At 38.7% G+C, this 60,948-nt stretch overlaps 4 protein-coding genes across 5 annotated transcripts; 3 read left to right on the top strand and 1 right to left on the bottom strand.

Moving 5' to 3' along the window:
- The first annotated feature begins 10,259 nt into the window (after positions 1-10,259).
- bdh2 (3-hydroxybutyrate dehydrogenase, type 2) lies at positions 10,260-16,339 on the top strand. Of its 2 annotated transcripts, none has more exons than XM_029505157.1 (10): positions 10,260-10,292; positions 11,599-11,689; positions 12,901-12,979; positions 14,060-14,156; positions 14,599-14,707; positions 15,171-15,231; positions 15,353-15,466; positions 15,722-15,780; positions 15,936-16,028; positions 16,199-16,339. In XM_029505157.1, the coding sequence occupies exons 2-10, from the start codon at positions 11,618-11,620 to the stop codon at positions 16,250-16,252; spliced, it is 738 nt and encodes a 245-aa protein (XP_029361017.1). In that variant the 5' UTR covers positions 10,260-10,292; positions 11,599-11,617; the 3' UTR covers positions 16,253-16,339. The 2 variants fall into 2 exon arrangements, with proteins under 2 accessions (XP_029361017.1, XP_029361008.1); XM_029505148.1 differs by having other exon boundaries at positions 10,265-10,292; positions 11,547-11,689.
- A 676-nt stretch (positions 16,340-17,015) lies between these two features.
- Positions 17,016-28,658, top strand: si:dkey-162b23.4 (sodium/hydrogen exchanger 9B2). Its single transcript, XM_029509008.1, has 13 exons — positions 17,016-17,412; positions 17,750-18,025; positions 18,673-18,874; positions 19,187-19,357; positions 20,580-20,722; positions 21,050-21,177; positions 21,816-21,991; positions 22,330-22,436; positions 22,818-22,967; positions 23,173-23,281; positions 25,978-26,114; positions 26,306-26,489; positions 26,880-28,658. Exons 2-13 carry the CDS (start codon positions 17,879-17,881, stop codon positions 26,939-26,941), a joined length of 1,716 nt encoding a protein of 571 aa, XP_029364868.1. The 5' UTR covers positions 17,016-17,412; positions 17,750-17,878; the 3' UTR covers positions 26,942-28,658.
- On the bottom strand, positions 27,624-32,875 carry cisd2 (CDGSH iron sulfur domain 2). Its single transcript, XM_029509021.1, has 3 exons — positions 32,688-32,875; positions 29,989-30,203; positions 27,624-29,863 (listed from the first exon to the last, which is right to left on the bottom strand). The coding sequence occupies exons 1-3, from the start codon at positions 32,788-32,790 to the stop codon at positions 29,774-29,776; spliced, it is 408 nt and encodes a 135-aa protein (XP_029364881.1). The 5' UTR covers positions 32,791-32,875; the 3' UTR covers positions 27,624-29,773.
- A 1,280-nt stretch (positions 32,876-34,155) lies between these two features.
- suclg1 (succinate-CoA ligase GDP/ADP-forming subunit alph) lies at positions 34,156-51,889 on the top strand. The gene is made up of 9 exons (XM_029502002.1): positions 34,156-34,226; positions 36,123-36,223; positions 38,651-38,767; positions 38,989-39,201; positions 40,128-40,185; positions 40,751-40,834; positions 42,721-42,872; positions 47,336-47,524; positions 51,453-51,889. Exons 1-9 carry the CDS (start codon positions 34,193-34,195, stop codon positions 51,477-51,479), a joined length of 975 nt encoding a protein of 324 aa, XP_029357862.1. The 5' UTR covers positions 34,156-34,192; the 3' UTR covers positions 51,480-51,889.
- The last annotated feature ends 9,059 nt before the right edge of the window (positions 51,890-60,948 follow it).

Genomic DNA, 60,948 nt, shown 5'->3' with positions numbered 1-60,948 from the left:
CATAGACCCACACCTTCTCTCCAAGCCAAGACAATTTGTCCATGCCAGATGGGACATTTTGGATTTTCCTCCACTTCTATCCATTGTCATTCAACAACATTAGATTAATTACCAGGTGGTTGAAAAATGATGCTCCCTCCTCATGCAACGTTTTGTAAATATGCCAAAACAAAGCAGAAGTTTAAAAGTCAAATAAACATTACCAACTCCAAATAGTTCTGAAAAGCTCTGCAAGTCTTTGTTTTTTTTTTACTAGCAAAAGCAATCAGCAATTGGCCCTTTAATAGTACCAATGGCTTCAGTAGTGTGAACATAATGTATAATATATCCACACCATCGACTACAATGCTCACATTGTATTTAAAATTGGTGTCAGAGTCAAACCATAAACCCTAACGCAGCAGTGATACACAAGAAGCAACAGCAATGACTTCATTCATACAGGTTTGATGATTCATATCATTAGAGATGTTCTTTATCATCTTCTATGCTGAAACAATCCAACTTTAATCTTCAGGGTTGATCAACATTTGCATGAAAATCACTGGGAATGACTAAAAAGTAATTGGTAAACTTCACAATAGAAGTTATGCAACTTAAGTAGGCTTTGCAATACATTGATCCTCCGTGAATAAAAAAACAAAAAACAGTCAGAGCAGCTTCCCCTCTTCTTTCCTGTTTCAGTTCAACCTCCTTAACCCATCTGGATCAGGGAAACTTTTTGTTTCCCTCGTCATCCTTATTGGTCTCACCTGGATGGAGGAGAGCTTTTCTCCCATTCTGTCACATTCATTACTAGCTAGTGGTGTTGAATGTGCTTGACACAGTGGTCAGAGAGAGGGTGGACAGTGTGATGGAGTCTAAGGGTCGTAGGAAAGATGAGGAGTCAAGTGGATCGGTGATGGGCTGGACGTAGAATGGACGAACAATAACTCAGGCTGGTGCTAAATTTAACACCAGCACTTTAATTTCCTTTGTGAATTCTCGTGGTGTTTAAGGGCAATGGGAGTTAGAAAACTGATCCATGAGCTGATTATCAATGGGCTGAGGTTCTGTTTCACACCTTTGTCAGAGCTCTGACTAATCTGGACGGGGCTGTCTCTTACGTTTGGATGAAATGTTTATTGCTGCACATATTATATTTGGCGAAATAACTTTTACAGCCCACACAGTTTAATGTTCTTGCATTGCGCTGAAGTTGTTGTGAGGTGGTGCACGAACTGCAGGACACAGGGCTGTTTAGAAGCCAGTACGCTCCAGCTGAATCAAGTGCTGGTTGTTCAGATAGCTTCTGAAACAGCCTGTCCCGCATCTTTCTGACCAACACTAACACCAACATGACCCAGTTTGGTCAGCTGTGTAAAAACTCTTGGAAAGGCTGATTAATAATTTCTATCATTTCTTCATTTATGAATTGTTTTACTATACTGTCTTTCATTTCTATGTCTCTCAGGAATAGCACTAATATAATTCCAACAGCTGAGCAGTTTGATTTGATTGTCTCATTGGTTTTGTTACACTTGACAACTGTGCTATGAATGCATACATAAAACATGAGGCTCTTGGTCATCTTTTATTTATGTATATCATCGATGTCTATCAACACTTCTTTATGAGGGATTTATGAACTTTATTCAAAGTTCTTGCAGGTTTTATTGTCTTACAGTTTTAGTTTTTAGTTCAGCCCACAAAGTAACACACACCTGCTGCCAGGAGACATGGGAATATTTTTATAAGTAGCTACTCTTTGATCAAGTGCTAGAAAACCTTTCAAAATCTGCTGCGAGCATGCTTAGTGGTTGTTTTACAACAGCTTCTCCATAAGCATTTTTCGACCTGAAACGACTGAAATTAGAAGAAGAAAAACATTTTTTTCACCCTTGCATACTACTGAATGGCCCTTATTCACAATAAAATCAGAAATAGTGTGTACACTCATAAGTGAATTAACTTTGCCTTTACACACCTTAGTGCGTAGTATTATTAGTAGTATTATTGGATTGCCGCTGTATGGTCAAAGACTTCTGACACAAGTCACATTCTGCTAAGACCTGGCTGGCATGGCTGGTTTAAAGTGTTGCTTCTGTTCACAGTTACAGTTCAGAGGTCTTACAAGAATAATTGCCAGTTCTGACACAAAAACAGCAGCTGCATCTGTGTTTGAGATTAAACTGTTCACTGCTTCTGAGTGCTAAGCTGGCAGTTGGACGGGTGACTGAATTCACACTAGGTACATTTTCTGCATTATTCCCATCCGTCTATTTCATGCCAGCTGAATATTCATCCACAGTGGCATTTAAAAAGGAAAGTCAAGCTAAAATGGCATACACGGTTTTTGTAGTGTTTTGGGGTTTGGCTCCATCACCTATTGCAAAGTGCAAAGTCACACTCAGATTCAAAAACCCAGTCAATTCCAAGATCTTTTATCCTTTATAATCTGTTAGCTTTATTTTTCTTTATTTTGTCTTCTAAGATTAAACTGCTACAGTATTTTATTTTTATCTGCTTTTCAGTCATAGGTTGATGTTATTTTTTATCATAATTTGCTAAAAGCAAAACCAGAACCAGAAAGAGAGAGGGAAAACTGATTAGGTGGCAGTCTATTCAGCTCACACAATCAGCAGCAAACTGATGGCCATCAAGTTACACATGATCAGCTGACAGTTAGCTTCTTTTGAGTTTAGCTGCCTCCTACTGGCTATTGAATCCAACGATGCAGGCTTAAAACAAGATTATCCTACTTTCAAATGATTTGTTAAAATACAGTATATGCATACATTTTTATTCATTTTTATGTTGGAAGTGACGTTTTGTCAGTTTTTAAATAACAGCAGGAATATTTATATAAGTATTTGTAGTGTAAGTACATGAAATATATGAGGAGATAATATTAAATATTGGGACCTTTATTTGCATTAGCATGGTATACTTTATTCCTGCCTTTAAAAAATATTTTTCTGAAGATAACAGGCTGTTTTAAGCCCATCCTTTGAGCCAAGGCCAGTCCCCCCCCCCCCCCCCCCCCTCGAGGGTTGTTTTGTTTTTTTGGCATAATAAATTATTCCTAGAGCATCTCTGAGTCGCCATCAGAAGAAAATCCTTGAATACTAACAAGCCATATGCATTTTTCATGAAATCGGTGGTAGATGGTTTGGTGGGCTTGCAGTCAACTCAAAGAAATGTCAGCTCTGGCATGACGATCTGTCAGCTTATGCAGCTGGAACCAAAGGGGGTGGGAGGTCTGTCAGCTCTGCGTCAGTATGCAGGAAAGTTTCCAAATATGGACTTCTCTTCTTCCCTGGGTGATGCTTTTAACGTGCGATTGTCAAGTTCATTCATTAGCTAGTTAGACGTGTAACAATGCAGACTTGCCTTTAGGGTTATATAAGTGTTGGCAGTACAAGGGCAGGAGTAGCACTGTTAGACTGACCACAATTGCGGCTGGGTGATACAGTAAAGATAGACGAAAGCAGGTTCAAGGTGTTGCAGATGAGGTCTTTTATTTATCCATATGGCAAACAGCAAATAGTCAGCACAGCAACACACAGGTGCTTAAAATGGTGGCTATATACAGAGTGTCTCAGCTGATGACTCTGGAAGGTTCCACCTACCAGGATCCACTGCCTACCAACATGAATAACTCATCACCTTTTTTTCTATATCTGTGCAAACACAATCAACAACCTATATATCCACCAATTTACATCAACTATCAGTAAAACAAACATCCACATCATCTTACATGTTATTATACTACACACACAGACACACATATCCATCCCCCCACACGAATTTACACTTGGTTTCCCCTGGAACTATAAAACCAAATGTCTGTCACTTTGGGAAGCCTTTTGCCTGCACACCTTGAGGACACAAAGACTGGTGAGTACACAATACACTTTCTTTGTTCACTCCATGCATACACTGACTGAGCAACACAGGCCAACATGCATCAAACAATACATGCTTCTCAGTTTAGCGTATGATTTACTCAATAAACACACAATTCAACCTGCACATTTAATCTTATGTCCCTCTCTTCTAGGCTAGAACTGCGTGGCCTACACAGCTCCCACCAACAAAGCCCAAACGTACAAGAAGGACAATAAGTATGGTGATAAATATTCAATAAGGTACTTATCCATACAAAATATGCAAAAAGCAGTGTGTGTGCAATGTATTGTGCAAATTTTTAATAAAGTGCTGTTGCTCCTCTGAAAGTGCCTGTGCAGTTATTAAAGTGTATATGTACTCCTAATCAGTCCAAAGTGCATGGTGCCAGATGTGCAAAGCCAGGTGACCAGACAGTGACTAGAATATTTCATACAGAAATTGCAATTTGTTTAGTCTATTAAAGAAGGATATTCATCAGCAGTGCACCGTTCACCATAGTCTAAATTCAAAGGGTGAATAATGTCATTTATTGCAGGATTTGGCTTCATAATTGGATTTCTGTGAAACAGAAATGAAATTTGTGATGTTGACCTTGAAGACAGGAACACAGTTTAGTATTTTTGCCCCTGCAGCATTTATTTCTGTCTTGAAACATTCAGAGTACTGCATAGTTCTGCTGACACTTAGGAATGTCTTTATGATGTAATAGTATTGCAACTAAATCTATTTCAATCTGTAACTGTTTGCAAGAAAAGTCTAACTGTCCTTTGAATCAGGTCAATGCAATATTGGTTTTGTGACCTGAGGTTTAAAGCACAATACGACAAAAGAGAATATTAGGGGGTAAACACACAATGTATGTTTAAGTCTCTCAGACGTTGAGTTTTTCTCTCCAGTATCCAGTTTATGGAGCCCGTATTATCCTCCTGGGACCATGGTTTTAATTTTGGAATCCATCTACTGTGTGTAGCTGCACATTCGTTACAAATAATGAGCTTTATCTACTCTCTCCTTTTTAGAAAATGAAACTTCACAACTAGAAGGCTGCAGCTTTGTTTCCCTGAACTGGGGCATGCATGTTTAGGTTGCTTGGTGTCTCTAAATTGTACGTGAGTGTGAGTGGTTGTTGGTCTCTGTCTGTCTCTGTGATGGACTGGTGACCTGTCCAGGGTGGACCCTGTCCTCCCCCAGAGTGAGCTGGAATTGGCTCCAGCACCCTCCACAACCCTGAAACTGATAAGCTGTGTAAGATGAATTTAAATCAGAGACTCAATTAAAACTGTAAGCCACATGTGAAAAACTTCATTTACGTCCATTAAAAAGAAACCTGTGGCTTAACTGTTCTGCAGTTGGCCATTTCAAGCTCTTGCCCAATTTTACGCAGTTCTGAAAGCATTTATGCAATTTCCACAATACAGCTGTCAAGAGTTCCTCTCTAAATGATATGACAGGGTAAAGTGTCGTATTCCTTTATCGTATCGACTGCATTGTAATTACCAAATAGACTGAGATAAAAAAAGCACTGGATCCTTGTTTCAGTTCACATTTGGAACAGCAAATGCTAAGACAGAAACATAAATCAGAGAAGGTTTTAAAAGATGAAAGCGAATCCAATCAGTGCAATAAATAGGAATCTGATTTCAGAGTATTTATTTTCCAAAGAGTTTCTCTGAGTTATGAAAGAAGTTGTGTGAATGTTAATTTGCCAGCTCAGTCTGGAAGATAAAATGAGGAGGAAAAAAAATGTCCCTGCTCTTTTGGGAGGTTTTTGAATAACTTTGTTTTTATGGAGTGTGTACACATCCTTCAATGCTTCAGTGCTTTTTGCTTTGACCTCACATCTAACTCCATCACGCTTGAGTGAATCAAATGCAAACATTATTGTGAAAGGACAGAAAGCTCGTCGTGTACCCCACTCTCTCCTCTGGAGCTGTCTTGATTATCTTGGTCTGTTCCCCACAGTCCTGTAACAAATGTTATGGATAGAGCTCCTGACAGCCAAATGGCTCACGGAGCAGATTTAACTACAGTCCAGAGTTGAGAAAAGCATAACAGGCTGCATTGTCAGATGGATAATAACTGTGTATCAGCGCTCAGCAAGATGAGAGTTTATTTTTTCCAGTTACAACAGTGGTGTTTGCCAGATTCATATATTCATATAATATCAATAGCTGCAATCTTTCACACCATTTTTCCTCCACTTTCCATTGGGGCAGTTGGAGAATACAGGAAGAGTTAGTAAATAGAATACTCTTGTTCACTCTTATACCTGTATTAAAAATGTATCCACGACTAAATACCACCCAGGATCAAATTAAAAAAAGTCATAGAGCAATGAAATAATGAAATACATTTCATTTACAAGTATTTGTTTTGATACTATATCCCTAAGTGCACTGTCCATCCATGACTTCCACTTAACAGCTCTGTAACTTTGCTGCCTGAAATAAAACTGCAATTTGAGAATACAGCCAAACAGTAATTTTGCATGCTGTATTTTGCTCATGTGCTGAAGGCAAAAACTGGACAGACCCAGAAAAAGGGAATGTGTAGGACCAGGGGTAGTCGTTGAGACAGTCGCATCCGACATGCGTTGAATATTTTACAAGAAACACTTTATTCTTATTACACTCTAAACTACTGCTCCCTGAGCTCAGTGAAGTAAAGAAATCTCCTATTCATTCATTGAAGTATGTTATTTTCATTTTTTTAGGCAGATGATAGAATTTTATGAAACTCTGCAACCTCCATCCAGACAACCATCCATCCATGCAACTTTAATTCTCTTCAATATGCCCTTCCTAAGCTTAAATTTACTTTAAATGTGGATAGAACAGAGCTGTTATTTTTGCTAAGTGTGTTAAGCCCTCTGAATATACTATAAAACATTTTTTGTGAACCTCCTCTGATTTGATGTCTTTGAAATCTTACTGACTTGGGGTGTACCTGCAGATAAATGCATACTATTGCTCTTTCTTATCTGCTTTTATATCATGTAACATATAACTTGAGTTTTATTGTTAACCTGACTGTGGATTTCAATTCATATTTAAATCACTGAAATATTGTGTCTCAGTAATTTTTTTTTCTTTTGGTTATTTATATGATTTTCTGTACTTATTTGCACATATAAAGGCAAAATCAGTCTCAATGTGATCTTCTCATTAAAGAAGGTAGCCCATCTTGATTTTTGTACTGATAAACAAAATGAAAAGGGAGTTTACAACTGCAAAAAATGACAGTCCTGGTGAGAAGTCACTGTACAAGAGGCTTTTGTCTGTCAGAGACTATTCAGTGTGCAATTAAAGCCACAAATAGTTGTAAAATGTCTTTATATGAATGGAACAGAAGAAAGAAGAAAATAATGTCTCGATGAGTGACCATTACTTCTTTTTGGAAGTGAATCTATCTGACTTTATTACTCCCAAGTCTTTCTCCGCACTCCCTGGACATTTGATGGCATTGCTTATCCCATTTTACTCGGCTCATTAATACAAAATAGCATATTTCCCAAAATGTGTTACATAGAATTGAATTGGTTGTGTTTATTCTAAATAGCTTGTATTTCTGTGTTCCAGTTAAGTGTTTATCATTTTTAGACATTAGCCAGTCCGAATCCTACCTCACTGACATCTGGTCCACCAGCATCTATGATCTCATCACCTCAGCTCATCTCTCTCAGCATGAAGATAGCTTTTCAGATGGGAGTGTGAGGAAAACAGCAGATAAATGAAGGTCTCAGTGCACCAGCTGGGGTTGTTCACTAAAGCTGGTTATATATTTCCGCCTGGCCAACAAGTGAAATTAAGACACGGTCAAATTCACAATTTCTCACAATCCAAATAGCCAAACACTGTTTGAGATAAGCCAAGTGTAAACAGTAGCCATATGACTTTTGGGGGGCAAATTTGATGTAAGAGGGTAAAATCAAACTACCACTCTTTGCTCAATCTTGTCATATTCCTGCAAAGATAGGATCCAATTCTGGCAAATTTGAAATTGTTGATGGGATTTTCCATTAAATCTGCAGCAATCAGTCTGTCAGAGGTTTGCTTCTGGGTGCCTTGACAAGACACTGAACTATCAGCCATGTGACCTCTTATATCATTTGTCCTCTCTTTAACCCTTTAAACCTTTTAGTTTATCTATGGATGGAAAGTGTTATATTATTACAGACAAAATGGGAATAATACAAGTTAGAATATGATATTGTCTTACTGTATTGCAGTATTTGTAATGTGAATTCATGCAGGCAGCATGGCAGCATAGTGGTTAGCGCTGTTGCCCCACAATAAGGTCATGGGTTCGGTTCCCAGTTCTGTATGGAGTTTGCATGTTCACCCCATGCTTGCATGGGTTTCTTCCGGGTACTCTGGTTTCCTCCCACTGTCCAAAGACATGCATGTTTTGCATGTTTAGGTTGACTGATGAGTGAGTGGTTCTTCCTCTCTGTCTGTTGACCCTGTGATGGACCGGTGACCTGTCCAGGGTGTACCCTGCCCCCGCCCAGTTTGAGCTGAGATTGGCTCCAGCAGCCCCTGTGAAAAATGAAAAGGAAACACAGCAGAAGATGAATGAATAAATGAAAGGTCCTCCACAGTTGTGACTTGGCACAGTCAAGATGTTTGGGCTGATTTCTACTTGTGGTAGTTAGCACCTTCTACAGGAAATAAAAATAACTGCAAGATTTTAAAACTATCCAACATGTTGATGTCTGTCATTTTCAAAAATGTTTTAGCTAGAAATTTAAATTTACCCCTTTACCCCAACCATTGATATGCAATAATTTTTTTAGCTGCTTTTTAAACCTATATGTTCTGTGTGATTCATATAAACTAAAACTCGTATGTATATTTAGTCCATTTTAATGTCTAAAATATACAAAACACAAGCTTATATATTCTACCTATTCTACCTTTTCACTTGCATGAATAATACTCTCTTCCTCACATGATACTCTCAGGAACAAACAGGTCGGGGATGGAAGACAAACACTGGAGTTTAAACATTGTTTATGTATTGGATCGCTCTACAAGCCTCAGTAGTTTAACCACTCATGCAAATTGCACACAAGGGTTGAATGTTTTTTGATTAAATGGATATATAGCCTAAAAGAAACCATCAATAAGTCCTGTAGTTTGTTACTGGGAACCTCTGCATAGGTAGAAGTTAAAACCCAGGTCCAGCAGAAGAAACACAAAGAATGGTAAAAATCTTTGAAACAAATGCTGAGATGTGACTTCATGTCTTCTGAACCTTACCACGGGCTTTATCCTGCACTAAATTACATATTTTGACCACAGAAACATCAAACTGGAGGCTCACTTGCTTTTTCCAGATCTTAAACTGCATGCCATTGTCTTTGTGTACAGATGGAGATTATGATAAGCAGCGACAGGCTGAATAGGAGATGCTATCTATTCATTCATTTAAATTAATTAAATAAAAGCAACCGATGGTGTTATGTGTTATGTTATTGTTAGACCACCCTGTTAAGTGATATGAATTATTGTATTGCTTGCTCCTTCATTGTTTGATCACAGATTTATGTGGCCTTTGAGTGGCTGTTTGGAGCATGCATGGAAACCTTTTCCTTCAGAACTGACAGCATTTTATGTAAAATTGTTTCTTGCAAGGAAAAATTATTTCATAGTTACAAATTTACCTCTGCGCTCATATGTAGTTATATTTATGTATGAAATGTATAAGAAGTGGCCAGCCTCAGAGACTTCCACGGTATAATAGGTCAGACACTCTATCTTTCAGGTTATTGTCCTTTGATTGCAGTGTGTATCCTTCAGGTGTGTCTATCTGGCTCTCAGTCCACTTCTATGCGGTGATGGAGATAATAATGGTGACCTCTCTCCTCCTTAGTCACCTTTGAATTACAGCTGCACAATGTAAAATTATTCATATTATATATAATTCAGTTATTCCATGCAGCCATTTCAAAGGTCCATAATACATATATCACCCCTACAACAACAAATCCTCAAAACTGATTTTGAAACTCTTTTCACAAACCATTTATCCTCCGGGATATTAAAGATAAGTGGAGATGTGTGCACAGTTCGATTTCCAAAGATTGCAGACATCATTGCAGCTATCAAGGCGGTTCACACACTTAAAACCCGAAATGACCAAAACTTGATTCCCTCTGGGCTGTTTCAGAAAAGAAAAGTAATCGAATAAGCACGAGAAATGCATTAATTTGACTCCGTAAACGACAACGCACAGGGAAACAAATGTGATCCTGCACTCTCTTCTTCTCCACTTCATCTTTTCAATTCGCAATTGGTGACACTTCCTGTATGTGAACCAATAGGAGTGAAGCACAAAACGTCACGTGACAGGTTCCTCCTCTCCTTGACGTGCACGGCGTCGGACCTGACTGGAAGGTGAGTCTCCCCCAAGAGCCTGAACTTTTGGTTTTCAGCAGAGCCAGATTTGTGCAATACAGTGCTAACCTGTTTGACAGACAGTCTACAGTCCGTGTGTCCGTGTGTATTGAAGCGTGTTGAAGCGTGTTGTTCTTTTTTCCGTAATTGAGGAACTTGACTTTGGGTGCAAGCATGGAGCGATGATTGCAGTGGCCATATTCCCCCCACATTTTACACACATACTTTGAAAGTTTTGCAGGACAACGATAACGCAATTCTGGGTCAGCATTCAGCCCTGGGTTAATGCTTGGCATAAAAACTGTCTTCAAAAACAGTGCAACCAGTTCACGGACTTTTGGCCTGAGGAGCCATTAAATGTCCTACATTTTCACAAATGGTAGCCTTAGATATTAACTCTTGCCCTGCCAAAGGCGAGAATGGCAATTAATGTGTTTTGTGTCTGTGTTGTCTGTTTGATTAGTATCCCTGCCAGATACACAGCAGACAAAAATTACACTTGCAGTTTGTAAGAACAAAGAAATAACATGATTTCTTCATTGACAAAATGTCGATAGCAGAGATTTCATTGAACATAAATGATTAATCCAAACAACAGGACATTCACAAAGGTAAAATTTGGTGCGGGTCTGCTGTAATAGCATCGGTTTCACCTTTGTGCAGCCACACAATAGATATAGACATAAAGCTATAAAAACAGTACTGTGCATGCATGCATGTACTGTGACTACTAGCTTTGACTGCCTTCACATTTGGTGCACATATTATTGCCACTTTGATTGGACACAAGTTGGGAAACAAGTAAACCCCCTTATCAACATTCTGTTCACTTATATATATGTAAACAGGGCTGAGGGGGCCTGAAGTTCTCTTAAAGCGACTGCCAGGCTCTTGGTTACCTCCAGGCCTCATCTTTCAATTCATAATTACTGAAGCCTCTCTGCTCCTGAGAACACTGAATGCTTCACAAATGATTATACACTCCTGTCCTGACCTTTGCCTCACCACAACATTTTACAGCAGAGGGAGTTCCTTCAACTGTCGTCCTAAGCTATATTCAGTCATTTCTGTTTTGGGGTTGAAGGTTGCCTGGGAGTTTCAAGCTGTCAAGGGTTTATTATGACAAAATACTCCAGTATAATTACTTGATAAGTCTCTCCTTGGAGAGGAATGATAAAATGACTTGTAAAAAATGTTTTTCTTCAAGGTTACAGCCAGTTATAGTGAACTATCACTTTTCTTTCTTTTTTACAGAGTTTTGATTGACAAAATCAACCTTTCATTATTGTTTATGTTTTGGCCACAGCCACATTGGAGGAAGCATTATGGGCCGCCTGGATGGGAAAGTGATTGTATTGTCAGCTGCCGCTCAGGGCATTGGACATGCTGCCGCATTAGTAATGAGCTCTGATAAGTATCTCTCACTGATATGTTTCATCAAATCACAGAGGAACATTTAAAAATGTTTGAAGTGTTGGCTCAATGCAGTTCTAATTCAATGTATGTAATAGGAATTACATATGTAATTCAATGTATATCCAATTCAATTCATTGCATTGAGTGGTTAAGTCAGTTTATGTATATACAAACCTGCATGGAGAGTTTAATGCTACATTTTCTGCAGCTGCCATACAGCAAAACAAACAACTGTCAAAGATGCAGGGCTGAAGAAACACCAACTATATTAACACAGTCACTTGCCTTCTTAAGTCCTTGTGTTGCTCAATTTATTTATTTAATTATTTATCTACCAGGAAACCGCTTAAATTCGCACATACAATTTGCTGCTTTAGCTCAAAAAAAGTATTATTATAGTAACATATTGAATCCAGAGAAATAACCCTTTTCACCTTGCTTGAAGGTAACGGATTATTTTGTAATCACAAAACAAAGACATAGACATACAATAAATAACTGTGTTGAGACACTGACAGTTTCAAGACGATAATCACTCACAATCCTCTGCTGGCGCTCTTAGGAAAGAGATAGAAAACACACATGGCATATACTTGTCAAGATTGGGTCATAATCACTTCCATTCCCATAAGTGATGTGCGAAAATGCGCCTTGTATTACAGTGTGATTTGTGTCATGAAGGAATTGAAACATAGAGAAGTCCAGTTATATTGTTCCAGAAAATTATGTTCTAATGACATTGTATTAAACGCTGTGCATAGCGTGAAGGATCTATTGAACATTTTTCCATTTAGCCTTTTTTTTTTTTTTTTCGATGTGGTAAAGGAAAAGGATCAAGTAGTGATATTGACACACTGTGTCTATAGCTGTTTAATAATGAAATCTGTGTCAACACTAAAAAATTATGTCCAAAATTATTGCCTCATGTCAGAGGGAGCGACTTTACACAGTCAGACTGACATTATGATGTCAAAAGATTACTGAAAAAAATTACTTAGTTTTCCCAGCCTTGAGTTTTTTTTTTTAATAATCAAACCTAATTTAAAAAGGCCGCTTCGTGGACTTTAGAATTTAAAATTATTTGTTTGAATCATATCTATGTTTTACAAGGAATACTCAGATGCAAATGTGATTGTGTTCTGCACAGCCATTGTGAAACCCAGTTAAACTGACACTAGTTTTTCAACTGTAGGCATTTGCGAAAGAAGGAGCTCAAGTCACAGCCACAGACATCAACGGAGAAAAGCTGAAGGAACTGAATGGCATTCCTGGTAAGTTGTTGGTCTGCAGCTGCCACCTGCTGTACAACTGATGTGATGCAGCCAACATGGCCGATCAGAAAATGTTTTTCCTCTTTTGTAACCTTTCCCAACTTCATAGTGCCAAGATATTATTGATACATTTCCCTAGTTTTGTCTGACATTGCACTTTCTTGAGAAGTGATATGGTCCATAAGAAAGTAGCAATGGCAGAGCTATGCAGTTCACTATTATGGAAGAAGCATTAAATATGATTTATTTGTCTCTTTTTATATTTGATAGCTAGATAATGAAAGCAGTTGATTTGATTTTCATTCTGGCACTGTCACTTAAGGCACTAACCCCCGAGTCAAAGAATAATGTATAAAAGCCCTTTATTTAGAAGACTGGGGTAAAAATAGAAATTGAATTTAATTTATGCCTTAAGTGCCATTGCATGACTGAAGCTGCCTATAGGCAGGTTAACTTTAAGTGCACCTCTCTACCCGGAGTAATCTAATTAATAGATTAATGGTTTTAGTGCCAATATTGTATCCAAGTTGAATTTTTCACTTTTGGTTTTGTATTGTTAGGGTCCTTATCAAAGAGCGGATATGACACTTTAAATGCAATCATTAAAGAGGGATAGTTCTGCTTTGGCTGCATTTTTTTTTTTTTTTTATACAAGTTTAATTACTGCTCATGGATCCTACATAGGACAACAATGTATACGTTTAGTGTGAAATCAAATGAGTTTGTAGACAACACACATAGTATTTACTTTTTAGACAGGAGGGGCAGATTTATGGTAGGGAGTTGCTTCCTCTAGCCTTTGCTGGAGCAGGTGATCAGCACTCTTGCTTCTGTCAACACCTCTTCTGAGGTAGCTTACAAGCAAATCACAACATCTCTAACTGCAGCTGTTGCATGATCAGCAGGTGTATCAGGTTGCAGCTTTTTGAATTTCGACAGTACAGTAGCTTTCCATGTTAATGGCTTCAGTTCACACAAGTATCTTCTGCAGTCAAATTTAGTCATACAAGTAATTGTTATAACTTTATTGTTATGGAATTGCGCAGCAAGATTTTTTTTTTTTTTTTAAATCATCAACAGGGATCAAGACCAAGGTTGTGGATGTGACGAAGAAGGACCAGGTGGAAGCTCTGGCCAAGGAGCATGATCACGTAGATGTTCTGTTCAATGTTGCCGGGTACTTTTTTTTTTTTTTAATTCCTCATCACAGAGTAAAAAAACAAACAAAACAAAGAACACCAGCAAATCCATGCTATCTCTACATTAAGCATGTTTATCCATCTCCTGCATTTCCAAAATCCCCATACCATGAGGTTTAACCCCCACCTGACCTTAAGACAATCTCCTTAGCAAAGGTCTCTAAATTGGCACCTTTTAACTACCACAAGGTGATCAGGGGGCTCATTCTTCATTTTTACCAGTGTTTATTTTTTGTTTGATATGCAAAGAATATGAAATTCACATATCATAAAAATTCTTGTGCTCCTGTGTTCTGATTTTATTGAGAGATAAAGTATAATAAGCCACGTCCTTCAGTGTATATATGTAATACTGTCTTGTATAATAGCGTGAGTAACTTTTCGTGACTTTCAGATTTATTTATTATGTCTTGCATCCAGGTTTGTGCACCATGGCTCCATTCTGGACTGTGAAGAGACTGACTGGGACTTCACAATGAACGTGAACATCCGGAGCATGTACCTGATGTGTAAAGCTTTTCTGCCGAAGGTGACCTTTTCCCTCATTACCAAAAGCTTAGCACAGTTCAACCTGTCATTGGAATAGGTGGCATTGTAAATTGAGTGACATACGCTTTTATTTTGTTCTCATCCTTTGTTTGTTGGGATAAGCTGTATTACTCTGAGCCTGTGACATGATGAGCAGTGACTGCCCAATCACTAATCCAGCTTTGGTTGCAAACTAACCAAACTGTCTCGAAGGGGAGTTTTTCCTTAGATAATGTTCAAGTAATTTTTCAACTGTTGTGTAAAAAAATTTTTTTAAATCATTAAATACATTCTTTCATTCATTCAACCATCTTCTACTGCTTATCCGTTTCCGGGTTGCAGGGGGTGCTGTAGCCAATCTCAGCTCACATTGGGCGATAAAATACAATAAAATTACATCATTTTAATCAGAATTTTAGAAATCATAACCACTTTTCCTCTAACTGTTTTTTTTTTCATTGTAGATGTTGGAAAAGAAGTCTGGAAACATTATTAACATGGCATCTGTTGCATCAAGCATAAAAGGTTGCCCACCTAAAGGGGAATTAAGTCATATATGGCCATTTTCATTATAATTCTTTCATTGTAGATACTTGTAGATACTCTGTGTGTGTCTGTGTTTGTGACATGTGTTTTATTGACATAGGTGTTGTAAACCGGTGTGTTTACAGTACCTCCAAGGCTGCGGTGATTGGGCTCACCAAATCTATCGCTGCTGATTTCATTGAGAAAGGCATTCGCTGTAATTGTGTTTGTCCCGGTGAGTTTTTTTTAAAAATTATCATTTTGTTTTTCCTCAAGTATGACCTAAAGTTACATTTCCTTTGATGACCTTGTAGATGTCCTTGAGGGGAAATTTGGTTTAAAGGGGAAAGAAAAAACTCAGAAGGACTTGTCATGTTTGAGGACACTTGGCTTTGCTCCTGTTGAGCTATATAACTACTGTAATTGTGTCATGTCTCTAAAGGAGATTGGAGCAAAACCTTATCATGCTGTTTTATTTATACTTCCTCAGGGACTGTCGACACTCCGTCACTGAGGGGTAGGATCCAAGCCCAGCCTGACCCAGAACAGGTCTGATTTACTCAGTCATTTTTTCCATTGTTAAACTGACAGTAATGCCTGCATGAGTCATATATCAGGTACATCTAATCTTGGTTTCCACTCATAGAAATCCTGGTGGCTGTGTATTGAAGATAGTGAATCAGTACTATAACCCCTCTCTGCAGGCTTATAAAGATTTCATGGCCAGACAGAAAACCGGCAGAATGTGTACAGCTGAGGAGGTGGCACATCTGTGTGTGTACCTGGCCTCAGATGAGGTGAGTGCTTACAGAATTAGTGCAAAAAAATAAAAAAATAACATGTATGCGTGAGGGATGGTAAAGGAAAGCATGCACACAATGCACGCTCAACTGCAATGTAAATTTAAGAGACATTATTTCTTATTTGTCAGAAGTGAATTAATCCACCTGATGCATGTCTTCCACAGTCAGCCTATGTGACAGGAACTGAGCAAATCATCGATGGAGGATGGAGACTGTAAGAAACCTGCAGCAAGTTCATCCTGTGGAAGCAGTTGCTTATTTTTTTAAGCAATTTTACAAGGCCAAAATAAAGTTTGCACAACTTGATAAACTTTTCTTCTATTCATTTTTTTCCCTCAATTCTAAGTTAGCAGAATTGTGTTTATGCATCGACGTAGTGTTGTAGGAGACCAGGGACACAGGATGGCTGTAATATTTTCAATTTGTCCAATCAGAAACAAACTGGAGTGCTCTTTGCTCACACTCTCAGTTAGATTGTCTTCTTGCTAACAAAAAAGGAGCTTCATTTGAAACTGAATCTTAATCGTTTTAATCATTTTGCCAATTCAAACGTTCTGTGCCTCATTCTCACACAAAAATGAATAACTAAAATAAAGAAAATTTGTGAAGTCGTTTTGAGCAGCAGTAAACTGACCTCACCTCCCCCCTCCTCCTGGAGGAGTCCAGTCCATCACTAATCCGCCTCATTCCCATTTCCCAGCTGCTCTCTGCCACAGACAGCGGACGCTATGAGGTGAGCTTTGTTTTAGTCATAAAAACATTGTGGTGACCCATCTGACACCCTCAGATGGGTCACCAGAACCAGAACCAGCAGCTGCTGCTGTGCTTTTAAATAGCAGTGAGGAGTTCACGGACAGCAGATCAGTATCGGACAAACCGCGGCGCTGGAAACGGTAATGCTAATTTACCGTTTTTGGCACTTTACTCAACACTCCGGTTAACACGGACACGTGAACGCACCGTGAGTCCAAAGCAACGTAGCGACGGTCCGACACGAGGTGGTGGGTTTACGGACAGTACGGTGTTTGGAGCACTCAAGCTGCTACTGGTAGAAATACCCGCCGTTGGTGAGTCGGTCAGCGGTGTCCGATAATGGATCCACCGACGCGGTTAATCACCAGGCGTGGATTTGCCTCTTCGCCGGCTAATTGCGGCGACGCTAGCTCTGGTTTGTGTTTCCGTCCTCGACACGTGTTTCTGGAGCCTCTCTGGTAAAAAGGCGAAATCCCACCGCCCTCTGTCAGGCGTCTTCCCCAGGGGAGCTCCTAAAAACGAGGAAACTACAGCAGCTAGCGTTAGCTGGGAGCGCCATATGGTCGAGCTGTCAGCGTTGATTAGCCGGTCCTGTCCACGACGGGATTACCGGACGTCTGTCACCGTGAGCACACTGTCAACATTGTAGTAATGTCAGCCTGGAGGAAACAGGGCTCAGACATGATGAGGGCCCATACAAGAGGGAAGGGTAACCCTTTATAGTTGTGTGACGCGTTGACAAGTTTTTATAATTTAGAAATCTGTTGAAATCATTGACATCATTCGTATCCTACGGCCAGATCCAGGGAGTGTCAGGCAGTGTGAAATTCAATGAAAACCCTAACTCTAACCCCCACCTGAGAGATCATTGTTTCACATTAAAATTATTTCACCTCATGCTAATTTCACTGTGCTCCATGATGAACTAAACAATAATTAGTCTTTCTTTCTGATATGAATAGGAGCCAGAGGTCAGAGCTGGACACACCGGAGCAAAAGTGAAGGAACTGCCCATCCATGGCCAACCCCACCCCTCCGCTTGATGCACTGAGAGAGCAGTAAGCAGACCACAAATACAGCAGCTAAGAGACATGGAGAACACTCAGCCTAAACCGGCTACCACAGAGCCCAGCTCCGCACCCAGCCCGGCTCCCAGTCCAGCACCCAGCCCAGCACCCAGTCCAGCACCCAGCCCACTGTTGGACAGAATTGTGTTGCCCTCACCAAATCACGTGGAGGTAAAGTATTTCGCAAGTACAAATCTGTTACCCTATTTACTCTGGTGTATCCCTGATGTATTATATTTTTTCTACCTCAACAAAACAAGTTATTTTTTGATAGTCCTAAAAAATAACTGTGTTTTTCAATCTTTACTGAGTATCAGTAAGTATTTTGTAGCCAAATAGAAGTGATGCTGCTGTCACGTGTGGCTCTGCTTCTTCATCACTCATATTACCATTTATATACACTGTTCTTTAATGTCCTTTAAGTTGATTGTTCATTAGTAACGAGAATGATTTAAAAGTAAGGCAGACTGAAAGTCTAAACTTTGCACCCATGTGCCCAGTTGAGAAATATGATAAACAGGGTGTTCCTGGAGGTACAGTTATCAACATCTAGGGCTAGTCACTATTTGGCATGAAACAGTCACTTGTAATCTGCCGTAATCTGCCGATATGACATACATTTGTCAACAATACTGACACATTCCACAGTTAATATGCCACAGGAACATCTAGCAGTTTTTTTAATCTTTTCATAAACACTGCATTCATTGTATATCAGGTTGACACCTTCACTTTGACATTTTGTGTAAGATGCTTCATTTGTTTTGACTTGTTTGTTAACTTGTCTCCTTCTCCATGTCCTGATTCTTCTTTTCCAGCACCTAAATGTGAACCAGATTCAGGTGGTGGTACGACGTTGCTCGACTCCAAATGTTACAGAGGAGACAACCTATTTTATTCCTCGTAACCCTGTGGTGGATGCTGGCACAAACACAGACCCACCACAGGTCTGCTGCCCGCTGCTCCACAGGTTTTGCCCATGTCCACCAAGAGGCCTCCTGGCTAATCTTATTACTAAAGGTAATAAATCGGTGGAGGTCTCCATTGCCTTTTTCCTAATTCTTTCATTCAAGATCATCAAAAACTGCAGATGACATAAATCTCTTGTATACTCTGAGCAATCAAAAACTATGGTTTATTGTAGATACTGTTAATGCACAAACATATAAAATACTACTGCAGATTTTAATAGAATTATTGGGAATTGCATTAAGATACAAATTTTGTAGCTTCATGTGTCCAGGGAAGAGCAATGTTTGCACTGAAAGAGCAGTTCATTATTCACGTAGACATGCCATGACTCTAATGTCATTGTCCTCTTGTCACCCCCAGTCCTTTTGGCAGCTGTGCTCTTTGGAGTGGTTTGGTCTATCACAGAGGACGAATGTCTTCCAGGGGGAAACCTCTTTGGCATCACAATACTCTTCATCAGTGCACTTGTTGGTGGCAAATTGGTGGCTCTCATCCGCTTGCCCAAACTTCCACCATTCCCACCACTCCTCGGTGAGTCAGTGAACACAGTTGTTGTTTTTGGCAGTTTTGGGTTTATTCAAGCCTTTATGTAATGCTTAATTACACCAGGGTGATATTTAGCAACATAAAAGGGAAGGGAAATGTCTGCCAAGTTTTTCTTCTGAAGAAGAAGGCAGATTAAAGGTGGTAATGGGTACACTGTGGTCATGCCCCTAATCTAGATAACCAGAAATTTGTAAAAGCCCTACCCAAAGTGTTTCTTATGTAAAGTACAAAGACATATATTTGTTATAGTTCCTTAAAGTCTGTATTAGAACAACTGTTTCAATAGCCAGTTTTCAAGGAAGGCTGAGGTCTGACTGTTGTATCACAGTAGAAGCACTTGAAATAATCTAAAACTAAATTCAAATCTATTTTTCTTTGTATCTGTTGATTCGCATAAGTTGGCTAAATTAATATCAATGTCCACCTTCATCATGGTTAGGAGAAAAAACAACAAAAGGGAGTTCTGATTAACCTTGTATTTTTAGCTTGAATTGTCATCATCTTACTAACCAGGAAATGCAGATCAGAGATGTTTGAAGAAAAGGTCTGTTGGATGTCATTAGCCTCGATCAGATGCCAAGGTGTTATATCCATTATATCACACTGCATCACTGCAGCAATCATGAGATAATATCAATAATTTCTTATTCAACTTTTGGCTTTGAATTTCTGGTGTCATGAATTGAGAGATAGAAAAAGTCTTTTAACTGCACCCTTAATGGCATAAAAAAAAATCAAGGCTGAATGAAGTTATTCTTTGAAATGATTTCTCTTTAAACCGAATTTTCCAGTTTTTCTTGTTTACTTGGAGTTGGGAGGGCACGTCCTCAAAAGAGTAGCCTAGTTTAGGAATTGCTGTTCTTTCATGTATTTCGGAATATCTTTTTTAGCATCAGTTGCCAAAAAGATAACTGTGTTATGGAAGAACAAGTCATCTGAATCTACTCACACAGTTTTAGAGTTTTAGATATTAGCTGTTTCCTCTTTATGTCGTTATAGTTCAGCACTGATTATTCTTAATATTGTGTTCATTCCATTATGTTGTATGCTTTAGCTCCGTCGTCTCAGGTGTCCACTTTGAATTTAAATACCAACATGTGGGCTTTATCCTTGCGTTGTGACTGTATGAGACGCTGTCCTTAAGGATAAACAGTATTTAATGGAAGAAAAGATTTCATTTCCTATCACACTGTGTGCTTTGCTGTAGGTATGCTCCTGATGGGTTTCTTGCTGAAGAACATCCCTGTTGTAACAGACAATGTACTAATTAACTACACGTGGTCTGCATCCCTGAGGAACATCGCTCTGGCTGTCATCCTAGCCAGAGCTGGTCTCGGCTTGGATCCCACGGTATGCCTCATACTCTGCTCTCCAAGTATCTGCACATAGATGTTTAGAGACAAACATATTACTACTGAGGCAACAAATTATCAAAATTAATGATGAATCTAGATTAGACTTTACCAGTTATTTACATTTTCTAATTAGCCCGAACAACATTCAAAACCATCCACAGTATTCAATATCTAGTGTCCAGTGTAAAACCAAACAAACCTGAGCCTCAGTGAAGCCATGACAGCAAATGATGTCAAGTCCACATCAGTTTTCTTTATCTGGACAATATTAGATTAATTACTGATAAAAACCCTTGAATGAGGTGTGTATCTGTGCTTTCAGGCACTGAGGAAACTGAAGTCTGTGTGCATACGTGTGGCAATTGGGCCCTGCATAATAGAGGCTTGCACCACAGCTCTGGTCTCTCACTTCCTCATGAAATTGCCCTGGGTGTGGGGCTTCATCCTTGGGTAAATATGACTACTGTACACCTAATATACGAAACAACACGCTCTCCTTTCTGTCTCCACTCTCCATTCTCTAGTTCTTTTGGAAAGACAGGCTGGTTGCTTTGAAGAACCTCTTACTTTGTTTCATGACTGTGTGACTCATATACTTAAAATTTTAATTTCAACTTCATTTTTTAGTTGTTTTGACTTACTTTGTACTTAGCCTATTGACAGACACGGCAACAGGCCAAGAGATTGAGGCTTGCACGGAGTGAATTATCACTCCGTGCCTCAGGTGTTCTTGAAAGTAAAAAAGACTGCGTCTGTTTCTTTCTTATAGTAGTATAACAGAAAGAAGAACTGGTATTTGTGAGCTAAGTGTCTAGTTCTCTGTGGCACAGGAACATTTAATGCAAGTGAACATGTCAAGCTTTAGAAATAAGACCTGTACCTACAAGAAACAAGTTCCCATTAAAACGAGAACAGAAACAACAGTTATCAGCAAGTTGTCTTCGGTGGTTGATGGACTTACTTTGTTTGTGTTAAAAGGAAATAAACTAAGAGCTATAAATAAATGCCAAGATAAATATATTAGTTACCCAGATGCAACTGAATAAAAACACTAAACTTATAAATGCTCAATTTCCTCCACTTTGTAGCTTTGTGCTGGGTGCTGTGTCTCCAGCAGTCGTGGTTCCTTCCATGTTGCTTCTTCAGAGGGACGGCTATGGGGTGGAGCAAGGCATCCCCACTTTGCTGATGGCTGCAGGCAGCTTTGATGACATTCTTGCCATCACTGGGTTTACTACATGCTTAGGCATGGCATTCGCCACAGGTAACATGCGGATGTGTGGGTTTGCATATGTGGAGAGGTGAAGGGAAATGAGTGAATAGTGTTCTTTTATTGAAATACAACACTGTCTTATCTCCTGGGGATTGACATCCAGCACAGTATGCTACTTTTCAGGTCAAAACAAAGAGAGGCACATGAAAATAATAACATTTCTGTTTGTCAGAAGCTCAGCAGAAGGTCGAAGTGAACTTTTGTGAAAACACAAAAGATTTTTTGTGCCACATCAGAATGCATGTATACCATATCATATATTTACTGCAAGCAATGTTTGATTTGCAATGTATTTGTAATTGTATCAATTATATATTTTTTTTGTATAGGCTCCACTTGGTACAACCTCCTGAGAGGTGTACTGGAGGTGGCCGGCGGGCTGCTTGTTGGGATTCTTCTTGGATTCCTCATCCAGTACTTTCCCAGTATTGACCAGGTAGGCATGCTCTGAGCAGCATTACCCTGCTGTTAGCCAGTTTTACTGTTGCTTAGTCACACTTGACACTACAGCCTGTATCGAGCAACTACCAAAGGGCAAAAAATTCTTGTGAATACACTTAGAGATGTGTGTTTGTTTGTTTGTTTGTTTTTTTCTGATTTAAAACGCAAAAGACTTTGGAGCACTTTGGGCTGGTTTACATACGTACTATCTCAACTCCAGAAACTTTTCACACTGAAAGAGTATGGATTTTGGTAGAATGAAGACGTAGAACTATATTTCAAATTTCTTCATCCACCTGCTATCAGCCTACATGAAAGATGTGATGCCACTGAGATATTCTGTTTTTACTAAGTGACTGTCTTTTTTTTTTTCTAGAAACACTTAGTGATGAAGCGGTCCTTCTTAGTGCTGGGCCTGTCTGTCTTTGCTGTGTTTGGCAGCGGTGTGGCTGGCTTTCCTGGCTCTGGAGGTCTCTGTACCTTGGTGTTGGCATTTTTGGCAGGACTTGGTTGGGGAACAGAAAAGGTATCAACACATGCAGCCTCTGTAATGTTTTCCACATCTGCATTCACAGTTGCTTAACTCTGACAGTGAATTTTGAGAAAGCAGAAAAGTATTTTCTATAATGAATCGGTTGCTGAATCTTCATCAGAATGTCAGTGATGTGTGCTGTGCTGCATACTAAAAATAATCGTACTTAATTTTTTTGTATGCACTATTCTCCCTTAAGGCCCGGGTGGAGGAAGTGGTAGGGTGGGCGTGGGATGTGTTTCAGCCTCTTCTCTTTGGACTCATAGGAGCAGAAATTCGAATCTCTGAGCTGGAGGGACACACAGTGGGTGAGACGACCACACGCGCACACACACACACACACACACGCACGGACATGCACAATGCGATGGCTGCTGTCACTGCCTGGGATTCAAATGGGTCTGTATGGATGTAAATGTATTTGTAAATGTATTTGCATGCCAAAAAAAAAAAGAAGCCCCGAGTGAACTTTAGTCTTTCGATGTGTAACTACTAAGCCAGTGGTAGCAGTCATACATTATTCCTCCACAGAAGTTTTACTGTTACTCAGGAAACATGTTAAAAAGTAACATATTTTGATAGTCCTTTTAAGTTTAAGCATTACTCACATTTTAGGATGGAAATCTGGCAGAAATTTCCACTTCCACAATTCACTGACACAACTTTGGAGCACCATCTTCTCTAGCAACATATTTGAAATGCTGATATATTAAATTTGTTTTGAATGCCAAATCCATGCCTTAAAGCAGACATCAAGGAAATTAGAAAGAAATTGGCGTTCCAGTAAGTCAGAGGAGTCTCACAGAGCCTGGAAACATATTAAAAGGCTCTCCGCAGTGCTAGAAGTTCATATTACTCAGCACTCATAGAAGAAAACAAGAACAACCCCAGGTTTCTCTTCAGCACTGTAGCCAGGCTGACAGAGAGCCATAGCTCAGTTGAACCAGTGATCCCCTTAGCTCTAAGCAGTGATGATTTTATAAACTTTTTTACAGATAAAATTCTTACAATCAGAGAAAGAATTTATCAGCTCTTGCCTACATTAGATAAAAATCTCCTACTGAATACGGCAACTCCTGAATCAGCTGCAACGCCTCTTTTACATCTGGAATCATTCTCACCTCTGAATCTCTCAGAGCTAGCTTCTATAGTTTCATCATCCAGACCGCCAACCTGTCTATTAGACCCAGTACCAACTAGCCTCTGTAAAGAGATCTTTTATTTAACTGAGCCGTTCATTCTAGATTTGATTAATCTGACTTTATTTCTGGGTTATGTACCTCAGACTCTTCAGACTGCAGTCATCAAACCCCAGCTTAAAAAGCCTAATCTTGATCCAGATGTTTTGGCAAACTATAGACCCATATCGAACCTTCCATTTATTTCTAAAATCATTGAGAAAGCTGTAGCAAAACAACTACACGAGCATCTGGATGGGAACAGTTTGTTTGAAGAGTTTCAGTCAGGATTTAGAGCCCATCATAGCACAGAAACAGCACTGGTTAAAGTCTCCAATGACATTCTAATGGCCTCAGACAATGGATCAGCCTCCATACTTCTCCTTCTAGATCTCAGTGCTGCATTCGACACCATAGATCATAATATTTTACTACAGAGACTGCAACATGAAATTGGAATTAAAGGAACTGCACTAAGGTGGTTCAAATCCTAGTTATCAGATAGACATCAGTTTGTTCATGTAAACAACAGCTCCTCCTCATGTACTGTAGTCAGTCATGGAGTCCCGCAGGGTTTGGTACTTGGACCAATCCTCTTTACGCTTTATCTGCTTCCTCTAGGGAACATTATCACGAAACACAGCATCAACTTCCACTGCTATGCAGACGATACTCAGCTGTACCTATCAATGAAGCCAAATGAAGTCAGTCAGATAGTCAGACTGCAGGCATGTCTTGAAGACATAAAAGTCTGGATGACTGGAAATTTTTTACTTCTCGACTCTGACAAAACAGAAGTTATTGTACTCGGTCCTAAGCACCTCAGAAAAATACTATCTAATCATCTCATCAGTCTGGACGGCATCACTTTGGCTTCCAGCTCCACTGTAAGAAACCTTGGAGTAATTTTTGACCAGGACATGTCCTTTGTCCCTCACATAAAACAAGTTAGTCGGGCAGCTGAGAAACATTAGGAAAATCAGAAACATCCTTTCTCAGGATGATGCAGAAAAACTAGTCCATGCATTTGTTTCACCCAGTTCAAAGCATTTATACTGCATTTACTAACCATGTTCTGCCAAAGTCTCTGTCTCTCCCAGTTCCTCTCCTCTCTCTCCCTGTCCTCATCCTGCAGGTGGTGACTTATCACCATCCCATGTTCCTGCAACACCTGCTGGTCCCATATTTCATGAATTCTGTATTACAGCTCAACTCCATGAACTTCATGCAGCAACATGTTCCTGCCTACACCCCCCCCCCCCCAATGCCTGTCTCACCCTCTCTCTCTCTCTCTCCCACTCTCAACCCAACCGGTCGAGGCAGATGGCCGCCCCCCCTGAGCCTGGTTCTGCTCGAGGTTTCTGCCTCTTAAAGGAAGTTTTTCCTTGCCACTGTTGCCAAGTTCTTGCTCATCGGGGGATCTGTTGGGTCTCTTTAAATAAATTTATAAAGAGTTTGGTCTAGACCTGCTCTATATGTAAAGTGCCTTCATGTAACTTTGTTATGATTTGGCGCTATACAAATAAATCTGATTTGATTTGATTTGATTTGAATGATGTCCAGTAAACTGTAATTTTTCTTTGGGGGAAATCAAGAACAAGAACCTGCCTGAACTCTCTCTTTGGCTCATTAAAGAATAAAAATGCATGCTGCAGGAGATCTGATGGTTTCCATTAAAACCTTAAATTAACAATAGATCTTCCACTCATTTACTCATCACTCATTCACTCATTTACGGATGGTCCCATGTTCATGACTGAGCACACACTTCTGGGAGAAAGAAGTACCAAAAATCATTTATGACATCTTTTTTTTTTCCTGTGTAGGTCTGGGCATAGCATCTCTGCTCATTGCCCTCACGGTTCGGATCCTGTTCACCTTTGTGTGTGTGTTGTGCGCAGGCTTTAACTTAAGGGAAAAAATTTTCATAGCCCTTGCATGGATGCCCAAAGCCACAGTACAGGTTTGTCAGCACTAAAACATTTGCCTGAAATTATTTCATGTGCTCAGCTGAAATTCTGAAAAAGTGCTTTCTTTTTTCTGTTAAAAGACGTACTAAATGTACATACTCAACTGTACAATATTGGATTCTTTAAATATCAGTCTTTTTGTGAGTGAGCAGAGTGGAAACACTACGATCTTATTCCCCCTCAGGCAGCTATAGGCTCCACAGCTTTAGACATGGCCAGAGCTAAGGACGACAAACAGCTGCAGAAATACGGCATGGATGTGTTGGCAGTGGCTGTGCTGGCCATCCTTCTTACAGCCCCTTTAGGAGCTCTTGTTATAGGGCTTTCTGGACCTCGCCTGTTACAAAGACCGAAGGACTCTGCCTGTGGTGAGCGAGTCAAACCAAATTTATCATCTTTTTTCTTGGGTATGTAAATTCCATTTCAACTCAGCTCAAGTCTCGCTTCGTAGTTGTGTAGGAGTAGCGAATATCCTTTTCCTGTAACGCTTCAGCAGACCTCACCTCTGTGTTAGCTGTGGTCCCTCCAAAAAGGATTTGCAAAGCTTTAGGTTGGCTGCCTAACCTGTTGTACGAGCCTCCATTGTTGCCGTGAGAGTGCGGGAATATTGGATTAACAGCTGTGTAGAAGTTAAACTCATGAATGTAAAATTGTCTTTAGCTGATTCTTTTGTTTTGTTTCTGTATGTACACCATGAGTCTTTTACTAAAGCTTTTAATTTGAAAAATTCCTCCCCTTGCCTTTCTTCCATCTTGTAGGGACTGGAGCAGGTGGTGAAGATGACGACGAAACCCCCATCACCTATGAAAGTACACTCTGATAGCACCTGTCTTCACCCAGCGAGCCAATATGTTCAAAAGGACTATGTGGGATATTTGAGCTTTCTTTTAGCCACTGAGTGGCTCTCCTTGTCTTTCCATCTGCTGATCAGCCATTCTACAGAAACACATGAATCATGCTATTATTAGCTTCTGGTGGTTTCCAAGCCTCAGCCTCTAAACAAATGACACTACACTGTCTACGCTGTCCAGCTTCATGAATGGTATACATGAGGCTGTTTTGATCCTAGCCCCAAATTAATGTTTTATATTTATCTATGCATAATACAGATGCATCTCTAATTTGGATATCATTTGGATTTTGTACCTCTGAGACCTGATTTCCAAAAAGAAAAACAAAATAAACTTTCATCTTTGGACTCTGGAATACTGACCAACAGTCCAGTCCTTTTAGTCCTTAGTCCATGTAAGGCGCCTCTGACACAGTCCGGTTCAATAGTGGCCTATCAGCTGTAGTCTGTCCAATACCCGTCTACATCTGGTGGCTCTTGAACCACTGACTCCAGCTGCAGTCCACTCCCCCAAATTCTTGATTCGGCTTTGTTTCACAATCCTCAATACTTTTGCTTTGATGTCAATTAGCTGATTAGAGTGAGACACTGTGAGTCTGCGATATTGAACTTTTTCACAATATTCAAATTTTCTGAGGTACTAAATTTTAGGTTTTCATGAGCTCTAAGTTATAATCATCAACATGAAGAGTTTGTGTATTATCAATCTATATGACGAGTTTCCCTTTTTAATTACAAAAATAAATCAGTTTTGATGATTTATCATTTTACATGGCTGTTGTTCCTGCCTGTCATATTCATATCATCCTGAGACCCAGGTGGAAAAAAGTGATTTAATTTTTTGGACTTTTTGGGCATAAATTAAGTGTGGGGGTGGTAAAGACCACCTTTCAAAGAGAAGAAAACTTTTTTTTTTTTATTTGACTTTATTGAAATGTTATAGCACGTGCACTGCAGTGGACAGAGAGGCAATCTCTGCATGTTTCAATGTTTTATCTTCAGTGTCAGGTGCGTCCGAAAGTACTGTAGGAATCAAACAAAAACTAATGTCCGCTATAGCGGACAAAAATGACTTGCCGGGTCTCAAGAGGATATCCACTATTTGCTGTTTTCTTTTTTTTTTTTTTATTATTATTTAACAACTACATTTCTGAAAGCTCTTTACTTTATCTGAACTTGAAAAGGTGACAATACTGTATTTTATTATGAGCCATTTTTATTTTTATCTTTTTTTTTTGAAGACTTAACTGAATGTACTGACAGTAGCAGTATTTTTGTTTGTTTTAATTAGACTAGACAAAAACTGCAGTCTTTAGGTTTTCTGCACTCCATGCATTTTTGCAGCTATGTATTTGTGTATTTTGCGTATTTTTTAAAATTTAAAATTAAATTATGTATATTAGCTGTTTTGATAATGAGAAGTACTTTTAGTCATTATTTGAGATGGTACAAAATTGAGCTCTAGTTTTTAAAAATATATTCTTTAAACAATAAAAGGAAAAAGAAATGCAAAGAACTGTTGTTTTGGCTGTATTTCAAGTGCATCCCTTCAATGTAGTTTATGTACAGTATGTGTACAGTTTGTAATGACTCATTTGGCTATGGCCTTAAACAACCAAAGTAATTACGCGCTTAAATATTTCCATCTCTGTAAATAAATGAGACTATGAATACCAAATGGCCTGCCGGCACAAAATGTCAGATGAAAATATGACCAAGGTAAAGGTAACTTAAAATTAATCAGCTCAAGTTTATGTTTATGAAACAATTGAAGATGAAAAAATAAAAAAGGAGATCTCTGCAATAATAAGTAGGATGCTGTATAAAATGATTAAAACATATTAGGAAAGGAGTGTACCCTTTTTCTCGTTTACATTCTTTGACAGTTTTTTTCATTTCATGGTTATGTGAAGTTTTCCCAGTCGAAACAGTGAAGGAAGAGAATGAAGCAGCTGCCTGTTACAAGTTAAAACCTCTGGAGCTGTCGTTTGCAGACTTTACATTTCAAGTGCAGAATGAAAGATTTCCAGCCACGAACTTACAAAGGTTCATTAACACAGTCATTTGGGAAAATATAGATCTGGCAGGAAGAGCCATTAATGTATACAATATTGTATTAATTAGAAAATGCTCCATCAGGAAGTCGCTTATATACAGCCATTCTGATGATACAGAGGCTTAAGAAAAAAACTAAACAAAGCAAAATGTTAAACGTTTTTGACGGCTATAAATGAAATATATTTTTAGAGTAATAAGTAGCCTCCCATACACACAATAATTTATAAGAAAGTATTTCACATCCTTGACTGCAAGTTAATATTTGGCACACAGAGAATCTAAAGCAGGAGAATGATATCCAAAAAAACAAACAAACAAACAAACAAACATACAATTCAAAATGTTGAATTGAAAAACAGTTGAAAAAGTATTAACTTTCTATTTAAACAACCATTTTACTTGGAATAAGTGTTTCCACATTTCACTGAAATTATGTCTCAATATTCATCTGCAAGTGGTCCCAATGCTTTGTAATTGATTCCAAGAAGACTGAGACATGAGACTGAGGCTTGAAATGGTTCTGTTAAATAACAAAAAGGCCCACAATACAATTTTCATGCCACAAGACTGAAGGAACTTACTCAAATGAAGCACAGGAAGTTGATTATTCTGACCAACATTACATGAAATAAAGAACAGGACTAGTAAAAAAAAAAAAAAAAAAATACAGACAAAACTACAAATCATTAAGAAATGAAACCTAAAGACTGGGAAGGTGAGAGCAAAACTCCCATTAGTGGATGATTATAGTATCTTTTTTTTGAGTATGAGCGGTCCCACGTTGTCTCCAGTTAGCTCATTGTGCTTTAAGTGTGACTTGTCACAAACAGGAAACTAGAACAGGAAACAACTTAATATTAGCTGATCAGCAAGATGCACAAAAATTAATTCCTCTTTGAAAACAAACAAACAAAAATATATATATATATGACTGATCAGAAAATATCTAGTCAACTTACAGTTTTGGAGCGCCAGCAGCGACAGTAACACACATTTGCACTGTTCAGGTCCTCAATGTCTATCTCATTGACCACTTTGGGGTTTTCTTTCTGGATCTTCAGGTTTATCAGGCTATCTCTCTGCTTCTTCTTCTTTGGGAGAAATGGACGAATGGTCAGATAGCCCAGCAAAGCCAGGATCCCCAGGAGAGGCAACAACCGGAGCCACTCGGACACTAAAGACACATCAAAAATACGAGAAAGATTAGATCAGGCAGAAGCCAAAGCCTAAAACCAGTGTTTGTCTCAGGTTAAGACAGCAGCTGTAGTGTTTGGCCCAACATAGAGCAAATATGTCATCTAAAGGCATCTCCTTGAGCGATGGCAAATAATAATTAGCATTTATCACTATGGTATAATCTGCCACTACATTATCTTAGAGTTTACACAAAAAACAGTACAATGATTAATACTTTGTAATTCTGGTACAGTTTCATATGAAAAAGGAAGCAGATGTGGCATCTCAGATGGGCTGGGAGCCGAGCTGTAAAGTTTGTTCAACTTGTTTCTCTAATAACCTGGAAGTTCAACGAAGTTCACGATTCAATGTAAATTTCTTGGGAGAAAAATGAGAGTGAGGAAATCGCTGAATCTATCGGGAAAAATTCAAGTCAAACATGTAATTTGTAGTCATTTTTAGGTGTTTTAATGTGGAAAAGTTACAAATTATACCTTTAGAGAAATATCAAATAAATTAATTTACCTGATATATACTTTTACTTTTATATACTATACTATACATTTTAAATAAACGTTAGAGCGGAAAACGGAGAGCAGTTTCCAACGTGCATTTCGACATGCTAAACATGATTTGATAGAAGATATCTGAGCTCATGTAGCTTTGGTGTATTACATACATGTGAAAATGGGATGAACTAACGTTGGAAAACAAGTCCAACCTCTCTTCTACCAGCTCAGCTCTTATCTGCATTTCTCCTCAATTATACTGAGTGTCATTTCTCACCAACAGTCACTAAATCCCACTGAGCTAAACTGAACCTAGGGAAAGTTACGGGAAAACCCTTCACACACCCAACCATACATGGAGAGGACAGACAAGTGAAGCAAAGTGAGGATTAACCACACTTGTGTAATTTTACCATTAGCTACCAGTTAGAGCTGAGCTGCTGGAACCTTCGATAATACTCCTCTAACAATTAAAATACTTCCAATAAAGGGATTTTGAAGCCTAATGGTACATCACTAATCCTTAATCTCTTTGAGGGAATTAAATCCAGGGTATTTTACATGTAGCAGCCTTTAATAAAGCATTAAAAATGTAATTTCAACTGGCACAATTGTTAATTTATGACAAAAAGTAGAAATGGGTTTTATCTTCGGACAACATCAGGGAAACATCAAATTTAGAACTGGAGCCCGTAGGTCTTTAGATAATCCAAATTAGTGACTCCCATAGTCCACTAAAATTATCCTGCCTGCTCAGCAGAGCCAAACTATAACTATATATATATATAATATATATATATATATATATATATATATACACATATATACATACACACACACACACACACTTAGATTTAAGGCTTTTTCAAGTTCAAGCCTTGCTGCAGTATCCACTTGTTCTCCTTGCTCCAAACAGAAAAGATGTGACAGCTTTGTTGAACCCGACTTTCACCCGAGTGTCAAATAAGGGTATTGGCATTAGGTTTTGTTCTTCGTGTTAACGGGTGCACAATGTCTTAATGGTGCAGTACAGTAAAGGGTTATGCAGATCATTTCTTTTTAATGAGCAATGTTCCTTTAAAGGTTAATAATGTCATCATTAGCGCAGTTATCAATCATCTGAAAATGCTTGAATGCTTTGCTTCATTGCGCCTCAAAATTGCTGTTTACCATGTTTTAATTAATATGTTTTTACATCCTGTAAAAACATATTAATGCCTGTAATATTAGTGCCTGTAAAACACCACAAAGTGTCCATCACAATTTCCCACAGCCAGAGATGACGTATTCCCATGTCTTTTGCTTAGCCACCTGTGCAATATCAATTACACAATGAAAACATCATGAATTATCTTAATTATGAGGCTGGAACAATCTCTCTCTGTATATACATTCTATAATTACGTTCATGTACAACAACTAACAAAGCAGCTCTGTCTTTGACTCACATGACTAGGCTAAACACAATTTATATTTAGTCAGGATCATGAGATCATGAGTTCAGGTATAGTGTCAGAGGCCTGAAACGGATCACTCTTCGGCTGTAGTGCTGGAGCATCGCTCGGTGGTAAGACAGGCCGAGGGCGGTTCACATTGTGCTGCAGGCTCATAAGCATTACATTTTTAATTGTCAGGATTAGCAGGACGTCAAATGCAACAGCAGCAGAGAGGACACGGTTTACAATGCAACGGCTTAATGGTTAAGGTCGCATCTGTATCCACATTTCAACACACGCACAAACTTAAATGTGCAGAGTGCTACTTTTAAAACACACAGGCTACTATAACATAAGGTCATCACTTAGCTGTCGCTGCTAAGCAAAGTCACAACGGGGAACCGACGAGCAGCTGAGGACAATAAATCGGTTTGTAGGACTGGCTGTGAAGGCCAGCTAAGGTGCGGAGCCCTGCGCTTGAAAAGTGTCCCCGATGAGTCAGGAGTCCTCTTTCCAACACAGCTGCTGCTAACTCACCTGTTAGCCTAGCAAAACCTCCAATGGTCTCCGGCAGCGGGAGCTTCTTCAGGTAGGCTGGAAGCTGGACTTTTATTATCCTGGAAATACTTTCTAAAACCATCTTGGTAGCTCCAATGGGCAGGTTTGGCTTGAGGAGTTCCTGCGGGTTCGTTTATGTCTTTGCGTTCATTTCTGAGCGCAGACTGTCACCGGCGCGTACGCTCCTCCCGTCGAGGTGAGAAACGGCCCGAAGAAAAGCGTACGTGCTTTCGTGAATACGCATAACGACGACCTATGACGGCGGGGAGTCTAACCAATCAGCGTTGGAAGAGTTGGTGGCTCCTGATTGGACAACCTGAATTGGGCGTAACAGTTGGTTTCAAGAAGATGCCATTTCTGTAACATTGGGTACTAAAAGACAAAGTATTATTTCATAAGTTTCGTGTTTTAATAGATGTTGTAGCTAAAATGACATACGTTAACAACAGCAAACTTCCGTTAATAACACCAATTAACTTTTGGGATTTGTAATTACCTCACTTCCTGTCATTGCTTCAGTCTACTGGACTTTTAATCTGAGAGCTACCCAAAACAAAGCGGATTTATTTAATTTGAATATTTTAAATACATTCTTTATACCCCCCTCCACCCCCAAATAGTATAATCTATCCAACACGTCCCTGACCTTGACATATTAATTGCAATTAATTATTTACAATATTTCTATAGTTTATAGTTTTATAGATTAAATTCACGAATATCCTGTTCATTTAGCACACCATTGTCAAGTATTTGTTATATATGTACCGTCCACGATCACATCCTAAGTCACTCAAAAGAAGAGGAACCGTAAATTAAGATAACGAGTCTTAATTTAATTCAACTTAAAATGGGTAGTGGTTCACATATGACTCTGTCTCATGAGGTTTAAATGTATATCTATGTATAACTTGATAAATTAAGGTTTTATTTCCTTTGAAAACTTGCGACTTCTGGTTACCTTGAGTGGCTAAGGATCTCAACTGAGCTGGATTTCGAAAAGTTTTGAGCAAAATCACCACCATGACGTTTTTTCATCAAGAAATTATATAAATATTCGCTGACCTGATCATATTATTATTTAGTTATTGTAGTTGTTGTTTTTGTTATTACTAGCGAGCAGCGTTCAGGGTGATTATTAATGTACTGTACAGACCAATGACCAATGACCAATCACTAGCGCTGGAAAGGCTTCTTTCAAGCTGCTCAGTGAAGAACTCCACTACCCAGAAGTCAGTGTAAATTTATGTCTCCCAATTTATTGCCTGGGGTAGTTTAAATGTTGGTATTTTTCAAAGGCTTTGCATTCACACGATTAAAAAACTATTTTTGATCATTTAAGAATATATAAGAATTTTTCTGAGGATTATCGTGAAATAAAGAGTTTTTAAAGCTGATTTAAAGATGTACGGGGATATCTGCGGCCAACTAAAATGAATCTGACAGGTCTTCGGTCCTCCGGTGTCATTGGTGAATGACCGGAGATGTCTCACAGCAGGCTGTTTGCCAGGCTGCTTTGTAAGTATTTTTAACAAATTATTGTTTTAATCAGTTGAAATATCGCACAGTTTAGTTTTTGTAAGCGAATCATATACTCTGGCTGTGTGTTGTCCATTAGCTGACCCTTAACGGGCTCACACAGACTCGCACTTGCTAGCAAAGCTTCCCCAGGTTGGCTGTCAGTTAGCACCAGGGCTAGTTAGCCATATTAGCTTGTCTATGGGAAAATCCCATAGATAGCTAGCAAGGTCGCTAGCTAACTTTACGCTAACGTCCAACCTAAATCTAACTTTAACCATGTAGCTCCAGGGCAAGTGTTGGTATTTGACATTGAAAGTCCTCTCCAACAAATATACCGTGTCCACTCACTCCAGCACCGGGGGTTTGTTTAGGACCTGTGAGTCCAGCTCAGCTTTCAGTCAGCAGGGACTGCAAGCAGCCAAAGTAACTGTGAATGCAGCCTATCCGCAGCCTGTGAGGCTACAGATGAGGACATTGCACAAATTTGGCATCTACCTTTTTTACTTTTAAGATGGTACTATAACAAGAATTGCTGTGACATGATTACCAACCAACATGTGTCTAGCAACATTGATTTTTGCTGGGACACCCAGCATGAATGAACTTTGCACAGTTGCAACGATAAGTTGTTACTGAGCCACAGAAAGGAGACCAAAGTTCATTTAGGTGCAGAAACACTGTTCAACCAGAATCCTCTAATAAACAACAACCACTAAATAAAAACTCTGCCTAGCAAGAAAAAGTAAAACTGCTTGTGGTCACAAGTGCATAAGTCATATCCTTACAATCATTTCATGGGCTGTGTAGTCACCTGACACAAGTTTCAAGTTATGCATAAAAGTTAATTAGCATAAGTTTGATCAAAATTCTTGCAGGGTTAGGGGTTACACATTTAATTTCGAACTCTTCTGTTGCAGAACCTATTGTCTTAAAGTTAAAGGATACTTGTGTAGATGTGTGTAGTAGGATCATATACTGTTTAATGTTTTGTAGCATTCATGCATTCATCTTATTTCCGTGTGAGTTTGCAGAGCAGTGTTTGACAGATCCTTGGGGTGAATTCAGAAAAGGCAAAACTGACAAATATTTGACACTTTGCTTAATGCATTTATTAATCCATAACTTACTCTTCAGAAATGCAGTTTCTTAATTATAGATTCATTTAAATATTTTATTCAAATCTAATTATATATCTAATAAGCAGAATTGACATTGTGGTAGTTTAAGGAAGCAAACGTTATGGTCCATGTTTGTTATGTCCCAAATGTGATGGATGCATACTTGCACACATTAAAGTCACTGGAGGAGTGATGCAAAGAGAAAACATCATCTCAGTGATTGAGAAAACATGATAGACCCTCCTCAGTTGCATTTCAACCTTGATTGTGTCACTTGTTTTGTCTTAAAATGAGGCTTGAAGACAACTGTTTGCTGCTGTGACATTGAAAAGAACTGAACTATCAGAGACTGGTCAGACATTTTTGAAATTGATAGCATCAGCATACTCAGGAAGCCTGAGAAAACTTTACAGCAAACGATAGCCAGTCATAATCTGACCTAATCTCATGTTCCCTTCAGTATTTGACAAATAGTTGTTCGGCAACAATAAACAGTAATTCTAGAAGCAAAGGGACTGTTGTCAAAAGACTGTAAGGTCTAAAAAAAAGGATAAACTTTGGAAAGCACAATGACTTGACCTCTTATTTTAAACTTTGTCTATTCTTTTTGGAAATAAAGAGGCTTGCTTTTTGTTCAAACTGTTTTCTAAATGAAATGAAAAGAGGCATGCAGGGATAGAACTATTTGATTGCATTATTGATTTTTATAAAGTTGTGATGATTGATCTTGACATGTGCATCGTTGCCTAAAATCAGCCTGTCTTTCTCCAATCAGTGCAGCAGAGTGGAGTCAGACATTGTTATACAGCAACAAGATCAAACCTCTGCATCAACAAGAACACAAAGGTCATCTGCCAGGGTTTTACAGGGAAGCAGGTTTGTACCTAAATATTCTAAATTTATCATTTTGATTTTTTTTTTGTTGCTTCATGTTAAGTTGGCTGACTGCCATCTGTTTGTGAAATCTTGCAAATAATTCTGCTGCTTTTGGGAGGGTGGATTCTGAAAGTTTATCATTTCCATCACTGTCAATGGTGTGATTGAACGGGGTATTTAGTGACGGCAAGTATGTCAATTAGAATCACAAGAGCATATAATCATTCCCCATCCTTGGACCCCAAGTTTAATCAAGCTAAAACATCTCTGTTCCCTCAGGAAGTGGAACAAGAAGTACTGCAGGACATTGTTAAAGTGTGACGAGAAAAGTCCAGACTGGATCTAACACGATAGATAGTTTTGTAATATTTTTTTAGGGTTAGGTTCAGGATCTGTGTAAATGCTAAGAACCTGACCTTGATTTACTGTAGTTCAGTTTTGTTCACTGAGTTTTTTGTTTCCCTTAAAGCTCTAAACTGTATTCGGTCATTTTTTATTTGAGTTGATTTTTTTTTTGTTTTTTTTCGGGGGAGGGGCAGAAAAATTAATTTTCATTTTTATTTTTACTTCATTTTTTCTCCATGACAACACTTACTCATTGTTTCAGTCAATAGTAATACATTTTTGTGATGGGTTTTTGATCCTTCCAGTTACTTTTCAAAAGCATGAGAAAGCTCAGGTGATTCACTTTGAGCCCCTTCAAGTCAAGTAGAATAAAAATCTTGGCAAGTGTGTTCAACAAGCCAGAAACGCGGACTTTACAGATTTATATCCTCCCCTCTGTCCTTGTGCACATTTCATTTTTCATCTTCCATTTTCTCTTCAACATAATAAAAGGTTGTTAAATATAGTTCCAGCGAACACTCAGAGTAATTAGAAAAGGATGAGAAATGAAGCAAGTGCTATTGAGTGCACATTTTCATGTCTTTCTGGCTTGATAAGCAAACCATTTTTCACATTTACTGTCCCAACATTTACGATAATAATGACCGACAAAAACAGCAAAGTTAGCAGAGTGAAGGAATATATTACATTTGTGGAAGAAAATGCTGATTCATGGCTTTTAATTCCTCTTAATAGGCTAGTTATAATTTTTTACATTAAGGTCATTTATTTGCACTTTTAATTATGACCCTTGGCTACTTTATCTACATTGGTACAGCAACTATTCAGCAATAATTAACGCACTACAGGCTGACAGGACCTCTGCAGCTGAAAATCAGTTTAGAGTTCATATTGTTTGAATGCAACAGACTTCCTGTTCAAGTACAACTGAGATTCACTCACACAAGTGTCACCTCCCAAAATAGATTCTACTCCATTCATTGTTATTGCTGCTTACAAGTTTACCAAACACAATTTACCAAACACCAATATCCTGTGTTCACCTTTTTATATTTTGTTACCCGGAAGTGACCTTCAGTTAAAAAAATCATCATATTCTTTTGCCTGCAGTCCTGCAGTGTCACATAAATATTTTGTGTGGGCTTGTCCAAGCTATTTATTGACATATCCTGCAATTTGAATAAATATTTCACCCTGTGTGAAATACCCAAACTATAAATTTGATTTTGTCTGACAAATTTGTCTTAGCAAATGTGTATTTTATGGAAGAAAGTTTATGTTGGCTGATATATCTTTCTCATTTATTGTTGATATATATATTATTGGCTGTGCTGTAGTGTTATGAGGTAAAGAGAAGTCTGTTTGCAATAGAGTAAAACAACACAGTATTTGTCCCGTGTTTTACATGTATGGATGCAATTTCATAGTGTTGTTAATTGACTCATTGGTGGTAACTTCCTCCTCTCTGGATTAATAAGGTCCATTTTAGAAAACAAAGCTCAGGGGCAGTATGTATGGGGATTGTCTGGGTTTTGAATGTGCTTACCCTGACATATTAAGAAAGAACTTAAATGAAAATAATGAAATAGATGCATTTCTGTTTGAGTTTATTAAAATTCACTTATTTCAAGACTGTCTGAAACGAAATCCTCCGAACTGTGACAGCTATGACAGGTCCTCTATGGTGACAGTCTGTCAATTTTTTTTTTCTAAACTATCTTGCTTTAGAAATATTTTTCAGTCACTGTTGGAGAATATCCAAAGCTCATTTTGATTCGTTTTTTCAAATGTTCTGAAAGAAGATTAAAATAAGCTTACATCATTATTTATATGTCAAAAGCATTTTGAGGCCCTCTTATTGAATATATTTACCCGTAGCTACATCCCTAGAAGAACCCAGCCTCACTTCTGTACCCATCCCTTTACTTTGAGACACAGGTGATTAATCCTGGATGGCAGCATATTTCCTCCCTGCTCTCTGTCTCTAATGATATCTCAAGGTTGACACTGCAGAAGTGGCTGCACCCCACTTCATTACACACTTGTACACACACTGACTCGTCTCTCCCTCGTCCCTCTTAGGGAACATTTCACAGTCAGCAGTCTCTTGACTATGGCTCCCAGTTAGTTGGAGGTGTTTCCCCAGGCAAGGGGGGTAAGACGCACCTCGGCCTGCCAGTCTTCAACTCGGTCAAGGAGGTATGTATGGCTTCTTACCCCTCTGTAGTTTTCTGTCATGGAAATAGAAATAAATTTATTAAAAGATAAAAACTGAACTCTTCGGCATGAAGCTGACAGTTATGCTGTGAAGGACTGTGACGTTTACAGTTTTTTTAAACAAACATTAGGGGGCACTATTTCATAACATAAGAATTTTTTCTTAAAAGACATCACCAATGTTTTTTTATTCTTTACCTCAGGCAAAGGAGGGCACAGGGGCAGATGCCACTGTGATTTATGTACCTCCTCCATTTGCGGCTGCAGCCATCATTGAGGCCATTGACGCAGAGATGCCCCTGGTGGTGTGCATCACTGAGGGCATCCCCCAGCAGGACATGGTGAGAGTCAAGCATAAGCTACTGCGCCAGAGCACCACCCGCCTCATAGGCCCCAACTGCCCAGGAGTCATCAATGTAAGCGCACACACACGTACACACCCCAATGTACATACTTTGTTTTTGTTGTTGTTGAGAAGGCTGGAAGCACAAGATCCATCTCAAGGGCCCAGGAGTAATTCAAATTTAATGCATTAATATTCTGCTCAGTCAAACTAAAACCTTAAAGGAGCGTGATTTTCTTATGCTGTTGCTTTTGTTTGTTTATTTCTGTGTTGTTGGTGGCCTTAATAATGTAAATTGCTTGGGTTGAATAAAAATTTTCTATTAGGGTATCACCAGATTTATGTTTGAACAAAAACAACTGAAAAGGTTTTTAGTATCCATTCTGGTTGAAGGATTAATCAAAATCTCATTGAGATCTTCATGTAATCAAGTGCAATATCTGTATGCAAGAACTGCTGTCTATTTAATGAAGGTTAAATATGATACAACATATCAAATGCATTGTGATGCTGCAGAGATACACCAGCCTACAAAGCACATTCTACACACAAAAAGGAACAAAATTCACACCCTCAGTTCTATATGATTTTCAGGGAAATTAAATACAAAATGATCATGCCAACTGAAATTGTGACTGTCATCTCACAGTTGCAATATTTACCAAACTGATTACTGATTTTATTTTATTTATTTTTATTATTTTTACATATTATTCAGGCCTACTGTCTTATTAAGATGTAAGGTGTGGGTAGTCTGTGTGTGTTCTTGTTTTTTACGAGAGTGGGGAAAAATTCTAAATACTAAATTGTGCTTTTGCAAAGACAAATTCTTTTGGTTCAGTAATGGAAAATAATAAAATCTATCTGTTTTTTAAGGAGTGAGGGAAGGAGGGACCTCATATTAGAGGAAATAGTAAAGTTGAAAAACTAAGTCAGATGTTTTAATTGCTCAGTAAATTGTGTTTACTTAAATTAAAATTTAGAAGTATTTATTCACAGCCTGGAGAATGCAAGATTGGCATCATGCCAGGCCACATCCACAAGAAAGGAAGAATTGGTAAGATTTTGTTATTTGTCTGTGAAATAAGATTGATAGTATTGTTTATTTGGACTTTTGATGTATTTCATTTCTAAGGGAAAAAAAAAGATTAAGAATATTTGCTGAATAACAGCTGAAAAGTTACTTAAATGCAGCATAAGGTCTGTCCAACAAAAAATAAGTACAGAGAACAAACTTAATTCGTGCTTATACCTTTCTTCCCAAATTACTTACAGCACAATTTAAATTCTAGATGTGACTTCTGCTGTCGACAGCTTGATAAGCAGTGAGTGCTGCCGCTGGCCAGTGAACCTTTACAGGAAGTCTGTTTTTATAATGAAACGACTGCCATCATTCCCAAACCATAGGCAGAACAGCTGTTACAAAGCTCTGTTATGATGATGATCTCTTTTCTTTTTGCTGTCATCTTGACAACAATTCAGTCTGAGTTGAAAGAAAAAGACAACTGGAATCTTTATCATTTATCACCCTTGATTGCACCAGCATTTTAAGTGATTTAACCCCCCAAAAAAATAAAAACAAAAAAGCATCACAATCTATTTTTTCTTAATATGTCTCTCAGGGATTGTGTCCAGATCTGGTACCCTGACATATGAGGCCGTGCACCAAACTACACAAGTTGGACTGGGCCAGTCCCTCTGCATTGGTAAGATAGAAATTATGTGTAACATCCATCCATCCGTCCCTCTGTTATCTAGACTGTTTATACTTGTTCTTTTTGATAGAATTGAATGTGAATTTAAGAAAACTGATTATTAATTTGGTGTCACTGATGCTGCAACACCAAACAAAGGCCATAATATGATGACATGATGCCGAATAGAGCTTATTCTGTTAATGCAGTTAAAGCTATTAGATCCATGCCCGGCTGATTTGTATGAATTCCAGGTAATAAAGTCACCTCTTCAGTTCCCCCTTACTCACATAGAATGTAACAATTACTGCTCTTCCTATCATTACCCCATTTCTTCCCAAAATTTCTCATAGCTTTGTTTATGGTTTGAACAGTGGATTAGGAAGATAATATAATTAAAAATAACCTTCTCTGCTTGCGTCCAAATAAATTCACCTGTCCCAAAAACACCATTGTACCTATCACTGGTATGTGTTGGCTACACAGCTAATATAAGGTTCCTGTTTTTTAAAAGTATTTAAAAATACTTTTTCAAGTAAATTTTTTCATGTCTCAGAATCTGTATTAAAAAGCAGACATCCAAATTGACTAAAAAACAGCTTCATAACTATTTAGACATGTTAATTGCATAGTGTCCTTGAGCCAGACTTCATGCAGCCAGTGTTGCATGAGTATTAAATATTGTGGAGTTCATTAAAGGGGTTTATTAGTGGATCTACTAGCCACTTCTCAAATTTCAGTCTGACCTAAGGGCTAAAACAAATTATACTTAGTACAATATTTAATATCTCTCAGCCATCATTGTTGCTGTTAATGTGGTTCACTTTGATTATTTATGTAAAACTTTTTTCTAGGTGTTTGCCAGGTTTTTTTTTTTCTCTCAATGGTTTCATTATAAATTAAGTTGGCATTTTGTCTGTGTGGATTTGCTTGTGGAGGTATTTGTCCATGTTTTTACAGATCCTGGAGTGATATTTCTGTGGAAATCTGTGGAAAAAAATTCTACTGGGCTCTTCTGATTTGAAAAAGCCTCGGTCATGGTCTGTGGAAATGAAAGGAAAGGGATCATTAAACTAACATGCTGAGATAAAGGTGGTTTGGAGCAGTTATACTATTAAACACATTTTTTAGAGTTACTTTGAAGTAAAATGTAAAAAATCAAATCAATTTAACCTCAGTCCAATTCAATTTCCAACAAAATGTGGCTCATGTATAGTGATTTTGGAGCGTGAATCCAAATCCTTCATGTTTTCGCACACTTCATTGCTCTAACTAAAATGATGACTCTGTGGGTCCCATCAGCCCTGTGGAACTTTATTCCAGCTCATTGTTTTGGTTTTGCAGATCACAATTTTGATTCACTATTTCCAGATGAAGTGTTGGGGGAGAAAAAAAATCCTGATGAACCCCCCCTGGACACAACTTGTTCACTGTTCAGGATCAAACTGCAGGAAAGATGCATCATAGACTGGATAGTGAACATAGCAGAGCATTTAGAAGTGTAAGAGCCTGACATTTCCCTCTGTTAGAGTTAGTGAAGACCAAAACAGACACAAAAGCAGAGTATATAAAGGACGTGCATTTGGCAAGAAACCAGCAACAAGATTTCCAATGAATCCTAATGTTGGGCAAAAGGAAATAAAAGATCAAATATGGAACTGAAATCATTCTGCAATCAAATCAATCTTGAAACATTTCATGTGCAAATGTGGAACAATTCATGACCCCGGTGACCAACTTTGAACAGTCCCAGCTGTGGTTATCAGACCTTAAGTTGGTTTCCACCTTCTTTTTATTCTGCTTTCAGGAAGGTAGGCCAATTGATACTGAAATATTCATAGGATTTGTCCTTTGAGAGTCTGAAGTAGACAACAAGGGTTTGTTTTGTCTCCCGCAAGGTATTGGCGGCGATCCATTCAATGGAACAAACTTCATAGACTGTCTGGAGGTCTTTCTGCAGGATCCCAAGACAGAGGGCATCATCCTTATTGGAGAAATTGGGGGCAATGCAGAGGAGAATGCAGCAGAGTACCTCAAACAGCACAACTCTGTAAGAAAATCTCACACTGGACAGCCATTATTTCACTTCACTCTCCTTGTAATATCCTTTACTACAGTGCATCAGCTCAGCACATATATCTGTTCAAATAAAAAATGTATCCTTTTATGAATTAGCTCATAGTCATGCCCTTTCAAATCTATGAGCTGCGATGAAAACTGGAATCCACCGCACAACAAGAACAAGGTGGAACTATGAAAGTACCCTTTCTTTCTGATCACAGCCTCAGGCTTTCCTTCTTTGCCTTTGGTGTCTATGTGATAAAGAGTGATGGATGGGGCATGATTCACACTGCATGCTCTAGAAATGTGCACTGTTTATGAGCAATGAACCTTGTGTGAAGCTCGGCTGGCTGAGAACTTGTAACTGACATTTTTGACTTCACTGGGCCTGCATTTGGCATTTTGCAGATGATTTTTATCTGCAAATTTTTCAGTGTGTATGGGTTTGTTTCTTAGTATGGGCGCATGCTTATATCACTCTTGAGCTGAGAAATGGATTTGATTTGCCCTCGGCTGCTTTACTGCATGCAAATCTCCCACTAGCGTCTCAGGAGAATAACTTCTCTCACTCAACGTATAAACACCCCCACCACCACCCGATCTCACCCACCCAATCACCCACAGTGTTGACAGCGAGGGGCAGTTCAAATGAAACACACACATGAAAAAGTCCAGCAGAGAGTGGGAGTAAGCTGCAGATCTTTTGTTAAAAGTCAATTGTGTAGAACATTGTAATAAAATAGCGTATTTTGAACAAAATTTTTAATGGCGAAATCTCACAAGAAGACAGGAGACAATACACTGACCCAAGGCTGTTACCAGATGTGAATATTGTATGAATGTAAGGTCCAGTGTTCCTGGAAATGAGCAGCAGGTGAGCTCAGCCAAATCTCTAAAAATGCACGAAAGATGCTCAACAATGATGAGCTGAACTTGATGATAGTTTTTTTTTTTTTGCACTTCATGGTTTCTAATTCATGATTCTACTTGGGAGATCCTCAGCAAATTAAACTGTTGTAATGATAGACTCTTTAATATGTTTCTTGTGATGTGAATTTTTAGCCTTGAGCTGACAGAGGAATCAGCATGTTGTGCACTCATGTATTATAATAACACAATATTATTTATTCATTGAGGGAAGTGCTGAGACAGAAAATCAATATGGAACCATTTTGTGTCACTAGCTTCTCCTCAAAATGAAGATTTGGTGTTTGTTTAAAACACATGATGGTAAACTAAATTTCAGTGTTGGGCAGACAAAATTAGACCCATGAAGACATCATTGTTGTTTTTTTTTTACCGATTAATGATTTCATTAATCATTTCATAAACACAATGATCAATTGAAAAACCACTTTAATCAAAATTGATAGCAATCATTTAACACTATGGCAGAAAAAACGGTCTGTCATTGTTAATTCACAAAAATGCTGCGTGTGTTTTGGCATGACCACATTTAATTGAAACTGGGCAGGAAAATTAAGCAAGCAACTTAACAACCACTGCTTTACAGACCTTTTGAATTTTCCACCCACAGTTTTTTCTTTTTCAGTTCAGATTTGTTCAATTAGTTAAATCATTACGGTGCAGTACAGAGGACTGTTTGTGCCAGTAGGAAGGAGTAACCAACAAAATCCAGTTTAGTGGGTGAGATTAAAATTTTATATATATAAACAATCATGTCGAATTAATTTGGAAAGAAAGATACAACACATATTAGACATAGTTTTTTTTCTTTTTCCTCAAAACAAATTTACTACCCTGAAGTGACACCAAACTGAACCTCAACACAATTTTGTCTCCGGGCACTAAAGGCAGCTCCTTCCTCCTGGTCTCCTGGACAGGTGGTCAAATCAAATGACCACCATCAATGCACTCCAATAGAGATCCAGAAATAGCTGAAAGATGCTTTGGGAAGCACTTGAGATAAGTATAATAACTGAATATTTCATAAATGTGATACTTAAGTTTTTCACACACAAAAATTGCTTTACTTTGTTATTCTGGATAGTGTTCACCCCCCCCCAAAAAAGCTGACTTTTTTGGGGGGGGGTGAACACTTTCTGATGACTCGTCACACATACTCACAGCCCTCTTTGTACCTCTTTGTATGTTTGTGTCTGAAATTAAAGTTTCAAGTTTAAAAAAAAAAAATTGCAAGGAACACAGACGCAATAGCAAAATCATTCATATTTTATGTGAAATAGACCAGATTGTTGGAGCTTTTACAATAAATTGTGCTCAAGTTCAGCCACATCACTCATTGTAAGAAGTTAATTTGGAAAATAGTTTTTTATCAGATGTTTTGACGTTTCACATTAACTTGACAAATTCTGCCACACTGCACATATTTAGTATCGAATGCTCAGTGAAATTAGAGGCCCAGTGTCGTGATTGATTTGTGTCATGCAACATTAAATGTATTGAACTCCTATTTGAGAAAGACACATTATACCAGAAAGGTGAGCAAGTATTGATCTCAGTATCCATCAATGTTACAGCTGCTGACTGCTGACTGTTTATCTACCGACACCTTAATTCTGTAAAATCTAAGAAACCAAGCTTATATTTCCCACCAGGTTCTGCTGTCAGAATTTATGATACAGGGCATATTTTATGGCTCAATCTTCATCAGCATCTCCGAGCCTTGCCAACATAATGTGGTCTTAAGAAGTCACCTGTATCAAAGGGATGCCTATCATTACCAGAGCTTCGCAGGCTTTTTGCCATCAGAAATAGGTTCTACACAGAAAAACTATTTTACAATTTGCTTTATGCCTATCAAGTACCAACAGGTGTATCTGGCATCTAAGCTACCATGGAAGTTTACTGACTTTTTTTTCCCCCCTTCCCTGTTCCAGTCTCTTGACTTTTACCCCATCCTGTTCCCGATGAATTTAGCACAAGCCCTTGGAATTATGAGGAAATAATACTGGGAATAAGGTCAGCTGTAGTCCTGTGTCAGCTGGCCCCACATCTATACACATGTGCCTATTTTATGGATGCCTACAGTATCTGTGTTGTCTACGGGTTGTATAATTGTTTAAATTCTGCATTTTAAGATTGTAAATGCGATTCCTCATTTTTTAGTGGGCTGTTTTTGGAACAAAGCCCTCCATAAGTTATATTAGCAGAGGTGGGAGAACTCCCCTATTTGTCTCATAATTAAGGTAATCAATCTGAACTGCTAACAGTGGAAGACAAAAGACAAGTAAAGCAAATGGTGGTATGACTCCCTCCCCTGTATGCATTGTTAGTACTCAGTATCCAGGGAGGCAGGGATTAATAGAGTAATTAAACCCCCTTCGTCTGAGGTAGATTTAAGTCCTGATTCACATGAGGGCGGTTTGTTTATTCTGAACGTGATTTGACTTCTCAATAATGAGTCAGGTTTGGTGATCATTTGTTTTGTGCTTGCGTTTTTCAATGAAGAGAACAGATACTTGTAACATATTTAGAGCACTTTAAAGTAATATTCCCTCTCTCTCCATTTCCCTGTTAACTGTGCAAGTGTTAATGTCTCATTAGCTGTGCACTTCTACTCAAGGTCCTCCAAATTTCCCTGGCTGATGTATGTTGTTCGAGTATTAATTATCAAAAGTCATCTCCAGTTTGTATTAGTGGCTGCCATCTTGTTCCTGCCAGTGTGAGAGTTGAAATCAGAGCTGAGATGGCAGGAAAAGTGGGCGTCTTAGAAGGACCTCACTGGATTGCTTTGGCTGTTGAACACACCACTCTCACTCCCTGAGAACTGTTTGCCAGATGAGCCACAGCCTTCTGTTGAAAGCCCAGGACTGTGCGCGCGTGCATATAGCATAAAGGCATCTTACATAATTATATTGTTATTCCTAACTATGAAATATTAGCCGCTGTAAGTGCGTGCAAACACACACACACCCTGTCCATCCCTCCCTCTGGTAATGATGTTATTGCTGAAGATGAAATATTAGCTCTCTTCACCTTGGAAATGATCTTAACTGTTGAACGAAACATCCATCAATGAGCAAGCAGCACAGACAGGCGCTGAGCTAATCAGTGGCTGCATGACTAATTACCATTGCAGAAATGAGATGATATGAAATGGCAGGAGCCCGAGCCTCTATCTATGGTCATACACCAACCCATGCAATTAAATGGCTTGATTGACCCTTTGTTTTAATAATGCAGGCTGAGACTGAGATGGCTGGTTAGACGAGTCCGTTATCAGGGGGGCACTGTAATGGGAGGACATGGGGTATTTAATTTCTAATGAATGAATAAAATGCAGGCGCTGAAAATATATTCTCTCTAAGTTTGTACATCTGCTTCCCTCCCTTTCATTGCTGTCTCCTCGCTATTGTGACATTGTTGCTTCTATTGTGCTGGTGTTTTCAGACTTTTCCTTGAGCTCATTCTCATTTTTCACCAATAACCCTAACCTTGTTTTTCTGTCTCTTGCTTTTCTACATCCAGGGTGCTAATTCTAAACCCGTGGTGTCCTTCATCGCGGGGCTAACTGCTCCTCCCGGGCGTAGGATGGGTCATGCTGGCGCCATCATTGCTGGTGGAAAGGGTGGAGCCAAAGAAAAGATTGCGGCCCTTCAGTCAGCTGGGGTTGTAGTCAGCATGTCCCCAGCCCAGCTGGGCAGTACTATTTTCAAGGTGAGTCCTCTCCCCCAACCCCATTGTTGATGAAAACTTATTTTTAAATAAACTCACAACAGGTAGTCCATATGAATTCAACTATGAATATTTCATGGCTCCATTTTTCTGTGCATCCGTTTTATGTACCAACACTTAGTTTGGATGAAGAAAAAAGGATGTGAGATAAACACATAATTTGGCCTGTTATATTTTACTTTCAGCGAATAGTCAAATGGCTAGAAATGAGAACGTTATCACTTTAACAGACAGTATTGGCATCAGGGGGTTGTATCCTTGTCTGTGCTACCAGTGAATTGATAGTGTGTTCCTGTAATTACTTTTATGATGACTAATGCGCCAGGACGTGCTTTTATAACTGAGGACAAAAGTGCCCTCAGTGATGTTTATTCCATTTAATTGCATACTACTTACTACTAACAAGATATTACAGAAAGCGTTTCAAAAGGCAGCACACATCTGTTTTCAATCTAAATGCAACCACTTGACTTAAAAATGCAAAGTCAAGACAAGGAGGACATTAGTGTTCAGTATCGAATTTTTAGCTTTCAGACATCTACTGCAGCAACATGCATAACTCATAAAGCTCTCCTTTAATAGGATGACGCATGTATCCAATTTTGCAAATTGATGTTTTCCACAGTCATGCTGATGTTCATGCAGGTCAGGAACAGTAGAGATGCACTCCACGACCTGAACGGCAGCGACGGGGGGCGGTCATCATTGTTTCCAAAACCTAAAGCATGAATGCGTACTTGCTTCTCTTTATTTGTTTTTTCTTCTATTGCAGTGGTCAGTGAGATTAACAGAGATGCATGAGCACAATGTGTGGCAAAAAGAGCTACCACATAACACGTTTTTCATCATTACACACAATGATTATGAATTAAACTTGGGGGGTGGAAAAAAAAAAAAAAAACATGTGTAAATCTATATTCGTGTTCAGTAGTGCCAGCAGTGGTAATGAAAGTATAAGATGATGAATGGGTGTAATACATGCTTTCACTTTTTATACATCTTGTTAACAGGGCTTCCCTAGAGATAAATTGAAATAAAGAGGCAGTGGCGCCAACTCAGCTACTGTCAACATGCGTTTATTAATTTCTGCCCTTCTCTTTTGCCTCTCTTTACAGCATAGTAAAAGTTCAGTCTTGACCTTGCTTACTCTCAGGAAAAAAAAATTCTCCCTCATTCTGGTAAACTCTCTCGTATGAAACTCTTCTATGATGAACGATGGCACTACCAGGGAGTAGCTACACAATATTTTGTTCAGAGGGTGAAAGGCAGGTGTTATTACAGTATTAATACAATGTTATTACTTTACATTCTCATTACCTATGCTTGCTGTCAGCTTTTATTAGTTTGCTTATTCGTCTGTGTAACCAGAGCAATAGCTTTGTAAGAGTTTATTTCTGAATCAGAAAAACTTTATTAATTCCTGAAGGGAAATTCTGCTGTCTGGTAGTTTATCCTCTAATAGTTAAGGAGTTGTAAAGTCTGATGACAGCAGGAATGAATGATTTTCTGTTTCTTTCCGCCCCGCGTTGTAGATGGATTAACTGTCCACCACTGTGGTTTTTCTCATCCACTAGGGTGTTAGAACGTGGATTCTCTAGAGTTTTTTTTTTTTTTTTTAAGATAGCATCCTTCTTAAGATTTATTAAACTGAAAATGAATACTGAAGCCAAGAAGGAAGAAAATTTTGAGTAGTTAATGTAGTTGATATTATTTTCTATGATAGAATAGAATAGGGAAATCTTGAAAATTACTACTGCTTATGGCTGAGCAGTTTTGCTACATTATGTCAGTTAAATAGCAAATATCAACCAATACATTGTCAACACTGAATCATTTTCTATTATTTTCTATTATTACCTCATGATCTTTAGGGAATGGGTAATGCATAATTACTTGTTGTTTTTATTGAGAGTAATAATGTTTGGTTTAATTGTCAAGATATTTACATTTACTATCAAATCTGTGTTTTTCAGGTGTTTTTCATTTTCGTTGTCTTCTTACTTTTTTTTTTTTTCCCCTTCTGTGTGATTTTGGACTTTCCCTTATTAGCTATGCCAGCTTAAAGTTTCATTATTTATCATCCATAAAGATTATGTTGCTTTGATATTGTGACTTTGGTAACTGATGAAGGCTCATAATTTAAGAATTGGATCTATAATCAAACAATGCAGAAATTCTAAAGTTTGGCTAAGTTTTTTCTGTGCAAACCATTCTGTTTTCTCTTTTCACAAATTATCATCAAATCTTTTTTCAACTGTGTCCAGCACACTTCAAATGAATAAGAAAAGTAAGGATAGGAAATTGAAATTCAACGTCTTAGTAAAATAACTCAAACTGTTCAAAATTTTGCAGTAAAGTCTGGTCTTATGTATCTCCCCAGTCTATGGAGAAAATATGAGTTCTTGGCCTTTTTTTGTTGAAAGAAAAGCAGTAATTGTCGTGATATCCAAACAAATTTTCAGAGCCACTGGAGCAAGGACAATATCAGTAACTGTATGTTTAACCGGGAAGAATCTAATTCATATGCAAGATGTAATAATAATGACTTTCTTGCTTCTTTACAAAATATCTGGTACACACACACACACACACACACAAAAAGCAGATAGACTTGTCCTGCCCTGCTCAACATTCATGCATGCATATAGTTAGAGATGTGTGCAAACCAACAGAAGCATTTAATCTCCAGTTTCTGTTGCTTCAATAAATTCCAAACTCCCACAAGTTGATGGCAGCTCACAGGCCATATTTACAGCGGCTGCACTGCTCATTCATCTGTCCTCAGGTGTCAAAGCTGTTATCACTTCTTGCTTGTAAATGTCTAGCTACTCTTTCACATCATGTTTTCCTCTGCTCTACTCAGTTTGAATCCAGATGTATTTTCACTCATCTCTTTGAGTGGCAACCTCTACTTTACTCATTTCAACCCCCCGGCTCCCTCTTCACTTGTTTTGTCAGATCTTATTGGTCTGTCTAACACAAAATGTCTCTTTGTCTTATTCTCTGACAAAAACCAGACCAGTCTTAACTTGGTGCCATCATTCTTGTCTTGTAGTCTTACGATCTGCTGCTGTGGACCAACAACCACTTCCCTCCTCCTTTTAATGCCACTCTGTCCCTCCCATTACTTTTTCTTTTTCCTCTCTTCCTCAAGAGCTTTGTGCGTAATTACTAATCTCCCTCCTTTACCCTACCTCATTTGTAAAGCAAAAATCTAATAAACTTAAGCCACAACTCTTCATTCCACCCACCTATCCAAACTTCTCCTTGTCCATCTCGTCCTTCCCTGAAAGTCATGCTTACAGAGGAGAATATTTTCTCCTCATGGTGGCAGTAGACTGTCAGGTATCCACAAACCAAAGAGGAATGAGCCAAAATGTGCACGAGTACTTGTGTGTTCTGTAGACCTGATAAATGGCATTTACATGAAGTTACTCTCCCCCAGTGGCATGGAAAATTTTCAGGGAACGGCATATTCTATCATTCCAGTTTGTGTGATATTTTTCAAATTGAATTTGTAAATAGTTACATCCTTTTTAATGGCCAACATAATGCTTTCTCATTTACAGTCACACGGTTGCACTGCGTTGCCGAACAGAAACCATAACGTGGTTATGGCGGGGGGTGCGGGGGGATTGATTGCATGTATCAATCACAGAAAGTGAGCCGTTTTTAATGTTGACAACTGGAACTTAGTGACACACACTCACTGCATGATTTGCGCTCTCTGGGAAAAACAACAGGCTCTCCAAAGCTGCAGCCGCCTCTGCTCCTTCCCTCAACAGCTGATCTAAAACACAGGATCAAAACAGAGCCGTGTGAATTCTACATGAATAAATCATTCACTTCTGTCGATGTCACTTAATGTCATGTTGAATTTTCTCTTCTTCTCTGTTGTCCACCTCTGTAGGAGTTTGAGAAGAGGAAGCTGTTGTAAATTGTGCAAGAAGGCAGCCAACCTTTTACCCCCTGCTCCAAAATTGAGATGAACAGCCTGATTCTGGAGGTGGATATGCCCTACAGGATCTGTAAACCCACGATTAATTCAACTACAATGCACACACACAGTGTTTATATTGTAATTTCTGCCATGAACTTGTACCTTGCACATAATGTAAGAATAAGATAGTGTCTTAATGGTATCCTAAAGAAGTCATTGTACACAATGTCAAAGCTTTATAGTTGTTTTTTTTTTCTCCACACTATGCCAACAGTTGAAGAATGCCGTAATAACCTTGGTTACCTGTCGCTCTGTTGTAGTCCCTCTGTAAGACATATTCCATCACGCATTTCACTGGCTGTCCACCTTAATAAGAAATATTTCTCATTTCATTTTCCTGTTGTGTTGTGTATAATTTTTTTCACATGGCAATTTAGAAAATTTGGTGAGTTCTCTTCATTGACTTAACATTCAATTTATGAATCTCCCCAAAAATATAAGAGAAAAGATATCGAGGGGGCATGATGGATACAAGCTTTCTAGCACAACCTGTGCCAGATAGACATTCCACGCACAGAATCGATCATCAGGTGAATGGACAAGGTGATGCTAATTTCGAGCAAAAGATTTCATCAATAGCGCCTTGTCTCAATTGTGTAAACTGATACATAAAATCGTTAACAAAGAGCAGAAACAGTTCATTGGTGGGTTTTATAATTTAACTCATTGGTAACATCGGAATAGCTGATTGGTTCTTCTAATACCTGTGCACACCGACACTCAAAATGTCAGAAAATTTGGATTTGTTAATTACATTTTGTTGACTTTTGACATGCACATTTGTGCGGTTGACTGCTAACCAGCTGTCTTGTTACTGTTGATCTTTGGGGGAAAGTAGAAAGGCCAGGGAGGCCAAAATAGATGAATGTGTCAGAGGTTATTACCTGTTTTGCACCTACCTTTCTTAGTTGATTTATTTATTTTGTTATTTTTGTTATACCTCACATAAACCGATCCACGTAATAGGTAGAATTATAGGCTAGTATGTTAAATGAAGTATGGAGGTAAAAATAGCTTTATGATTTTATTATTTCTAGGTTTTTATAGATAGAAATTATTCATAATCCTGAGTGATTTTCCCCAGCTGGCTAGTTTGTTCAGAGGTAGCTTAACAGCTGGACCTGGGATGTCCAGGTTTCAGGCGTCCTCTGGCCTTGAGGGTCAAAACAATGCAATTTCAGATTCCAAAGGCTTGTACAGCACTTCCTGTTAATCTAGTAGATTTGTTCATGTGGGCTGGTGCTACATTGGGTAAAACCGGAGGGAAGCTCTTAACCAGGGTCAGATCAGGGCTGAGGCGTAGGGGGCTTCCTCGGGCAGAGGCTGTCACAGGATTGTACTACAATATTTCATTAATGGTGGTTACAGCAACATAATCACCAAAAACAGACTTTCAAATGTATGTAAATGATCATAAACATACTCGACCCCTCACCTGCCTTTGTAAGCATGAGCTTAAATTATTTTATTGTCCAGGACAGTACAGGACTTTACACTGAGTAACTTGCCGAAAACACCATATTGGATACGCTTGACGGATGCCTCAATAATAATTTCTTTATTATTATTAATTGAATCTGGAATTGTTTCATAATTGAATGTCTGAGGCTGTGGATGCAAGACCCTTTCAGTCAAAAATGAAGCAAAGATGAGACCAAGAAGCCCAGTGTCGAGGTAGGTTAATGGTTCAAATATTAAAATTCCATTTTGTGTGTCAGCGTTTCTCGTGTGCTAACTACCTAAGTAAATATGCAGATAATGATGCTACAATAGCTGCTAGATTCAGACACCAACTGAAGTTAAATTGAATTGTAAGTATGTATGATCTATATTTATAGTTTAAGTATTCAGATCTTTTACATAAAAGTATTGACGGGAAAAAATAAGCTTAAGTACAAGGCCAGACCCACGGACTGGGTCATCAGAAGTGTCATGCTGGTACTTCACAGGTATTTTAAATGACCCACCCCTGTATTTAGCCTGCTAACGTTCAAATGGTCATCAATAATCGTATGATTCCCTCAGCTTTAATCATGCTGGGGCACTCCTGAGAGAAGTGAACAAAATAAACAGAAAACGCCATTGAACTGTCAACAGGGAGTTCCGCTCTGTCTAATGAACGAGTGAAAGTGTTTTCTGAGTCTTACTGTAATGTTAAAGTGTCTTTTGTGTGACTTTTGTGAAACGCGTTGTGTGATTTATTTTGTGAAATTACATTTTGTGTTTTCACTTGCATGGTGTGTATTAACCTTTAAACATAGACTGGATTGAGTGTTGGCCACCTTTCAGTTAAAGGAGTGCAGTGAACAACAGCGTGATGTGCTGCTGTTGACTGGAAGCATAACGACAGTACTGTCCACTCAAAAACCAACCAACAGCATATATTGTTGGTTAAGCATTATTTCAAGTTGCAGTCCTCAACCAAACTATGTCCACAGTTAACAAGCTCTGAATCTGCTGTAGGATCCTCGTCTGATGATCCCCGATGCTCCCTGTCGGTCTCCTCAGCCCTCACTGGTCTCCATAGCTACACATTAAGGTAAATCTGTAGTACTGTTTAAGGTTGTGACACTTTTAATGTCTGTCATTTATATGGCTTGCAGTTAGTCGGATAGTGACCGAGGGACAGGCAGGAGTTTATGATTACCAGTGTAAAATTGGCTGTTTATCAATATCAAGAAAATTGCTGCAGGAAACATTTGTTCTTTTTTAACGTAGCATGATGCTACTTCTCTAAAACGTCCTACAGCCAGTTAAAACACCAATAATATCCTACCTCAAATAAATCCTTTTGTTGTTTGGTAGTCAAAAAATAGTAACACATTCAAATGCTTATTTAATTTCTTCGTCTTTCTGGGCAAATCAAGTGAATTGATTGTTAATATTTATATTATTAATATAGATAACAATGACAAATTTACAATCGTGGCTGTACACAAAGAAGAAGAACATTGTTGGAAAATGAAAGCGGAACATAAGGTCACAGTGGATTCTACTCCAACGGAATCTTTTTTTAAATTAACACACCAAGAACAAAAGAGTGTAATGAAGCATATAATGCCCTACACTGGACATCTCTACAGCCAATTCTTATCTGCTCCGCAGCAGTCAGCCAAGGAAGATTATTCCGTGTACACATTGTTAACAATTACTTTTTAATCTGCATTAGCGAATTAACATAATGGCTGACAGTGGAACAGAAAGCTTATTTGTTTAGAGGCTCAGAAGTTCTTTCTTGAACTGAAGTTGCCAAGCTGTTCTCTGCTTTGGCTGGTTTCACCTATGATGTAAAATGTTCCAATATGCCTCCTGGTGCCACTTTAGAACTTATTTGTTTGTTTCTTTGCTTGTTTACTTTTGGCTTGACAAAATTTTGGTGTAATGTAGTGAATCAAAACTTCCTGAAAATCGTCAAATCGAAACAGTTTTCATTGCTGTCTGTGAGGGTGGAACTCCACTCCTGAGGTTGCATGAAACCAGGTTTATTTATTAAATTTTAAATATGGGGGGACAAATGTCTATCGTTTCATTTGACATCGCTCATTTCATTGGGCCACAAATCACATTCTTTATGGTGGTATTTTTGTCAGACAACAGCTTGTTGTCTTCCACCCAAGACAGTTACAAGCGGGAAATTTGCCTCCACACAGAACTCAATAAAACACGGAGGACTAAAAAACAGGACATTGTTTTTAACCACACAGGAAAATGACTCGTGATGCACACTCTTGACTCTGCGGTGCAATACACAATACACAAAGAAGCCGAAGTTGCACCTTGCACGAAAATTGTGGATTAGGCAAATGGCTTCAGGACCGCATTGGAAAACAAAACTTCAAACTTTGTTCACTTTCATTGATGGTGGCACGTTGAAGCTATTGTCATGCATTTGCAGACTTCACACAAGTGCAGGATAAAAAAGTAAACTGATTTCTGTGCACATTTGTATTAAATTCACACCACCACCATGTTATTATCTTGCTATACTGACATTGTAGTTTCTTTGATGCAACCACTGATGTCATTAGATAGCAGAGGGTTTCGAGGGTCCATCCCAGCACCCCAGCTTCCTCCCACAGTCCAAAGACATGCAAGTTAGCTGATTTGATGACTAAGCTTTGTGTGCAAGCATGAATGGGACCCTGACGGAGAAGAAGTATAGATAATGGATGGATGGATGGCATTTATCTTGTGTTCTCCAATATGGCTCCACTGGCAGCTCCATTTCAATATTAACTTCACCTAAAGATACCATTTTTCTTTTTAAGATCTTTGTCATCTTTTGTTATTAATGGAGGTTCTTTGTGGAGCAAAAGTCAGAGATTCCCTTTCAACATTCCACTTGCATAACAGAGTAGCACTGATGACAGGTGTGTTCAATTTTGATGTCACCCTTTTATCCGAGGGATGACATTTTATCTTCCCAGACCAGACAGTTAACTGTATTCTTAAAACCTGACAGAGACTCACCCGCAGACCTGCAGAAAAAGGCCTCATTACTAACAGAGCATTGATCTCAGCCCAGTCAGGCACACAAGAAGAAGAAAAGTACAGAGGGTGGTCCTAATGAACCCAACAGGGTACCCTGTGAGCACCCCTCACACACACAGCAACACCTTATTACTAATGGATGTGAGTCAAAACTTAGCAAGGCCAAAGTGCCCAGCGTTTGAATCAGTCGTGTAATTAAGTGGTGGCTAGTGAAACAACCAAGATTAATCTCATGTTAAGAGGCAAGGGCCTTTTTTTTCTCTAGGTTTCCACACGGGAGGTTAGGTACATGTAGAAGTTGAAAAAGTTCATGTGGTGGGTCATTCATGTCGCTGCTGAAATGCAACAATAGCACAAGTTGCTGCGGGAAAATTGGGGAAAATTATGTTTCCAAGAAGCTGTGTGAGCTGGAAGATGTTCAGTTGCCGGTTAGATTTGTGGCTCTGTTTTATAATTACCTGGTTTTCTTGGCAGCATCCCTCAATAAAGCGCTCATGCATTCCATGTCACATATTGCTCTTTTTAACCTGAAAGTGCTGCTGATGACAGTCAGATTGTTTTATTGATACCATTGATCCTACCTGATGCTGCAAAGTCTAGCTGGCACAATTTCCATTAAAGCGTTTGAGGGACGGGAAATAAAACCAAGGGGCTTGACAGTAGCAATTTGCATGAGGCAGTATTGTTTTAATAGAACCACTGACTTGAGATTGCTTTGGGAATTGAGGGCAAGAATGAGGACAGAGGAGCGGATGTAAAGGGATCTTGGAACAGAGCCCTACTCTTTTTTTCAAGTCAGCTGTGAATTGGGTTTTTCTTCAAACAAAGGAAAGGTTTTATTTGTCTGGCTTATGGTGGTACAAAGACACAAGGCAGTGTTTCATACAGAGAGTAAGCTGTTGCCCTTTCATAACTTGTGTTTTTGATGTATTCATTCATATTATTGGCATCTGTCCATTTATAGAGACCTTTTTTTAATTTGTCTACTTTTCACTGTCTCGCTCTCTCTACATATGTATACCTATATGTGTGTATCCATCTAATATAATTCTTCAAAATCATATTTGTCATGGCTTTTGTGTTTTGTCTATATTTGTTATAACTTTCTAACAGTGAGTACCAGCTGTAAATAGCGTTTTATTAATGCTTAATAAATCAGTGACTAAAGCCCTCAGGTACCAAAAGTACTTATGAAGGAGCTGGATTTCCATAGCAACCAGTTTAAGGTCAATTTCCATTTATTTTACTCTCCCCGGTCTAATGTCTCATTTCAAAAGGGCCACATGGGGGTTTGTCACAGCGTATAGGAATCAAAGTTCAATAAGGTTTAAACTTCACAGCTGCATTTCTAGGAGCTCCCATGGTGTCAGTGTTATAACAGACATGTTTATTACTTACTTACAAAACATATTTGAAACAGAAGTGTAGCAGCAAACAACGATGTGGACGTGTTAGTAATGCTGGCAGCGTGGGTATTGTGAATCTCTCCTGTTTAACTTTTGTCTATAAACGCATATGGAGCGTGCACAGGTGAGTTTACACAGAGTTCAGGTAGAGTCAATATACCAGAGCTTCCTCTGTGAATAAACTACGTCTCCGGCTGAAAAGAAGCAGAGCAGAGGTCGGAGCAGAGGTGGACCGGCCGTGGGGACTAGTAGTTTTAAGAGGTTTTTACAGCTCTGTCAGTGTCATTCATGCAGCTGGGCCCAGCAGATAAATCCAAAGCTATTTTCCTTCCCAGTCCAACCTCAGAGGAAACATTGGTTTGGCATCACTGAGAGTGAGAATTCTGCATGTCATTGCATTGCATTCCACTGCACATGGATTGATTTTTGTATTAACGTCATTCATTTGTGCTTATTGTTTGTGGCCAGGCGCACTGGGCCGTGGAACAGCTAAAATTATAGTTATTGAAGCATTTTTATTTATTTATTTATTTATTTTTACATCTAGTGGCAGTTATGATCATCTACAGAAACTTCAACAGTAAAAAATAAGTCAGTCTACTTTGTCGTTTGATTTGATCCCATTGAACGAAGAGTGATGAAACAATCCCCCAAATGGTGCTAAATCTTGATTGGTTTCTCTGTCATATGTAAACTCATTTGAATTTCCTTTTGGGGAAATACTTTTTGTCCTTCATTGTAAAGACCGTCTCATTAGACAGCGGTGCTGTTCTTCTACCTTGCAACAGAGAAAAATGAAGCAGATTTGGAAACCGGCCGAATGAGTGTTCATGTCCCTGTTGGTCTCTGTATATTGACTCTAATGGTGGGCTCACATGCCGGGTTATTGTGTCCAACCTGTTGTTCCTGAGGCACCTCATCAGGATTCATCCTAGCGAGAAAGGCAGTGGTGTGGGCTAATCCCAAGGAGTGATGGGTTTTGATGTTCATGGATACATTTTGTGATGCAAACCCAGGTGGCATTTACTTTAGTTGTCAGCCCAAAATGGTGTTTGCAAAAATAGGAAGAGGACTGACAAGAACAGGGAATCCAAAAAGCTGCATTAGGCCTTGACAAGACCATTACAATTCCTATCATGTGTGCCTCAGTATCATTTCATGAACCATCTGCCCCCAAAATCAGCTTATTCCATCATTATTATTAATGGCAACATTTATTCTTTTTTATTTTTTCCCAACAAACAGCAAATTATACAATCCTGAGACACAGGACTCCTGGTGGTGCCTAAGTGCATTTAGCAAAGGTTACAAAGGTGAGTATAATGAATATGAGTGTTTCTTGTTGTTTTTTTGTTTTTTTAAGTCTTTTAAGTTTCCACTTAGGCTGCAGCTTGAGGTGGGATGTATCTCTTTAAACGCTGCAATTAGCAGTTTGTGGTGATGCCTCAGGATATGACAGGTTGTACAAAGAACATGAGGACCACATGAAGAGAAATAATCTTTAAATTTAGAAGAGATAAACACATTAGCTTTACCCTCAAAAGGATCCGCAGAACTTGTCCAGACACCATTTCAGCTGGATCGTGGTTTTATCGATCCCCTTGATTCTGTTTTTTGAACGTGTCTAGTCGAGCATGGCCCTTTCATCTGCTGGCCCCTCCTGAACACAATCCCACTGATGATAAAGCTATCGTAACTCCTATTTCACCAGAAGGATGACTGAAGAGGATGATTACTTGCAAGAGCTGCCACATGCCAGGAATGTCTCTGACTGATGTATTGATCGCAGTCAAGGAGTTCCTCTCACAGCACAGGAGTAAGTTTACTTCTGCTATTGATATGAGCAAGATTGAAGAGCATTATGTGACAGGGTGGAAATGCATGTGCATGTTGTGTGGATGTGCTGTGTCTTACTGCCTTTTTATGATTATTGATCCACTTTGCATGTTTTCATGCAAAGTGGGGCTAACATTTTATCCAAATTTAACCTTATAATGCTTGACCTAAGAGATAATGGACAGAAAATTTCATTTTTTTTATCTGGTATTTATTTGGCGCCATAAAAATGTAAAAAACAAAAAAAAGCATATTTTTGCTTTTTTGTTTATATCATATTTGGTAAATTGGGCATTACACCAAATTCTGGCAATAAAAACTTTTGTCTTTGGCCATCTGCATCTTTATTTTTTTCAGTCTCTTCTCCAATGGGACGGTGTCTGGTAAATGTATGTATCAAATATGATACAATAAAATATTTTCAGGTTAAGTTTCTTTCTGCTTTTTTTTTTTTTTTTTTTAGCTGTTTGACAGTTAAAAAAAAAGAAAATGGGCTGTCCCTGGTAATGCCATACCCACATACAAGTTGACCAAATTCATTTAAGAAGTGAGTTGCACAGGTGTGTTTGAGTGCCTGAGTATCATTGGCTGATTTGGAAAGTGGCCATGACAAGGCAGCAAGGCTGAGCTAAAAATTTTATTCTTATAAAATTCTTCAATAGGCTATTTGTATTATGATGCATTTTGGGTGGCACCATCCTTTGTGATATTATGTATATATATAAACTGAGATATAAAGTTGGATTTTACCTCTGCTCTGATTCAGTATACCCCTACAGTAGGTTGATTTTAACAAATTCAACACACAAATTAAGGAAATTAATTGATTTGGGCTTTAGACTTTGCTGCAGAACGGCTCCAGCAGCTCATTCAGTTCTCTGTGCGTACCTCCCTAATACTACCTATCCATCATACCTGGAGGGTACACAACAGATCCAGTAAGGCTACACTTAACACAATTTAAGCTTTTCTCTAGGTTATGACTTTATTACATTTAGGGGCGGTCTAAGTACGGTAGGGAGTCTCTATAGGCACGTTGACAGGTAGGCAAAAGTCCTATGAGGAAACAGTGCCTGCATAACAGCACTCTGGAAAAAGGCTGAGCGAGAGTCTCCTGTTATTTAAAGGTCACAGGTTTGATGCCTGTGAAAGAAAATGGGAGCAATTTCACCGGCCTTAAATCCAATGGGGAGTCTTAGCCTACTGGTGAAGCAAACCTGAGCAATAACTGACACAGCAGTCTGGCAAAATGCTGTTTACTCACGAGTGTGTGTGTGTGTGTGTGTGTGTCTATGTTAGGGTAGGCTTTGGTGGCAAAGTTTTCAATGGTAGTTTATTAAACCTGCATCACAGTTCTGCCTTTTATTGGTCCCGACGTTACCACAATTTAGAGGTACTGCTATTTTTGATAATTCAAACCGACACTGCTGTTTAACCCTGTGTCGAAATAACCACAATATGATGAAGTGCAGCGGTTGGAATGCAACAAAAATCACAAAAAGATTTGTAGTAAATGGTCATTTAGGGTTTTTGTGACTAATATTTTCTCTGCTGTCATCGCAGCATTGGCAGCGTTGTAAAGTCCTGAGGTGTTGCCAGCATTTCTGTATACACTTTTCTATTAACTATTCTGTTTTTGGCTATGAGTAAAAGCTCCTAGCTTATGTGCTCCT

The sequence above is a fragment of the Echeneis naucrates genome, chromosome 1 (genome assembly GCF_900963305.1).
Source record: "Echeneis naucrates chromosome 1, fEcheNa1.1, whole genome shotgun sequence".
Lineage (NCBI taxonomy): Eukaryota > Metazoa > Chordata > Actinopteri > Carangiformes > Echeneidae > Echeneis > Echeneis naucrates.
The sequence above is the reverse complement of the archived record's forward strand: the minus strand, read 5'-3'. Positions and strand labels throughout refer to the sequence as shown.

Coding starts and splice junctions, on each gene's coding strand:
- suclg1 (XM_029502002.1), top strand. CDS start 34,193: ATGTCTCACAGCAGGCTGTTTGCCAGGCTGCTTT. Junction 38,768..38,988: donor TCTTCAACTCGGTCAAGGAG/GTATGTATGGCT, acceptor TCTTTACCTCAG/GCAAAGGAGGGCACAGGGGC. Junction 42,873..47,335: donor ACCTCAAACAGCACAACTCT/GTAAGAAAATCT, acceptor TTCTACATCCAG/GGTGCTAATTCTAAACCCGT.
- cisd2 (XM_029509021.1), bottom strand. CDS start 32,790: ATGGTTTTAGAAAGTATTTCCAGGATAATAAAAGTCCAGCTTCCAGCC. Junction 30,204..32,687: donor AGGTTTTGCTAGGCTAACAG/GTGAGTTAGCAG, acceptor ATGTGTCTTTAG/TGTCCGAGTGGCTCCGGTTG. Junction 29,864..29,988: donor GCTGCTGGCGCTCCAAAACT/GTAAGTTGACTA, acceptor TTCCTGTTCTAG/TTTCCTGTTTGTGACAAGTC.
- bdh2 (XM_029505157.1), top strand. CDS start 11,618: ATGGGCCGCCTGGATGGGAAAGTGATTGTATTGTCAGCTGCCGCTCAG. Junction 11,690..12,900: donor TTGGACATGCTGCCGCATTA/GTAATGAGCTCT, acceptor TTTCAACTGTAG/GCATTTGCGAAAGAAGGAGC. Junction 12,980..14,059: donor GGAACTGAATGGCATTCCTG/GTAAGTTGTTGG, acceptor AATCATCAACAG/GGATCAAGACCAAGGTTGTG.
- si:dkey-162b23.4 (XM_029509008.1), top strand. CDS start 17,879: ATGGAGAACACTCAGCCTAAACCGGCTACCACAGAGCCCAGCTCCGCA. Junction 18,026..18,672: donor CCTCACCAAATCACGTGGAG/GTAAAGTATTTC, acceptor CTTCTTTTCCAG/CACCTAAATGTGAACCAGAT. Junction 23,282..25,977: donor GCTGGAGGGACACACAGTGG/GTGAGACGACCA, acceptor TTTCCTGTGTAG/GTCTGGGCATAGCATCTCTG.